This window comes from Tenrec ecaudatus, chromosome 4, assembly GCF_050624435.1.
Source record: "Tenrec ecaudatus isolate mTenEca1 chromosome 4, mTenEca1.hap1, whole genome shotgun sequence".
NCBI lineage: Eukaryota > Metazoa > Chordata > Mammalia > Afrosoricida > Tenrecidae > Tenrec > Tenrec ecaudatus.
This window is the reverse complement of record NC_134533.1, coordinates 17,103,104-17,164,518: the sequence shown is the minus strand read 5'-3', so window position 1 is coordinate 17,164,518 and position 61,415 is coordinate 17,103,104. Positions and strand designations below refer to the sequence as shown.

At 51.4% G+C, this 61,415-nt stretch overlaps 3 protein-coding genes across 6 annotated transcripts; 1 reads left to right on the top strand and 2 right to left on the bottom strand.

Annotated features, from left to right (window-relative positions):
- Nucleotides 1-21,654: 21,654 nt before the first annotated feature.
- TIMM10 (translocase of inner mitochondrial membrane 10) lies at nucleotides 21,655-24,829 on the bottom strand. The gene is made up of 3 exons (XM_075548112.1): nucleotides 24,709-24,829; nucleotides 24,147-24,262; nucleotides 21,655-22,070 (listed from the first exon to the last, which is right to left on the bottom strand). Exons 2-3 carry the CDS (start codon nucleotides 24,215-24,217, stop codon nucleotides 21,869-21,871), a joined length of 273 nt encoding a protein of 90 aa, XP_075404227.1. The 5' UTR covers nucleotides 24,218-24,262; nucleotides 24,709-24,829; the 3' UTR covers nucleotides 21,655-21,868.
- A 10,613-nt stretch (nucleotides 24,830-35,442) lies between these two features.
- SMTNL1 (smoothelin like 1) lies at nucleotides 35,443-43,470 on the top strand. The gene is made up of 7 exons (XM_075547606.1): nucleotides 35,443-36,138; nucleotides 36,749-36,881; nucleotides 37,011-37,062; nucleotides 39,206-39,364; nucleotides 39,505-39,619; nucleotides 39,751-39,902; nucleotides 43,326-43,470. Exons 1-7 carry the CDS (start codon nucleotides 35,443-35,445, stop codon nucleotides 43,468-43,470), a joined length of 1,452 nt encoding a protein of 483 aa, XP_075403721.1.
- Nucleotides 43,471-44,921: 1,451 nt separating this feature from the next.
- On the bottom strand, nucleotides 44,922-60,694 carry UBE2L6 (ubiquitin conjugating enzyme E2 L6). Of its 4 annotated transcripts, none has more exons than XM_075545697.1 (5): nucleotides 60,567-60,694; nucleotides 54,564-54,659; nucleotides 49,019-49,205; nucleotides 45,557-45,749; nucleotides 44,922-45,110 (listed from the first exon to the last, which is right to left on the bottom strand). In XM_075545697.1, exons 2-4 carry the CDS (start codon nucleotides 54,576-54,578, stop codon nucleotides 45,598-45,600), a joined length of 354 nt encoding a protein of 117 aa, XP_075401812.1. In that variant the 5' UTR covers nucleotides 54,579-54,659; nucleotides 60,567-60,694; the 3' UTR covers nucleotides 44,922-45,110; nucleotides 45,557-45,597. The 4 variants fall into 4 exon arrangements, with proteins under 4 accessions (XP_075401812.1, XP_075401811.1, XP_075401809.1 ...); XM_075545696.1 differs by having other exon boundaries at nucleotides 60,571-60,687; XM_075545694.1 differs by lacking the exon at nucleotides 60,567-60,694 and adding an exon at nucleotides 60,409-60,523.
- Between the last annotated feature and the right edge of the window lie 721 nt (nucleotides 60,695-61,415).

Below are 61,415 nucleotides of genomic sequence, written 5' to 3'. Positions count from 1 at the left end.
ATGGACCCCTGGTGGCAATACTTTTTTAATTTACCTTTGATTTAGCAGTTAACAAACTACAGCCTTTGGACCTTTGTTGCCTGTTTTTCAAATAAACTTTTGTTGGCACGCACACACAGAGTACATATTTCTCCCAAGGAGCTGCTGGTGGATACAAACTAGCTTGCAGTTAGCAGCCTGTCAAGCCCTGTTCTACAAGTCACTATACAAAGTAGTGTAGCGGTTATGAGTTGGTCTGTGAATGCCAGGTTCAGCACTTTGAAACCCCCAGCTGCTCTATGGAAAAAAGGATAAGGCCCACGACTCCCATAGTTACAGTCTCAGAAACCCGCAGGGGCAGTTCCACCCTGTCCCATAGGGTCGTTATGGATCTGCATCAACTCAGCGGCAGTGAGTCCAAGTCTTGAGATAAGGTGGAGGAGCCCTTGAGCGTGGTGGGTTATGCATTGAGTTAGCAAGGTCAGAAAGATGAGGCTTTCTGCTCCTCCTACAAAGAGTTACAGCTTCAGAACCCCAAAGGGGGCAGTTCTACTCTGTCCTATAAGGTTAATATGAGTTGGCAGGAGTTTGCGTTTGGTGGCGAGGCGAGGGAGACAGACTGAAGAATTTGGAAGGCACCGTGGTGGACCAGAAAGACCTACAAATGACCCCGGAGACAGTACAGGTAGGGTACTCCTTGGAAGTAGGGAAGGGAGACTTTGTCTCAGCTGCTTTAAACATAGTAGCAGGAGAAAGCAGTCCCTGGAAAATGACCTCATGCTTGATAGGGCATCAGAGAGGAAGATCCGCAACAAGATGACTGGCACAGCGGTTGCAATAGGAACTCTGAGGAGGGTGCAGGGCCGGGCAGACAACAGAAAAGTGGGTAAGATATGATAAAATAATAATAATTTATAAATTATCAAGGATTCATGAGGGAGAGGGGAGCAGTGTGGGAGGGGGAAAATGAGCTGATACCAAGGGCTCAAGCAGAAAGCAAATGTTTTGAGAATGATAATGGCAAGAAATGTATAAATGTGCTTGACACAATGGATGGATGTATGGATTGTGATAAGAGTTGCATGAGCCCCCAATAAAATAATTTTAAAAATTCATAGACCTATTGTTTTATTTCACTCATTAATAAAATAATTTTTAAATATTTTTAAATAGTTATATGAAGAAACTAATTTTACAAAAGATTTAAAAAACTATTTTAAAAAAAATCTTGACCAATGGTTACCATGGCTGAAGGACAGTTTTTGCTTTGGGAACATTGAGTTTATGTTAATAGGGATGGAATAATTTGGAAAAGGATATCAATAATGGTTGTACAACACGAAGAATATAATCAATGCCACTGAATTGTACATGTAGAAGTTGTTGAATTGGATAATGTTTTGGTGTGTATTTTTTTCCCAGGATTAAAAAATAATAATAACATGAACAACACTGAGTATATGGAAGAAGGAAATGTTCTAAAATTGATTGTGGTAATGATTATACAAGTCTTTTGGATATGATTGAACTATTAATTTGTGTGATATGTGGATGAAGTGCCAATTAAAAAAAGAGTCAACTCTATCTAGCTTTTAAGTCTCCTTCCATCCCCCTCCAGGAGCCCTGGTGGCTTTGTGGTTACATGTTGAGCTGCCAACCTCAAGGTTGCGGTTGGAAACCACCAGCTACTCCTAGGGAAAAAGATGGGGCTTGCTACTCTCAAAAACAGGTACAATCTCAGAAACTGACCTGGCCTGATAAGGTGTCGGCATGAACTCAACCAGCAGTGAGTTTGGCTTAGTGTTCCATAGAAAGGCTCAGGGAGCACAAAGTATTCGATTCTGAAGGTCGCACACCTTAAAGCTCTTTGCTGACTGCCAGAACTCCCAGATCAAGGTCAAGCTGTTGCCTGGGTGTGGAGGGCCCTACGGCAGCCGTGCTAATTCATTGAGGTCATTAGGGGAAGACAATGAAATGTTATGAAGCTAAGCCAAACCAGGGGCGGCCCAGTGGACCCTGACCGGAGGCAATCAATCCCACATCTGTCAGAGCAGAGTGGTACTCCATGGAACCTCCAATGGCAGCTATTTCAGAAGGGGATTGCCAGGCCTTTCTGCCACGGTGCCTCTGGGTCGACTCAAACCCCCAACTCCTCGGCTAGCAGTCAACATGAGTCATTGGCACTGTCCAGAGACTGCTAAATGAACCAAAACAAATGAATGAAAACACCCACTTGCTGCCATAAAGTTGACTCTGACTCACTGTCACCCCATTTGTATCTGAGCAGAACTGCACCCGGGAGGTTTTTCACAGCCGTGACCTTTCTAAAGTAGATGAGCAGGCCTTTCTTAGGAGGCAGCACTGGGGTGGGATCGAAAGGCCGACCTTCCTGTGAGTAGTTGAGTTCATTAACCATGGGTGCTGCCCAGGAACCCCCTGATGCAGGTCTCACTGCCATCCAGTTCACTGCAGCTCATGGAGAACCCCGGAGCAGAGTAGAATGGCCTCTGCGGATTTACAAGACTGTAACTCTGTAGGGGAGTAGAAAGCCTTATCTTTCTCCTTGGAGTGCCTGGTGGTCTTGAACCACTGATCTTGGGGTTAGCAGCCGACGCATATTTCATTATGCTACCAATTCCCCTTAGGGAGTTAGTTTCTTATGGGAGGACCTAAACATAGTCACATGTTTCTATAGAAGGTCAGGGGCTCCATAGACCCCATTGGCTGGCACACTTCCCTTCCTTATTTTTAGCTTCCGTCCACATGTTCCCCTTTATGGACTGTCAGCTCCAAGAGGACTAGGACTTTACTGTTTTGTCCCAGCCCCTATATGGTCATCACATGGCCCTGGGAACACACAGTACATACCTGTGTATTAAAGCTGCTTTCACATATCCCAGCCTGTGCACATGCTGTCCTTCTTGTGGGAGTGACAGGTGTCTTCATGTGACAGGTAGGTGTATTGTGCCAACCTGACCAATAGGAACGTGTAGGATTAATGAGGTCATAGTTTGATTGAAAAGCAAAGAGACAAATCGCTCAGTAAGGCCTGCTCCTCACTCTCTTGCTCTCTGGTGATTGGACCAGTGTATGGCTACTTTAGCTGTTCTCTGCCTCAACATGTGAGCCACACTACCTGTGAGACAGCCAACCCATGGATCGTGTTGCTAGAGATTGAGGTTCCTGTGAGACCTCCTACACCAGGCTGCTGGCGTGTCGTCACCTGAGCTTGCGACTGCTGAACCCGGTTATTTTGCATCTTATGAAAGCGGATCCTTAGGTGTTTTCTCCCAAGGAGTGGCTAGTGGAATGGGAGCAAAGACCTTTCAGTTAGCAGTCCAGCAATTAACCACTGGGCCAGCAGGCCCTTTGAGAATGCAATGAGAGGTTGCAGTGTTCTCTACCCATTCCACTGGGCTCCCATCATCTTAGAGTCTCAATTCAGTGGTCAAGAGCCCTCGAGGGGACCAGGTTTCAAGCAACAAAGGCGGGGAAAAAATCATATCATCGTGAATGAGGGGAGTGCATGATGGGGACCCAAAGCCCATCTGTAGACAACTGGACATCCCTTGCAGAGGGGTTGTGGGGAGAAGATAAGTCACTCAGGGTTCAGTGTAGCAATAATGAAACTCACAACCTTCCTCTAGTTCTTAAACGCTTTCTCCCCTCCATCATGATCCCAATTCTACCTTGAAAACCTGGTTAGACCAGAGGATGCACAGTGGTACAGTTGGGATCTGGAAACACCGGGAATCTAGGACAGATGAACCCCTCAGGCCCAATGGTGAGAGTGGCGATACCGGGAGGGAAGGGGGTGTAGAACTGATCTCAGGGATCTACATATAACCTCCTCTCTGGGGGATGGGCAACAGAAAAGTGGGTGAAGGGAGACGCCGAGCAGTGTAAGATAAGATAAAATAATAATTTATAAATTATTAAGGGTTCATGAGGGAGGGGGGAGTGGGGAGGGAGGGGGAGGGAAAAAAGGAAAATGAGCTGATTCCAGGAACCCAAGTGGAAGGCAAATTTTGAGAATGATGAGGGCAACGAATGTATAAGGGTGCTTTACTCAACTGATGTATGTATGGATTGTGATAAGAGTTGTATGAGCCCCAATAAAATGATTTCTAAATTTTTTTAAAAGAGCCCTGGCAGTCCAGTTGAGTCAGACAGCCTGGGACCAATGCCGGACTCGGCAGTTAATCACTTGGGGGATTTGGGCCAAGTCATGTAACCTCTCAAACCTCACTCTCCTTGTCTGTAAAGTGCTGGATGTAGGAAATAATAGTACCCACGTATAGTACAGGAAGTTATTTACAGACCCCCTCCTCTCACAAAGAGTTGTTACAAGCCTTCTCATGGGAAATGTAAATCAAATGGGACATCCCCTTGGTGGGGTGTGAGGAAACAGTCTAGCAGTTCCTCAAATTGGTGACCCACAGAGTGACCTCAAATGTGAAACCGAGAGTTGACCATATGACCTAGCAAGTCCACTGGTGCAACTGACGGCATCTGCCCATGCAGAATGTTCATTGTAGCTTTATTCACAGTAGACAGAAAAATGCCAACCTTGCAGGTTGTCCGTGGTGAATGGCATAAGCAAGATGTAGTACAGCCACAGACTAGAATATTGTACAGTCGTAAAAAGGAGTGAAGTACTGACGTTGGAGAGTTTTGAAAACGTGATCCTGAGTAAAAGAGCAGCCCCAAACACCACCTGCGATATGATGGCATTTATACAATGTAGTCAGCCTAGGCAAATCCACTCAGGCAAAAAGCAGACCAGGGCTGGGTAAGAACTCACTGCCTTTGAGTTGTTTTTTTACTCATAGCAACCCTACAGGGCAGGGAACAACATCCCTGTGGGCATCTGAGTCTAACTCTCTTTCTTCTGAGGAGCGGCTGGTGGTTTCAAACAACTGACCTTGAGGTTAGCAACTTAACTCTATTAATGGGTATGGGGTGTCTTCTTGAAGATATCTAATGGGAATGGGATGAAAATGCTCCATAGTCCACTGGCTGTTGATGGTTCCTCATGGTTGATGGTACATTAGAGCTCAAGTTCTGAACACTAGGTTTGCAGGAGGCTCTTGGGGACCTAGATCCATTTGAGTCTCCACATAGATTTAGCCTCCATTGAGTTCTTGCTCCTACCACGAGCCAGGTGAAAAGCTTGCTGTCTGCAACTACCCTGAGCAGCCTTGCTCTTAAGAACTGACCTGAGTGTGCCCTTGATGGAAATTGATGCTAAAGTCTCATGGTTATGAGTCATGCAGTATGATAGGTAGGTTTATTGTGCCAACCTGGCCAATAGGAACATGTGGGATTAATGAAGTCACAGTTTGATTGGAGGGCAAAGAGATAAATGGCTTGGCAAGGCCCGCCCCTTGCTCTCTTGCTTTATGGTGATTGGACCAGCATGAAGTTGCTTTAGTTGGTTCTCTGCCTCAACTTGTGAGCTACACTACCTGTGGAACAGCCAACCCATGGATCTTGTTGCTAGAGCTTGAGGTTCCTTAGAGACCTGCTTTGGCACACTGCTGGTATGTACATCACTTGAACTTGAGGCTGGTGGATCCTATCATCCTGCATTGCTTGAGTTCAAGATCCCATCAGGGTCTCCTTTGCTAACCTCCTGAGCTGCTGACAGTGGTGACCCACCCTGCTGTTTGTTGACTGTAGGAGGACTCTTCCCGCGTTGCCAGAGGAAAGTTTCAGCTGTCTGCTTCCTTGACCTTGGACCCAGCAGCCCTCCTGAGTTGAAAGACTTCCAGTATATTAACTGTTCCATGGAAGTGAGTTCAACTGGGCCCTTTGTACTGCTGTGTGGACTAATTAGCTGTTAAATTATTTCATACTGTATAAATCTATCTATCTATCTATTCATAAGAGTCCTGGTTTTGTTTCTCTAGAGAACCCTGCCTAACACAATTGACACCAGGAGTGGTTCTAGAAAAACAAGATAAAAAATATGGGCTTCTCAAATTGACCCTCCAGCCTGATTAGGCTTAACAGCACTTACAATTCTGTCTCTACCCCTAAAGCTATGGATAAGTCTGCCACTAGAGAGGTGGTGTTAATCCATGGGGTGAAGTCACAAAACTAATAGCCACAGTATCGCCACCAATAGATAACAGGCTGATGAGAGGAGAGGCTCTGGCTAATCCTGTGTTTGATTTTTTCCAACAGTTTTGTCAGAATGAGAAGTAGTTGGCTGGTCCTCCTTACAACAGAAAATGTGATCAAGGAAAGGGATGATCTCAGCACCTCAGATGTATGTCTCAAGTGCCGAATAACAGACCTGAAAGCTTCTGCGTGTGCTACCAAGGCGAGTCTTCTCTCCTCTAGTAATACAGCTGACACTGCCGAAAACCAAATCCAGAGTCTCATCATCCAAGTAGCTGAATTACAGCGTCAGCTGAATTGCAGGTCTGGAACAGTGTCTGGTATTAAAAGAAGGGCATTAATCGGAAAGGATTGGGACCCTGAAACATGGGTTGGGAACATATGGACTGGAGACCTAGAAGAAAAGGATATTGAGCTTCTACGCTCTTGAGCCAGTCACCCCAGTCAACAGATAGGCCCCTCCCACCTGAGGGGATTAGGCCACTATCAGTAAAACAATTCACACTTGAGCAGATTAACCAAACTGTTCAGGCTCTAATGCCAGGTGGGGCTGCATCTGTCGCATTGCCTGGGGAGATGCCTTACCACATTGCTGAGAGTCCCCAGGAAACACCCCCACCACCCATTACTTCCTCTAGACCTGCAACCAGAATTAAGTCTCAGAAAGTTCCTAAGGGTGAGGTTCGGATGATGACTCAGGAAGAAGTGTGCTATGCTCATAAAGATCTGCTCCAGTTTTCTAATATGTACAAGCAGAAGCCTGGGGAATATCCCTGGGAATGGTTACTAAGGGTGTGGGGATACAGGTGCAAGGAATGTAACATTCGACCAGGCTGAGTTTCTTGATATGGGGCCCCTAACCCCAGATTTTTCTTTTAATGTCTCAGCAAGAGAGGGTAAGAGAGGATATAGTTGCTTATTTGATTGGTTCACTGAAGCATGGGCTGACAGATGGCCTAGATTAAAACAATTTGAGGTACCTAACCTACCTTGGTACACTGTACAGGAAGGCATCCAAAAGCTTAGAGAAATTGGTATGTTGGAATGAATCTATCAGAACAATCCCATAAACCAAAAAAAAAAAAAGGAATGTCCTGAGGACATACCTTTCACCACAACCATAAAGAACAAGTTTGTGGGGGGAGGGAGGGAGGGGAAAAACGAGGAGCCGATACCAAGGGCTCAAGTAGAAAGAAAATGTTTTGAAAATGATGATGACAACAAATGTACAAATGTGCTTGGCACAATGGATGGATGTATGGATTGTGATAAGAGCCGTACAAACTCCCCTTAAAATGATTTTTTTAATTGTTAAAAAAAGGAACAAGTTTGAGAAGTGGGCCCCAGTATCTCTGAAGACTCCAATTGCTACTTTATGTGCATCAGGATTAACAGTGGAAACTGCCCTAAGCGAACACCGACATTTGCCTACAATGGAGCTGATTGGGCCCGTGATGTTAGGGTGCAAGTGCCAGCACTGAATCAACAGAGACAGGGTGGACTGGTTATAGCAATGCACAGCAAGGTTTCCGTAGTAATCCGAGCAACTTGTCTCGTGTGGACTTATGGCACTGTCTACTTATCCATGGTGTCCCTAGGAGTGAACTACATGGGAAACCTACTGAATATTTATGTGATCTATACAGGTAGAATGCCAGATCAGGTGAACAGCAGAATAGAGAGCCACAACTGCTCAATTCCCACACCTGAGCCAGTTTAAAGACCCACAACCCCTTGAATGAGGGAGAGGCCAGGTCCCTTTGAAGGAGGACCCTGCTATATCACCGAAGGTCTATACTGTTAGTCTTTCTTCTAGCCTTCCCCAACGGGACCTGCGGCCTTTCACAAGAGTGACTGTTCACTGGGGAAAAGGAAATCGTCAAACGTTTCGGGGATTACTGGACACTGGCTCTGGACTGACATTAATTCCAGGAGACCCAAAATGTTTCAAAGGGCCACCAGTCAGAGTAGGGGCACGGACATCAAGTAATCCATGGAATTTTAGCTCAGATATGTCTCACTGTGGGTCCAATGGGACCCCAAACCCATCCTGTCATTATTTTCCCAGTTCCCGAATGCATAACTGGCAGAACCCCCATATTGGATCCCTGAAATGTGGAATAAGGGCTACCGTGGTAGGAAAGACCAAGTGGACACCATTAGACCTGCCATTGCCTAGGAAAATAGTGATACAAAAGCAGTACCGCATTCCTGGAGGGATTGCAGAGACAAGTGCCACCAACAAAGAGCTGAAAGATGCAGGGGTGGTGGTTCCTACCACATCCCCACTTAACTCTCCTATTTGGCCTGTAAACAAACAAACAAAAACAAAAAAAAAACAGATGGATGCTGGAGAATGATAGTGCATTATCATAAATTTAACCAGGTGGTGATTCCAATTACAGCTGGTGTCCCAGATGTGATTTCATTGCTTGAGGAAATTAATACTTCTCCTGGTAATTGGTATGCAGCTCTTGATCTGGCCCATGCCTTCTTCTCAATACCAGTCTCAAAGGTCCACCAGAAGTAGTTTGCCTTCATCTGACAGGGACAACAATACTTTCACAACTCTCCCCCTGGGGTACATCAACTCTTTTGCCCTGTGTATAATTTAGTCCAAAGGGAAATTGATTGCCTGTCTCTTCTGCAAAATGTCACATTAGTCCATGATATTGATGACATTATGCTGATTGGACCCTCTAAGAAGAATGTATCAAAGACTCTAGATTCATTGGTACAACATCTGCATACAAGAGGTTGGGAAATCAAACCAACCAAGATTCAGGCACCCTCCACCTCAGTACAATTTCTAGGGGCTCAGTGGTGTGGGGCATGTTGAGATATTCCTACTAAAGTAAAGAATAAGCTATTGCATCTGATCTGCGCCCCGTCCCCACCCCCACCTCCAAACAACTAAACAGGAGGCACAAAGCCTAGTAGGCCTCTTTGGATTTTGGAAGCAACACATCCCTCATTTGGGTGTTCTACTTTGACCTATTTATCAAGTGACATGAAAGGCCTCCAATTTTGAGTGGGGCCCAGAACAAGAAAAGGCTCTTCAACAGGTTCAGGCTGCCGTGCAAGCTGCTTTGCCACTGGGACCATATGATCCAGCTGATCCAGTGGTGCTACAGGTGTCAGTTATAGATAAAGATGCAGTGTGGAGTCTTTGGCAGACCCCTATTGGTGAATCACAGCATAGACTGTTGGGATTTTGGAATAAAGTCCTGCCATCCTCTGCAGATAACTAATCCCCTTTTGCAAACCAGCTGTTGGCCTGTTACTGGGTGTTAGTGGAGACTGAACGCCTCACCACGGGCTACCAAGTCACCAAGAGGCCCAAGCTGCCCATCATGGACTGGGTATTATCTGACCCACAGAGTCATAAAGTTGGATGTGCATAGCAACACTCCATTGTTAAATGGAAGTGGTATATACGAGATCAGGCTAGAGCAGGACCTAAAGGTACAAGTAAGCTGCATGAAGAAATGGTCCAAATGCTCACTCCTGTCACAGTACCTTTCCTTCTCCCAGTCTGCACCTATGTCCTCCTGTGGAGTTTCTTATGATAAGTTAACTGAGGAACAGAAAAGTCATGCGTGGTTTACTAAGGGCTCTGCACAATATGCCGGTGCCACTCATAAGTGGACAGCAGAAACACTACTGCCCCTTTTCTGGGATCTTCCTAAAGGACTGTGGTGAAGGGAAATCCTCTCAATGGACAGAACTTCAAGCAGTGTATCTGGCTGTTCCATTTTCCTGGAAGGAAAAATGGCCAAATGTGAGATTGTATACTGATTCATGGTGGCTAATGGCTTGGATGGGTGGTCGGGGAATTGGAAGGAACATGATTGTAAAATTGGTGACCAGAAGGTGTGGGGAAGAGGAATGTGGATAGACCTCTCTGAATAGGCCAAGAAAGTAAAGATAATCATGTAAGAAAGTAAAGATAATCATGTCTCATGTGAACACTCGCCAAAGGGCTACCTCTGAAGAGGAGGACTTTAATAATCAAGTGGATAAGATGATTCGCACTATGGAGACTAGTTCTCCTCTCTCCTCGGCCATCCTGTCACTGCCCAATGGATACATGAACAAAGTGAACATGGTGGCAGGGACATGGACACAGCAACATGGACTTCCACTTACCAAGGCTGACTTGGCCACTGCCACTGCTGAGTGCCCCATTTGCCAGCAGCAGAAACCAACATTGAGTCCAAGATATGGGACCATTCCTCGGGGAGATCAACCAGCAACCTGGTGGCAGGTTGATTACATAGGACCACTTCTGTCATGGAGGGGGCAGTGTATTAGACAGGGTTCTCTAGAGAGATAAAACCAGATTGCTGATAATTATATATATATATTTATGAAGATAGTTATATATAACACAAGAAATGAACTGTTAAATTATATACACATAGATATATAATACAGGAAATGAACAGTTAAATTATAAAGCAGTACAAATGGCTCAGTGCAACTCACTCCTGTGAGAGTTTGTGAGACACTAGCAGTCCTTTAAGTCTTGAAAGCCTCCAGGTAGTCCTCTGTAGAAAGAGAGAGCTAGGTTATCCCAGCACAGGCAGCAAACAGCAAGGCAGGTCACCAACCATCAGCCAGGTCACCAACTGTCAGTCCCCAGCTCCAGAGATGTACATTCCAATCGTGTGGTCTTAAAGGGACCTCAACTTACAGCAACACAGTCCACAGGCTAGACGTCCCCCTTTAAATTGAGACACAGAACAAGCAAGGCAGCCACACATTGGTCCGATGATCAAAGAGCGAGAGACAAGAAAGGCAAGGCTCACCAAACCATTTATCTCTCTGCCCTTCAATTAATCCCACTTGTGTTTATTGGCCAGGCTGGCACAATAAAGTATCGCAGGCAGTGTGTTGTTCTTACTGGAATGGACACCTACTCTGGATATGGATTTACATCTCCTGCACGCAACGCTTCTGCCAAAACTGCCATTTGTGGACTTACAGAATACATGGCATCCTACATAGCATGGCTTCAGATCAAGGAACTCACTTCACAGCGAATGAAGTGAGGCAGTGGGCCCATGCCCATGGAATCCACCGCTTGTATCATGTTCATCATCCTGAAGCAGCTGGCTTGATAGAACAATGGAATGGCCTCCTAAAGACACAATTATGGTGCCAGCTAGGTGGCAACAGTTTGCGGGGTTGGGGCAATGTTCTGCAGGAAGCTGTATACACTCTAAACCAGTGGCCAATATGTGATGCTGTGTCTCCAATTACCTGGGTCCATGAACCTAAGGGTGGAAGATGGAGTGACACCAATCAGTATCATTCCTAGCGATTCACTTCCAGCATTTTTGCTTCCTGTCCCAGCGACCCTGTACTTCAGGCCTGGAGGTCCTGGTCCCAAAGGAGGGAACTCTCCCACCTGGAAACACAGCACAGATTCCACTGAACTGGCAGCTGGGAATGCTCCCTGGCCACTTTTGGATCCTCATGCCTTTGGATCAACAGGTCAGAAAGGGTGTCACTGTACTAAATGGTGTGATTGATCCTGATTACCAAGGAGAAATTGAATTGGTGCTACATAATGGAGGTAAACAAGAATATGTCTGGAATCTAGGAGATCCCATAGGCCATCTCTTAGTGCTACCGTGCCCTGTGATTAAAATAAATGGTAAATTACAGAAACCCAGTCTTGACAAGATGTCTAATGACCCAGACCCCTCAGGAATCAAGGTCTGGGTCACCCCACCAGGCAAAGTATCATGGCCAACTGAAGGGCTGGCCAAGGGCAAAGTTAATACAGAATGGGTAGTAGAAGAAGGTAGTTCTACCTATCAGTTATGACCACTTGATCAATTCTAAAAGTGAGGTTTTTGATTGTCAGTTTATCTTCTTGATACGTGTTTATTGAATATCTTTCTTTTGTTCATGTATGATGTACCAGATACAATTAGATTCGGTGGGTTTTCATTTATATGTATGGTAGATGTTTGATGCTGTGTGTAAGTGTGATTTCATCAATGTCTGGAAATTTTATATGGCTAAATAATTGTGTAGAGGTGCCCAGTTGGCAAGAGGTGTACTATGGCAGGTAGGTTTATTGTGGCAACCTGGTCAATAGGAGCATGTTGGATTAATGCAATCATAGTTTGATTGGAGTGCAAAGAGATAAATGGCTCAGCAAGGCCTGCCCCTCACTGTCTTGCTCTCTGGTGATCAGACCATGTGAGGCTGCTTTAGTTGGTTCTCTGCCTCAACTGTGAGTTACATTACCTGTGGGACAGCCAATCCATGGATCGTGTTGCTAGAGCTTGAGGTTCCTTCGAGACCTGCTTCGCCACGCTGCTGGTGTATACATCACTTGAGCTTGAGGCTGGTAGATCCTGTCATCTTGCATGCTTGAGTTTGATATCCCATCAGGGCCTGCTCTCTAAGCTACTGAGTTGCTGACTGTTAGTGACCTTCCCTGCTGTTTGCTGCCTGTGAGCTGACTCTACCCGCATTGCCTGAAGGAAGACTCAGATGTCTGCTTCCTTGACTGTGGACTCGGCAGCCCTTGCGAATTGAAGGACTTCTAGTATATTAATTACCATATATACTCGTGTATAAGCCGAAAAACTGGGTTTCAGCTTATACACAGGTCAGTGGTAACTCAGCGAGGTGTAACATCTTGCTGAGGCCCCCCAGGTAATGGGACAAGCACCCGATCTCGAGGGTGATTTCCATTTCCCCACAGGGCTTTGAATGTTTGTTTACTCACATCTAACCAATCAGAGCCATCCTATGTCGTTGGACGGCTCCAATTCGCAGAAGCGCCCATAGTAATTCATGTATGCTGACAGCTGAACTGGTAAGGATGTGTCTGTGGCTGCGCTCCCTCTCTCCCCTCTGATCTCTGTGTTAATTCACATCCTGCATCCCCTGCCTGCACGGACTTCCCCACCCTCCTCCCGCCTAACACGTTTGGGGGGGGGGGAGGTGCATTACCATGAAAGTTCTTTTTCAAAGTCTTGTTTTTTTATCCTATTAGAAATGGATACTCTTGCCCCAATAAAATGATTTATTTTAAAAAAACAGAAAAAAGAAATGGATATTCTTGAACCAAAACAAAAACGCTGGTCATATGAGGCTGGTTTCAAATGAAGGTTGTGTCAAGAGCAGAAGTGAGCAATAACAGTATTGCAAGTAGGGAATTCTGTGTTGATGAAAAACAAGTGAGGGAGTGGCAGAAAATGAAGGCTGACTTGGAACAGATTCCAAAAGCTAAAAAAGCTCGTCGTGGTTTAACATCTTTTTATGGGGCTCTAGAGAGTGAATTGCATACATGAGTTATGGAGTGTCATCAAAATGGTTACTGTGTAACACACATGGGAATCCGCATACGTGCTCTACAAATGGCTAAGGATGACAAATATAAAAAGCACCAGGCATTAAAAAAATTGCTGCATCAGCAGCGTGGTGTACTGGCTTCATGAATAGGTTTGGCCTACCGGTATGTTTGAGACACAGAACAAAGATTTCCCAGAAATTTCCACAAGACCTTGAAAAAAAAATTATGTCATTGCAGTCATTTATTATAAAACAAAGAAGGATTTATAATTATGACCTGGCAGATATTGGGAGTACGGATGAAACTGCCATGATGTTTGATCTTCCAAGCAACAGAACTGTGGCAAGTTTAGGAGAAAAAACATTTTTCTCAAAACCACAGGAAATGAAAAAAAACCACTTTACAGTTGTTCTATCATATTTGGCTAATGGAACTAAGCAGAGTCCTGTCATTATTTTTAAAAGAAAGACCTTGCCTTAAAAGATCAATTTCCCACCAAGTATTACTGTGCATGCACATGTTAAAGGCTGATGGATGAAGACGGAACAAAGAAATGGCTGGAAGAAATTTGGAACCGATGACCAGGAGCAGTCTTAAAAAACCATTGTTACTTGTTTGAGATATGTTCAGAGCCCACCTATCTGATGACATAAAAAATTAGCAAAATCTAGTAAAGTTGCTTTAACCGTTATTCCATGAAGGTTTACATCTGTACTGCAGCCTCTGGATGTATCTTTGAATAAGCCTTTTAAAGACCGTGTGTGAAGGATGTGGCATGAATGGATGTCATCTGGTCAAGGCCGGCTAACAAAAGGAGGAAATCTCGTGAAGCCTGACAAAGAGTTAATAGAAAAGTGGGTTCGAGATGCATGGGAACACATTCCAGAAGACATGGTGCGACGTGCCTTCCAGAAACGTAGTATTAGTAATGCTATGGATGGCAGTGAAGACTGTGCTTTGTATGAAAATGACAGCAGTGATGGTGATGACGGCGATCTCAGTGAGGACAACGTCTACGATGACCTCACACCAGCTGAAGCTCTGCATTGGGATATGGATGATGATGAGGAATCCAATTTTGAAGGATTTTAACTCTTTACATTTTAGCTTGGTTGCTGATTGAGCTCAGGGAATAGTACTCTTAAGGTATCATTGTTGATACCTTGTTTTTGCTGAACCTATTTTCCACTTACTGTGCTGGTTTACTAATGTTAAATGACTTGTTGCCCTTTTATTTATGTATTTTATTTAAAATAAATATTTAAAAACATTTACCCCACTGATGTCTCAATTTTTAGTGATTTTATTTTCATTTGTTTTGATTATTGAAACTCACAATAGCTTCTGCATTTTCCACCCTAGGCTTATACTCGAGTCAATTAGCTTTTCTGGTTTCGCAGGTAATAATTAGGTACCTCGACTTCTACTCAGGTTGGCTTATATTCGAGTATATACGGTATTCCACGGAAGTGAGTTCAACTGAGCCCTCTGTACCGCTGTGTGGACTAATTATCTGTTATATTCCTTCATGCTGTATAAATCTATCCAGAACCCTGCTTCACACATGCCCCAACCAAGAGAGTCAGAGGGCTGAGAACCACAGCTGTAAACTTGTCAGTAATAGTGACTGTTCCCTAGCCAGGGTCCCTTTCTTGCTCTTTGGGCCCAGCTTGGCCAGTGATTATTTCATCTGATTCATGATTTTGTGACCAGTTTCCATTGTGTCATAGGAGCAAGATGAGGCTCGCTGCTCCTGTAAAGATTTACTGTCCCGGAAACCCACAGGAGCAGTTCTACCCTGTCCTACAGAGTCACTTTGCGTTGGACTCGACTTCATGGCAGTGAGTTTGGTTTGTTGGTTGGTTTTCCTTTGTGTCCCATGCTTTCTAATTTAGCAGCATGGCTGGGAACCCTTTTATGGGACACTGTTATGGGCTCATGCTAGTGGTCTCCCTCATCCAGATAAAGTGTGTTCTGACTTTGTCTTGTCTTCTCCGTCTTTAAGGTTTAAGGAAAGGGGTCTCTATACATTATATTTGAATGTGGGGTCTTTCCTCCTACTATAACACTGGGTGGTGTCAACAGTTAATGTACAGCACAGTTGACTGAAAGGTTGGAGGTTCAAGTCCGTGCCAACGCACAGGCCTGGTCATCTCTTTCCAACACAGCAGCCATTACAAACCCTAGGAAACACAGTTCCACTCCGACTCCCATGGCGTTGCTCTGAGACAGAAAGCGCAGGAGCAACTAGCTTACTTGGGAGGGTTGGACCACTTTGTGAATGCACACCAAATCATTTTTAAAAGGTAATTGTTTTTTAATCGTTTTATTAGGGGCTCATACAACTCTTATCACAATCCATACATACATCAAGGTAATTCTTTTTAAAAGTAACTCCCCCCCCCCTTTCTATTTTGAATTAGGTGAAGTTTACAGAGAAGATAATCGATTTTACAATCAATTGTTCATACATGTTTTGTTTCAACTCTTCCTCTGACGTACCATCCCTTATCTCATGTCCTTCCTGTGTTTCCTCTTTCCAGTCCACCTTCTTCCCGGACCTTCTGTACTCTGCCCTGGGGTAAATACTGCCACTTTGATCTTAAATGGCTGATCGTTCTAACAGAGGGCGGGCAGGGAGGGGGGATAGGGGAGTTAGTTTGGTACACACCTGAAGGGTGACTAAGGGCCAAGGTCTTGGGGGGCCCTCTAGTCACTATCTGACCACTAAACCTGGTTTCCTCTGATTTTGAGTTTTGTTCCACATCCCCCGCCCCCACCCCCTGCCCCCCGACTGTATGCATGACCTTCTACTATGCTCTTTTAAAGCTGTTGACAGTGATAGCCAGGCCCTATCTAGTTCTGGTTTCAGATTTGGGGAGCCTAACATTCCCATGGTTCATTAGTCCACTAGACTAATTCTTTCCACTTGCCTTTTGATTCTCAGGAGCTCTGGTGGTGTCGCAGCTACACACAACAAGCTCAGCTGTTTGAACCGACCAGCTACTCAGCAGGCGAAGAATGAAGCTTTCTACTCCTCGAATATTTACAATCTCAGAAGCGCACAGGGGCAGTATCCTACAGGGTTGCTATGAGTCTGAATTGACTTGATGACAGTGAGGGGGGGTGGTTCTTTTGGCATTTGTGTGTGGATGGGGCGAGACCAATAGCTGCACCTTAGATGGCGCAGAGGATGGCGCAGGGACAGGGACAGGCGGTGCTTTGCTCTACATGGGGTTGTTGTGTCATAGTAGAGTATGTCGGTGTGTCGCTATGTGTCGGAACCTACTGGAGGGCGCCTACCATTTGACCTCTCTGGGTTCAATATCCATTGCAGACACAGTTCACGTGGAAAGGGCTTTTTACGAAAGGGCTTTTTACGGAAGCGAACAGGTTGTAATGCCTCTGAGAAATGCTCAGGATCGAGTTGCTCCTCAGGACTTGTTACAAAGTTCGTTCAGGTGTGCTCATCAAGGCCCACTCTCCTAAAGCTTCATCCCCAAGGCGGTCAGCTCTAACTCCCTGGATCAGCAAATCCAGCTCCCTGAATCAAGTGCCCAAAGGCACCCGCCTCCAAAGGCACTCAGCTCTACTTTTGTGGGTCAGCGAATCCAGCTTCCCCAAATTAAGTGCCCAGAGGCACTCCACTCTGCAAGCCAGCCTCCTGCACAAAAGCACTCTGCTTTACTCGTTCCGTGGCTTCGGCAGTTCACCACTCTGGCCCCTGGTTCTGCTGCTGCTGCTCTGATCATATAGCTGTCTTCTGGAACCAGGAGGTTCACTGCACGTAGACCTTGGATCCAGGGGACCCGCTTCACTCCTGGCACATGCTGGTAATGAGACCCCTCCTCCTGCTTCTCAGAGGAGGCTCATTTTACACACAGCAGGATAGCACTCCAGAGAATCCTGTGCAGGTAATTCCTACCAGTACCGTACCCCCACTTTCTTACCAGACCCACGCAGGGAAAGGTTGTTTAGCGGGAGTTAAGGGCTTGGTTGGAAGAGTCACATAATTCAGTTCCTGCAGCAGGAGCGTCAGCATTAGGGCGGCCAGTGCTTATGAATTTGGTTTGCTCTTGGGTCCCAAGTGCCTGGATTGTTGTCTGGAACATAGTGGGAGTCCAATGAGCAAAACCCTGTCTCAGAGCCTCGTAACACTGTGCAGACTGTATGTCCTCTACAGCTGTGTGACGAAGTCTCCCAACAGTTAGTAGCTTGAAAGGACTGCAAACCCAGACTTGTTGCCATCATTTTTGGCCCATGGACCCTGTAAGACAGTAGAACTTCCCCCGTCGGCTTTCCAAGGCTGGGGTCTCTACAGCAGCACAGTCCCGTCTTCCTCCCAACGAGCCGCTGGTGGGTTCAAACGGCCCATCTTTCATTTGACAGCTGAGCAGAGTGCTTAACTGCAGCACCACGGGTGGCCGAAGCCCCGTTTATGATCTGTTTCTCTGGGTCACTCACTGGAGGTCTCAGTATCAGTCTCCCTCAAGACCGAGCAGTGTTGGTCATGGCTGCAGTTAGCTAACGGCTTGACCAGGGAGGGGCTGGCTTCAGAGCTCGCTCACTGCCCCTCAGTTCCTCATCACGTGGGCAGCTCCCAGCTTAGCAGCAGTCTCATCCAAGTACTCAGAGAGAAGAGGGAGAGAGCTGACAGATAAACCACCTTTGCAACTGAACCTCCGGAGTGGCGGCATTCCACCCTCTGTTAGATGGACAGCTAACCTCAAGGCCAGCTGTTTGAAACCACCAGCTGCTCCTCAGGAGATGAGGCTTTCTACTCCCTTAAAGAATCACAATTTTGGAAACCCACAGGGGCAGTTCTATCCTCTCCTACATGTTGCTATGAATCAGAATTGCCTCAATGGCCTTGAGTTTTGTTTCTTAGAACCCAGCCTGTATGTTCAGACCACACTCAAGGGCAGATTATACAAGGGCATGGAAGACCAGGAGGGAGGGGCACAGGGCCCTCTTAGAAATACATTTTCTTGTGTCCACGCATCTGAACACCCAACACAGAAGGCACAGACCAAACGCCTATCAGCAGATGATGTCATCAGCAGCAGATGATGACAACTACCATCAAGGAGATTCTGGCCCATAGCAACTCTATTTGGGGCTTCTGAGGATTTGCAAATCTTTATGGGGGCAGAAAACCTCACCTTTTTTTTTAAGCTGCACCTTTTTCCATCAGAATGACTGGTGGGTTTGAGCCATTGACCTTGTGGCTAGCAGCCCAATTCTTAACCAGCAGCGCCACCAGATGATGAGGAAGGCTATTGGTGGTGGGAGGCTTATAGGACAGACAGTACAGGCTGCTGTCAGCTCTTGTTAACAGATCTTCCCTTTGGGTGGTGTGGTAGTTATATAATGTTGTCAATTTGAGAGGATTAAGAGGAAAGGGGTGTTGAGCCTGTCACTCAGGTCCTAGTTTGAGGACCTCATTTGGAAGCGCTAAGGAGATAAATAGCTCACTGGAGGCAGGACGCAGGCTCACTCCCTGGGAGACATTGCTGCTGACAAGACACAGGTAACTGCTAGTGCCCTGAGACGGAGGAGTCCCATGGAGACGCCTGTCAACACTGAGATGCTTACAATCCCACTGGACCCATAAGATTTCCCACCCACTGGCCTATGGTCTTCCTGGATTCAGCATCATTGCATGTGTTTCATGAGTCTGAAGAGGACTTTACAGATTGGTATCAGACATATGGGCTAATATCAGATTTGTGGACTTGATCCGGACTGAATTGTTTCCTTTTCAATTGCTCTTGTATATATGTGTTCTTTCTTACACACTTGTCTATAATTTTCTCTGGTCCACCCAGACTAACAGGTGGGATGGCCCCTTTGTAGGCATGTCTCACCCACCCACCCCCAGCCACTACCTCCCCCCAGTGCAGGAACCCAGCTAATTCACTTTGGGCCTTTCCCATAGTTCTCTGCATGGAGCAGGCTAACAGTAAATATTGTTGAATGAAACTTGAAATTGTTGACACTGCCTCATCCGGGACCATCCGCCCCCAGGCCCAGAGGAGTGGTTAAACGTGGCCTCTGCCTTTGAACTCTGGTTCTATCACTTACTTGCTGTGACCTGAAGCAAGTTACTAACTTTTCAGAGCTTCGGTTTCTTTCCATGTAAAGGAAAAATAAGTGGACTTGTCTCAGGATTACTGTAAAGATGAACTGAAATTAAATATGCAGGGCACTTAAAACCACAAAAACAAGCAGCATTGCTCTCAAGTTGATCCCGGCTCCTTGTGAGCCTGTAGGACAGTCGACTGGCTCTGTAGGATTCCCAAGACTGGAAATCTTTCCAGAGCTTGATAGCTACATCTTTCATCTGCGGAGTTGTGCGTGGGTTTGAACCGCAAACCTCTATGTAAGTGGCCATGTGCTTTGCCACTGAGCTACTAAGCCTCCTTTAAGACCTTAGTACAGAGCTTAGGAGCCCTGGCAGTGTAGTGGGTTGTGATTCACAAGGTCGGAAGTCTGAAACCACCAGTAGCTCCCTGAGAGAAACACTGCGCTTTCTACTTCCGTAAAATTGGTCTCAGAAACCCACAGGGGTGGCAGTCAGCATTGACTCCATAGCAGTGAGGGCAGAGCTTAGCACAGGACAGCAATTCCATAAGTCTCAGCATTTCTTACAGGCACCAGCTGCCCCCTCTGTACTGGCTGCTTCCCAACCTCCCTTTACTCCTCACCTAGTTCTCCACCCACTGGCTGGCTGGCTGGCAGCTAAGTGAGCCGGGTCAGTCACTGGCGTCCTCCAAGCCCATCTCCAGGCTCCAACTTTGCACTGTCAGGAAGCTTGTTCCTTGACAATCTGGAGGGCAGGTCGCGGGACAGAAAGTGGTTTGGCTTCCATGGATCCTGCCCCTTCCCAGCAGCAGTCTGGCACAGAATAGCCTGTGATCAACACGCACTCACTGACATGCCCCACGCAGCCCAGGCCTCATGGGCAGACAGCGCCATCTGTTGACTCCAACGTGCACTTGATTACCTAGAAAGCAGCGTTGGCCCAGCTCTAATTAGCCCAACTTCAAAGCACCAAGTGTCTCCATCTCACACCTACCTTAGCAATACAGAACATTAAGTGCTACCACATGTGCCAAGCACTCTCATGAGTACCTGAGGTACGTCTTCATGGCCATTTCAATGACGGAGCAACAGGTACTCAGCCCCAAGTACACAGCTAGATTTCCAAGTCTGGCAGACTGGCTGGACTCTGCCTCCTGTACCTGGAGAGCCCCCTCCCCCATGCAGGAACAGCTACCATGGGTGACCCACATCCACTGGGAGAACTGTCCAGTCCTTGAGGTGGGAACTGGGCACGGCCCCTGGTCAGTGTGGCAGCAGGTCTTCACAAGTGACCCCCTCTGAGGTTCCATTTCCTCCTAGGGCCTTTAGCCTGGCTGGGAGGGTTGCATGAGAATTGTCCCTGATTCAGGCGGCCCAGCCCCTCCCCAGATCACTCACCTTTATCACACATAATACTGCAACTTAAAACCAAGGGGTGGCCTACTTCCTTCTTAAACCTCACCTGCTTTTCACCTTCTCTAAATCGTCCCTTTGTGAACTACCTGCGTGGCCCCACCCAATGCCAGGTTGTTTGACAAATATACATTACTCAGGGGATTGGACTGATGGATTGTAACAGGGCCTACTCGCTAACAGAGAGATACGCATTTATGCTGGGTCATAAGTTAGACTTGGAACTATTTAAATATATGTATACATAGACACGTACATTACTAACATATATCCCCACCCCCACCCGAGTCCTCATGGAGCCAACAGGTAAGTGCTCCAGTATTAATGGAACAGATGGGGCTTTGAGCAAGTTCTTGAGGCAACTTGGAAGAAAGGGCTAGGGACGACTTCTGAAGATGCCAGAGATGGCGTGTGCAGCCAGAAGCAGGCACCTGGCACCTGGGGTAGCATCTCTCACACATCTTTCTCAGAGCTTCACAGACGCACTCATTTCATGTTCACAGCAGCCGTGTGATGTAGGCACTACCACCCTCCCCTCCCTCCCTCCCTCCCTGAAGGCGAGGAGGTGCCAGCAGAGAAGTGAAGAGTACAGGGTGGCACAGCGTGAGGCAACACTGAAACCCCAGTCTGCTGTGTGTGCCAGCCTGAGGTCTGAAACAGCACACTCGACTCACCCTGCTGGTCAAAGCAGGGCTTCCCCTCCAGATTTCCCAAGTGCATTGCTTTGTGTGGTAGAGGGGAAAGGGGTGTGAACAACACTGTTTTAATATATACGTTTATACACCCACACACAGTTTTCATTCCAGTGTCTTCAACCACAAGCACGCTCCTGAGGCCACGCTCGGGCCTCCTGAGACCCTCCCGAGAGCCCAGGCCTGGCACAGTCTTGGCAAACAGCACCCAGCAGGAGGGAGCCGAGAAGGGGCAGGGTGCAGCCCAGGGTCTTCACATGGGCCCAGAGCTCTGCTGCACCCTCTTCAGCAGCTCTTCATCCTGCATGGACAGCTCCGTCAACTTTTTGCCCATCCGCTCGTGGATGTCCAGGTACTTGGAGACACACCGGTCCAGGCACACAGACTCGCCCTTGGACAGCTCGGCTTCCTTGTAGTGGGGAGGCACGCACTTCCGGTGGCAGGCACTGGTCATTCTGCAGGGGGTGGGGAGGGAGGGGTTGCAAAGGAGATTCAAAGTGCCCAGTAGTAACCAGGACCCCCCACCCATGGTGGCTCTGGCCAAAGACTTCCCCTTCCATGTGCACCTCGGCCATCCCCTAAGGCCCTTCGGAGCAGGGGCCCCAGCTAAGTGAATGCATGTGCAGTCGCACACATTTGGGAACTAGAGGACTATTCGAAAAAGAGGAAGGCCCTCAATCAGCCAGGCGGGCACAGTGGTTGCAACAACGGGCTCAAGCAGAGTAATTGTGAGGATGGCACAGGACCAGGCAGCGTTTCGTTACACAGGGTCACTAAGAGTCAGAAACCACACAACAGCACCTAATAGTGCGACTTGGTAGAATTCTTGCTTTCCGGTTTGACTCCTGGCCAGTGCACCTCATGCCAGCCACCAGCCATCTGTCAGTGGAGGCTTCCATGTTGCTAGGATGCTGAACAGGTCTCAGCTTCCAGACTAAGGGAGATTAGGAAGAATAGCCTGGTGGTCTAATTCTGGGGGGAGGGGGAATCTGCCATGGAAAACCGAGTCACAATGCTCCAATGGGGATGGTGCAGGACTAGGTGGAGTTCCATTCGGACGTGCTTGGGTTACTGAGTGCAACCCTTACAACTGGAGTGGTTAAGTGGTGGCTGTGTACCCACAGGTTGGCAGTTCAAACCCACTAGCCACTCCACAGGAGACTGCTGTGGCAGCCTTCTCCTGGAACAAGTACAGCCACGCAAACCCTAAAATTGACTTGCCGGCACATACCAGCAAGCCTTACAATAAGCCCACACAAGGCTGGCACTTAATTACCCCCGTTTTACAAATAAATAAATGAAGGGGCAGAGGCTCAGTAATCTGCTCAGGATAGCCAGGAACTAGGGACTGAACCCTGGTGGTCTGACATCAGACTTAAAGCCTACACTTTAAGACCATTTACAGGCAATTCTACCTCACACCTGCAAAGCAAACCAGTAAGTTGAAAGAGGACAAGAGAGAGATGACGCTGATAAAAACAGCAGGCACTGACTGCTCACCATGTGCTGGGCTTCATGCTGAGGGCTTATCAGGTGTCTTACATTTAATATTTATGATGTCTTTATGTGCTATTATCTCCATTTTACAGACGAGGAAAACATCTGCCAAAGAACCTCCGTACCTTGCCCAAGGCCGTACTGCTTGCAGGTGAATGGTGGAGCGGGGATCTGTCCCCAAATTTTCCAAATGGCCTGGCAACTCGTTTGGGACCCGGAGGACATTAACTAACCAGTGTTGTTGTAAGCTGTCAAGTTGATTTAGACTCGAAGAGGGCTAGAGGCCAGAGAAAAACTGCCCCTCGGGGTTTCCAATGCTGTCACTTTTACTGGAGCAGATTGCCAGGACGTTTCTCCTGCAGAGCTGCTGGTCTCTGAGTGGCTAACCACGGTGTCAGCGGGGTGTCTTCAATGACCTCTAGAAGCCCCCCTCTCTCTCCTCATCTTAAAACAGGACTCAGATGCCAAAAGGTAAATGCTCAGCAAGTGCCTGGCATACAGGTAAGAGTTCAAGAAATGTTACTAAGCTAGTAAGTGGGCATCTGCTAGTTGTGACAAGGCGAACGTTCAAGCTTCTGGAAAAGGTAAGGGCTGGCCCAGCTCTCCTCCACTCTCTCAAGTCCGGCGCTGCTGTTGTCAGGACTCGTTTGCGACCCACAGCGACCCTGTGTGCAATACCACGAACGCAGTCCGGTCCTGAGCCGACCTCACAGTGGATCCTTTGCTTGGGGAGGGCCTCCCTCCTTCTATACAGCCCCTCTGCTTTACCCAGCATGATGCCCTTCAGCGACAAGCTTCTATCCTATTAAATCCCAACTCCTCCTAGGGCTTCATCGGCGTCTGCGCCAGTCGCCTGCCACACATAGGTGAGCAGCACCGGCCATCGACTGCCGCGGGTGGGCAGCGGGCCGCCCGGGCGGGGTAAGCACCGGCTTCAGGCGCCCCTAGCACGCAGGGGAGCATTTGTCAGACGGCCCCGCTCCTGCCCTCGGAAAGGGAGACCAAAGTCCACTCTCGGGGATGGCTCTCCTTACCTGTTGTACATGTCGGCCATCATCTCCACCTCCAGCTCAGCGGCCAGCTGCTGAGCCCTGAGCGGATCCATCACAGTGCTAGCGCCGCCGAGGGGCTCGCCTTCCGGACTTTAATCCTGGGGGCAGATACCACGGTCAGGGGCCGGCCCTCCGGGTCCCGCTCTCGGCCCGCGCGCCCGCAGAAGGGCGCGGAGGGATCACTACTGGGCGCCACACCAGGGACGGTCATCTTGCGCCCCGTGAGCCCGTCGGCCCCATGTCACTGATACAGACAGAAACCGAAGCCCGAAAGGCCGCCCCGACCTAGCCCAAGGTCGCACGATGGCGGGCATGGACACTGAGCAGCGGCGCCCCACGCCCTGTCCCTGGGGGTCAACTCTATCCAGAAACTCGCGAAAGTCGAGGGGGACACCCGACACAGCGGGCCTGGGCACTCCGGACGCTGGGAATTCAGTCACACGTGGGACCGAGCCGCTCGGTCCCGGGCTAAGGGCTCCACCTCAGAAATGGCGGCGCCATCTCCGGGGCCACCTAGGGGTCAGAGGGGCCACAGGTCACTCACCGCGGCCTGGGGCGGGTCACGACGCCCCCCGTGTCCCCAACTTCAGGCAAGCACAGGCAATTCACCCGGCACCGACACGGTAAGCAGAAGCACGTGGATCACTTCCGAGGGAAGCCCCGCCTCCTTCCAGACTCGCTTCCGGGATAAAGTACCCACGAGGTGGAGCCGGGATATCAGATACCATAGAGAGGGAGCCTCCGGCCGCAGCTGAAGGCGCTGTGGGAATGCTAGAGGGGACTCCAAAGTATCATAGAGGCGCGGGAGGTGGGCAGAGCGTCCACCTCGTGGTTGGAAAGCCGGTGTCGTGGGTTGTCACGCCGAGGCGGGAGTCTATTGCTGAGGGACGAGTCGGTCGAGCTCGGTGAGCCTCGCCCGCACCTTGGAGAGCCGGCGCGGGAGCGCAACGGGGGAGCCTGAAGGATGCCCTCAAACTGAGTGTGCTGCCCATTGGAATCACCTGGGGGCGCTTTTTAAAAGTCCGATGCCCGGGCCGCACGGCGTGCCTCTTGAATCGGAATCTCGGGGGGGTCGAAATCGAATTGGATCGAAATGCCAGACCTAGGCATCAGTACTTTTTTTTTAATTCCCCAGTTGATTTCTGTGTGCGCCCAATTTGCGAACCCTTGCTCCAAGGCACGACTACTGCTGTGTGCAAGTTCCTAAGCTTCGCTCTGTGCTTGTAAGCCGGTTCGTTCAACGTAGGTACGCCCTGAGCAAGACCTGAGCATGGGCACCTTGAAGCAGCCCTACTCCGCCCTATCGGGTCCCTATGAGCCGGTGGGCTTGGGCTGTACATGGGTATTTATTTACTGGGTGTTCTGGAAGAACAGGTGAGGAACCTTGAGAAAGAGGGAGTTGCAACCACAAGTTTCCTGATGGTGACAAATCTGATGGCTCCTTTTCCTACAAGACCTTCGATTGTACATCTGATGGGCCTTTCTCTTAAACTTTAAATACTCTTCTCTACGCTCTCTGTCCACCAGTGACTGTACTGTCTGTGCATGTAACTGACATGGTTGACACAGTAACCACGTCTGTATCTTAGCAAGTGAGCCACCACCCACCGTCAGCCCTCCACTCTTGGTTTCAAATGTGTCCACTCTGAAGACAGCTGGACTTCTTTGATTCAGGCCATTTCGTAGGCTTTACAATAAAGTCGATGGTTTTATCCACAAAGGGTTTTTGTTGGTTTGTTTACTGGGTAGCTCCACTCCACACATCTTTTATCTGGTTTTGTCTGTTTTCTCTTGTGTTCACTGCTTTATCCCCAGCACATGGCTGGTGCTCAAAAGCCGTTTAACCAGTGAGGAAACGAATTGTCTAGAGAAATTCTTAGGAGCAGTACAATGGTGCTCCACTTGCTGTTGTCCATACCCAGTGAGGGTTGGACAAGAAGGAAAGCACATTTCCAGACAGAGAGTGTGGGATACAGAAGGGTTTTTCCCTCAATTGTCCCCAAATATATGCCAACATGGTAAATGACATGGAGGTCAATGTCAGTTGCTTAGAGCTTATCTCCCTGAGGGTTGTCAGCCATTAAGCAATCAGACTCTGTAGTCTGTACCACCTTAAATAGGGCCCACTCCCTTCTAATAAGGATAGTAGATTGTTTCCCTAAGGAGAGCCCAGAGACAGGGTCAAGCCAACTCAAGGAAGACCAAGGTTAGACTGCCATCTCAAATCTAGAGTCTGCCCATCTTGTCACATGTGTACCCTTAGTGCCCCCCTTCTGATTGATGTATGCCAATTGTACAACCTCTTCCCGTTATGATGTAATCAGTGGGGCTTGCATGTTCTCAGAAGTGTATATATGCCGTGATTGGAAATATATTCTCGCTCTCTCTCTACCCAGACCTGGCTGCTGAGATCATGGTCATCCGGGTGGTGAGCAGTTTCATGTCTTATATTGTCTGATGTCTCTTTAATTTAACCTGCAACTACATAACTGCCCCTGGGACCCGTTCCGTTGTGGGGGCTGGTACCCCACACGAGAGAGCAAGCAAGAGAGAGATGTTGAAGGGTTCATCAACCCCCTGTGGGCAGATAAGCGCCAGAAACGTGAAGGTAATATCTTAATACAAGAAGCAACCAGAACCTGTCACTATTGGACAGGTTCCCGTACATAGCTCTACCATAAAACCTCTCTGATCATTCCAGGCAGAATGCACCAAGTTCCTGTTTAGGACATCTATTCATTCATGCAATAATATTTAGTGAGTCCCTAAAATGAAGAAGTCCTGGTGGGGCAGTGGGTTGAGCATTGGACTAACCACAAGTTTGGCTGTTCGAACTCACTAGCCACTCCAGAACATGAGGCTACCTGCTCTCAATCATAAAGATTTAGTCTCTCAAATGCTATGGAGTAATCTACCCTATAAGCTTACTGTGAACCTGACTCAATGGCAGTCCGTTTAGTTTAACTTTTAAGTAATTATTTTTGGGGGAAGGGGGTAATATGAATCAAGCATTATGCTAAGCATTGGTCTGCTAAGCACAAGGCTGGTAGTTTGAACCTAGCAGTCATCTACAGAAGAAAGATAAGGCTGTCTGCTCCTGTAAAGATTGACATCCTCAAACACCCTATAGACTCTGGGGAGTGGGTTTAGGTTTGGGGCTGTGTTAGTCTGGGTTGACTAAAACAAATCCAGAGAAGCATATATGTGTAAGAGAGGACTTTATATCAAGAAGTAATTATGTATCGAAACAGCCCAGTTCAAATCAAGTCCATAAGTTCAAGATTAGCCCCTAAGTCTGATATTATTAGCCCATGAATTCCCCTTCAGACGCATGCAGTACATACAATGATGCTGAATGCAGGAAGATCACAGTCCGGTGGGTGGAAAGTCCAGTGGGTTCAGTGGCGGTGGAAGCATCCCCAGGGCTCTGGCTGCCATCAGTGTGGCTCCATTGAGAGAGAGTGTCCTACCTTCATGGAGGAAGAGAGGAAACTCCCAGAAATCTCATGAGAAGGCCACTCCTACAGGGAGGCATCAATCAGCCTGTGACCTGATTGATAGGCTAGACTCCACCCCTATAACCTATTTATCAAGTTGACATGAAATGATGTAGCTACAACAGGCCTACAGCATGACCATGGCACGCCAACTCCTTGTCCACTCCGAACTGCTAGTCTAATGAGAGACTTTAATGAGAAATTGTAGGATCATTCTAGCTTCCAGGAATTATCATGCAGAAAATTAAAGAGGCTGAAACGATGAAGAGACAGGGGAGGGGAGGGGACATGCTCCTTTAGACCACCAGATCATCAGGGACCTCTCTCGGGAAATGAAATGGGAGCTGACACCAGAAGAGGGAAGGCTCCATTTCTGACTCCGGAGGGGAAAGGGGTTGACTTCTTTTAGGAACAGGAAAGAAGCTGGTGTGAAGTGCTGGGGCCATGGGGGGAGGGGAGAGGTGGAATCACAAGATTCCTGAGAACTGGGAGTAGGGATCTCCCCTGAGCACAGTCCCCAAACTTGGTACTTACTGTGGGTCATGTAACAGAGAGAGAGAGATGCTAAAAGGTGGTTTGGTTTCTTGGGAACAAAGTTTCAACTCATTACAACAATGTATTCAAGGCTTGTGTACCTGTCACTTCAGCTCAAGAGGGGAGCTCTGGAATGTTCTCTAGATTCCAAGCCCACCCTCAGGTTGCCTCCCCCACTCTTCTGATCTTTGCCCCCGCCCCCTCCAAATCCCTTTGTCCCACATATGTCCCCAGACGCATGTTCATGTTCCCCCAAGTCTGACAGCTGCCTCATCACCCTCACCCGGCACTCTGCCCCAGCCATCTGCAGCTGCTTTTGTCTCAGGAAGAGTCAAAGAGACTGTTTAAAGGAGCACCACTCCCCACCCCCCCCCCACCACCCCCCCGCAAAGGGTGCAAGGAAGGGCAGGGGGGTACACTCCTGATGGGCAGGGGAAGCCAGAGGCCTGAGAACCATGCTCCCATTGGTCCCTGCAGATGGCTACTGAGGTCCCCAAGGGCAGGGGAGTCCACTGGGAAGAGAGGTGACTACTGCCAGCTGTCGGAGTGTGAGGAGCATGCAGTGATTGAAAGGTGCCACCTGTCAAGTCTTCGCGGAAACTTGAGCCTCCCAACCCAGAGCACCGTGTTGTACCAACAGGGTAGTAAACACTGCTCGCTCTCTCTCTTCTGGAGGGAGCATTGAACCTCATGGGGTTAAAGGGAGCAGGGGGTGGGACCCATGAGCTGAGACCTAGACGTTGCTGGGGCTTAAAAGCAGCCCGGGAACCAGGCCGAGAAGCTGGGGGAAGACGCCAACTCTCAAGCCCCAGCAGAAGCCCACAGGTAGGAGAGTCCTGGGTTCTTTCTAAATGTCCCCTTCTCCCAGTCCCCACCTTCTAGTGGTCAGCCCTTCAAGCTAGTTCCTGATGGGCTCTGGTGTCTCTTAATTCCCTCCACTGTCCTTGGTCAGCTCTCTTTACATCCCAGGGGACAGGGCCACAGCCCCCGGGGATCATCCGCAGGGCAGCCGGGGGTGGGATGGGGTGAGGGAAGCCCCCAGGAGGAGACCCTCTCAGGGGTGAAAAGGGCCTTGGGCATCTCCCCATCCTGCTGGGCTGGGAGGCAGGCTCTAAGCAGTCAAGAATGGTCTCTAAGAAAACATCCCTGGCTGGGGTGGGGGGATCACCTCAGGGTCACCGGAAGCCAGCCTGGTGGCCCAGACTCCTAGGCTATCTCCCTGTCAGGGAAACAGGAAGAGGGAGGGGGAGCTGTGGGCTGTGCAGCTTGGGACACAAAACAGGGATGGCAGGGAGGCTTCCTGGGGAAGGAAGATGAGGGACAGAGTGTACAGAGGGGAGGAGGAGCCCCCTGGGGGTGGGGGTGAGGGGATGGGTGCACAAACAATCTGTACGACTAACCAAAAGGCTAGTGGATTAAACCCACTCCATGGTGCCATGGAAGAAAGGCCTGGCCTCCTGCTTCCACCAGCAATGACAACTGTCTAACCCCCCATCCCCACCCCCCAAAAAAATTACCATTGAGTCAATTCTGACCTACAGTGGCCCTGTAAGACAGAGCAGAACTATTCTCATCGGGTTTCCAAGGCTGGAAAGCCACTATTGTGGAGTGGCTGCCGGCTTCAAACCAATGACCTATCTATCAGTAAGCAACCAGCGCTTAACCAGCAAGCCCCAAACTCACTGCCACTGAGTCGAGTCCAAGGCACAGTGACCCTATAGGGCAGAGGAGACCTGCTCCGTGGGTTTTCTGAGGCTGTAAGTCTTTCCAGGGACAGACAGCTTCATCCAGGGCATCCAGAGGGTAGGGGGAGGCAGGAAAAGGGAAACTTGTTCATGAAGGGCCTCCTGAGTGCTTAGAAGAAAGAGAGCTGAGCTCATCCATATGTCTGCCTGCCCTTCCTCCAGCAGAGGACTGGAACCATGGAAGGGACACTAAGCTGAGGAGTCGGGGCAGGGACAGCCTCTTGGTGTGAGCACTGGGCTAGACCTGGCATCTTGGCTTGGTTGGGTCATTTAACTCTTGTCCCGGGGCTTCTTCCATTAAGAAAAGTGCATTCTGAGTCTCAGATGGCTAACCTGTCCTGTGGAGCCAGCAGCACCCCAGCCCCTCCTTTTGAGAAAGGAGCCACTGAGAACCTCACGGAGCCCGCACCCTCATCAGCTCCATGGGAGCCGGACCAGCACCACAGAGGAAGTGGCGAAGCTGAGCTTGGTGGTGGTGCCCTGATTTCTCAGCAAACTGCGTGCTTTCACTCTGTCTATTTATGACAAGCCTGGAGGGTGGGAGGCTGAGGTGAAGACAACACAGGTGGCTGAGAGAGCGAGCGTGTGTGTGTGTGTGTATGTGTGTGTGTGTGTGTGTGTGTGTGTGAGAGAGAGAGAGAGAGAGAGAGAGAGAGAGAGAGAGAGAGAGAGAGAGAGAGAGAGAAACACCTGCCCCTTCCCTTCCACCACTCTAAGAGTGTGGAAGCATTCAGGAGGAGAGGTGGTTGGAACTCTGCGTCTCAACCCAGCCAAGCCCTGCCACACACGCGGAGGTATAAAAAGGGTTTGTTATCATCTCCCTGGCTTGGTCTCTCTGTGCTGGGTCTCATCAAATAAACACCCTTGAAGCCAGGTCGGGATGTTGCCCTGAGACAGGGACAGCCGGGGACAGGCCCAGCCCCACAGGGACAACTCAACCCTCTAGGCGCTGGCTTGCCCAATCCTCCACTGTCCTGCATCTAGACAACTGGGGCATTGCCGGTGTGGGACGGGAGCCCGAGAGGCCAGGACAGATAGACGCGCTCAGGTCAGCTGTGAGTGGGTGAGTGCGTGCTGGAGCCCGGGGAAGGTGCGCTTCCTCTCACTCATTTCATCCCCCAGGCTGAGCATTTGTTCTCTCTCACCCGAAGGAATTGCTGTACCAAGGGAGGGTGGCCTAGCCAGTCAGTGCTGCGGTCCCAGAAATGTGTCACGAGACAGAGGCTTGAAGGGACTCTGCCACAGAGGACTTGCTGGGTTCTCATCAGGTGTCATGAGTCAGACTCATAGTGGCCCAATGTATAAGGGAAGGACATACCACCCGGCCCTGCTCCCTCCTCCCAATTGTCCTTATGTGTGAGCCCACGGTGTGGGTCCATCTCGCTGAGGGCCTTCCTCTTCTTCACTGTCCCGCCACTTTACAAAGCATGGGGGACTGGTCTCGGGGTGCTGGCTCTCAGGGAGCAGGGGCTCTGTCCGTTCTGGGGTTGCCCTTGTCTCGGCTTCTCTCGATGGCCACCCTGGGACTCCCTGGGCTTGGAGACAACCAGCCTCTGCGTTATCTCCATAGGGCACATGCCTCCCCACTCCCAGCCTTCCTTGGCCCCATCCGCTCTTTCACATCTCAAAGCGAGTGGCTGAACGCACGCTCTGCATGGACCACCCACCGCGATGGCTGTGTTCACAGGCTCCAGCGTCACAATTGTGAGGCTGGCGCAGGCCTGGGGCCGAGCCGACTCAACGGCCCCTCTCCATGACAGCCACTGGGACTCAGGGGTCAAAGAAAACCCTACTCCACATGGGAACTCCTCCACAGCCATCCAAACCCAAACCCCACCTCTGCCATCGACTTGCTTCAAACTCCCCTACACACACACACACACACACACCATCCAAACCCAAACCCCACCTCTGCCACTGACTTGATTCAAACTCCCCTACACACACACACACACACACACACACACACACAGTTTCCCAAACCCACCTCTGCCATCGACTTGCTTCAAACTCCCCTACACACACACACACACACAGTTTCCCAGGCTGTCAGTCTTCACAGCGGGAGCAGACCACCGCCTCTTCTTTCTGTGGAGTGGTTCTTGGGTTTGAACCACCAACCTTAAGGTTAGCAGTGCCAGCAGGGCACAGGAGTTGCTGTCCCGCAGTTCTCCACCTTCCTAATACCACGACCCTTTCATACAATTCCTCACGGAGTGGTGACCCCCCCCCCAACTATATAATTATTGTCATTGCTACTTCATCACTGCAATTTTGCTACTGTTATGGATCAGGCGACTCCTTTGAAAGGGTCATTCAACCCCCCAAGGGGGTCGCGACCCACAGGTTGAGAACCGCTGTTGTAGTTGTCAGGTGCCATCGAGTCAGGACCCATAGCAATCCTGTGCACAACTGCATGAACCATTGCCTGTCCTCACAATGGTTGCTATGTTTGGGTTCATGGTGGACCACTGCGTCCATCCATCTCTCTGAGGACGACGTACAGGAATTCAGGTCTAGAATACATTATTGGGGGAGGACTCACTCAATCCACTAGAAAGGGAGAGTAGAAATGTCTGCGCGTACACACACACACACACACACACACACACACACACACATACACACCCTGTTTTCCAGGGAAAGTTCTAAGTCCTGAGGGACTATAGACCTCTGGCCTGGGGGCTGAGAAGACCCAAGTGGGCAGCAAGGACACAGCTCTGTCTCTCCCTTGTCTGTCTGTCCTCTTGCCTCCCGTCCTCTATCCCAATGACCCAGGTACCCTGAGTACTGTCACCAAGAAAGTTGGCACTGCCAAGACCGGAGGTATTTTTAGCTGGTGACAAGAGTGTCCACGTCTTTATCCTCCTGAGTCACACCCTGAATCCTATTTGGGAATTGTTTTCTTTGTAACCAGACCCCTGAGAGGGGCAGGCAGATGGAAAGGTGGCCCTGATCCCCAAACCAAGCTAGTTGAATAGAACTTAAATAAGTTGGGGGATTACCACCCCATTTTCAGAAAAAAAAAAAAAAGAAAAGGTTTTTACTCAGGCAATTTGAAAACCACCGGTATCGATCCCTCTGTGGACACAGGGAGACATACATCAACAGGTAGTGCCCCACACGTGTAGAAACCTCCATGAAACCAGAAGGAAGGCGCAGCGTGAAGCTCCTGTCTCAGCCTGTCCAACAGCTGGGTCTGTACGCTCAGAAGACAGTGTCCTCATCTCCCCAACCCTTCCCTAGGAGGCCTGGGTGTGGAGCGAGAACCCACCACAGATAGATGCTCAGAGGAGGCTTTCTGCTCCCATGCAGCTGGGCAGCCTTGGGAACCCTACAGCAGCGGTTCTCAACCTGCCTCACGCCGCCACCCTTTCAGACACTTCCTCATGTGGTGGTGACCCCGCAACCATACCATCATTGTTGTTGCTACTTCATCACTGTCATTTCGCTACTGTGATGAATTGGCGACCCCTGTGACAGGGTCGTTCGGCCCCCAGAGAGGTTGCAACCCACAGGTTGAGAACCGCTGCCCTACAGGGAAGTTCTACCGCATCGCATAAGGTCACTATGAGTCCGAATCGATTTTCCAGCAGGGAGTTTGGGAGGGGCCCTTCCCTGAGGAGTTACATCATGTCACAATGGTGGTGTGGGCACCCTTTCAATGCTCTTTGAAGTTGGGGAGCAAAAGGGAATCAGGAGGGACAAGGTTGTAGGGTAGATAAAGGTTTCCCAATGAAATTCTCACAGGATAGCCCTTTGTCTCCTCAAAGAGGGAGCAGGTGTGTTGGTGTGATGGTGTGATGATGATGATGATGGTGTGGTGTGTGTGTGTGTGTGTGTGTGTGTGTGTGTAGAATTTCCTCTGCACAATGTTATAATGTTTCTGGCCTTTCTATCACCAAGACAGTTTTCAATTCTTAAAAAAGAAAAACTTCTTCATAAAAATCCCCTGTGATGGTCCCGTGTCACTGGACGACGATCCGTCAAGATGGCCCTGGGTGGCGCTCTGATGAACACTCGCCATGACCTTCTGCGCGGACCTCTCTGCCTTGGTTGCAACTGGCCCAGTGGCGTTCCTTAGAAGCCGCATGTTGACCGGACCTTGATTTCAAGGCAGCCTTGAGACTAAGACTAGCGTACTACTGAGAGCTTGGCTGCAGCAACCCCTCCGTCACAGAAATGTGTCTAAATCGATTGTGTTTGGAGACTTGTGCACAGAGCATCAGGACCCCAGTAGCACTATTTTTTGACAGCCCCTTGTCTTGCACCTGAACAGGAAGTCCCACGGGGAGGTGCCAGAGCCCCACCCCACCACCACCCAGCCCCAGGGGCAGCCAAAGGGTTGGATTCCCCTTCAAGGTTAGGGAGAAAACGTTTCCCTCCTTCACAAAAGGAAAATTTCCCACCCAGCCTGTTCCCAAGAACTCCCAGCTGTCCCAGCTGGCAGCACCCCAGACACCCCCAGCTGGCCCAGCGTTTCCCAAATTACAGCTCCTGGTAGTCCACCACGACGACCAAGTGTACACCAGTGTCCCCTGTACCTGCTCTTCCTGAAGGTTCCCCTTTGAGTTCGCTTCTTTACAAAACCATTATCAATGTATTTTGACAAGAAACTCTAGATCAGTGATTCTCAACCTTCCTAATGCCACGACCCTTTAATACAGTCCCTCATGTTGCGGTGACCCCCCCCCCCCCAAACATAGAATTATTTTCGTTGCTACTTCCTGTGATTTTGCTACTGTTAATGAATCGGGCGACCCCCTCCGAAAGAGTCTTTCGACCCCCAAAGAGGTCATGACCCACAGGTTGGGAAATGCTCCTCTAGATTCTTGTTCGAAATGGAAACTCAGAGTCACTTGGTAGAAAGAGAAGGCGACGTGCGTCAGACGACGGTAACAAGAAAGGGAGTGGAAAGCAGACGGTGGTTCGGTGATGTGCAGAGACGCCGGCCTGCCTTGCAGAGGGCAGCGATGGCTCCACAGGTTAATTAGACTCTAATAATTAGAGGGACCCGGGAACCAAATGGTGACCATCTGGTTGAAGTAAGGAGTGCCGGTGGTGCCACGGTTAAGTGCCTGGCGGCCGACCAGAACACCACGGTTGGGACCCAACAGGCGTCCCACAGGAGAAAGAGGAGCTTTCTGATCCCCTAAAGATTCACACCTTTGGAAATCCTACGGGCCAGTTCTTTTCTGCCCTCTAGGATGGCTATGAGCCAGAATCCACGGGATGATAGTTTATTCAGAAGGAATGCAAAATCGCGGGAAGGGCATGATGTCACCCTATGTTCTCTGAAGACAAAGCCATAGGTTACAGAAGGCCTGTAGTTGAATGCAGGCCAGCCCTCCCACCTTGTGGGGCCCGGGGCTCATCTCCATTTCACCCCAGGAAAAGTGGGTGTTCGGCTCCAGAGGCAGGCAGTGGGGGAGCCAGGACTGAGCCCCAGCGTGCATTCTTAGGGCTCACATGACCAGATGCGCTTGTCTTCTCCCTCTAGAGATGGAGAAGGAGGGGACACCCTCAGAGGACAAGACCCCCAGCTCCCCAACTACAGAGGAGCCAGGGTCCCTGGGAGATGGAACCACTGCAGAGGAAGAGGCCAAAGACACAGCAGGGAAGTCTGTGAGCGACGGGCCCCTGGGTGGGACAGGACAGCTTGCAGAGGCTGCCACTGCAGCGGGACTCCCCGGAGAAGCCACTGGGTTAGAGGAGGTCAAGGTGAAACCTGAAGAGGAGGCCCAGGGTAATCGGCAAATGGAAGATCCTGGGAAGACAGAGACCCCAGAGGCCTCTCCAGAGAAGGCTGGTGGGAAAGGAGAGATCAAATCTGAACTCGAGGTGGCTGAGGGGAAAGAGGAGGCCACGTCCTGCTTTGAGAAGGAGACGGCTGATGAAAAAGAGGCCAAGCCTGAATGTAGGCAGAACACGGACAGGGATGATCAGACGGAGGCTGCACCGGGGCAGGCTGCTGGTAAGGAGGAGGTGGCCCAGGCTGAAGGCAAGGAGGCCGATGGGAAGGAGACCATCACAATGCCTCCTCCAGAGGGAGAGAAGCTGGAGAAACCCAAGGCGGAACCCCAGGAGGCTGGTGTGGAAGAGGCCAAGGATGAATCTCAAAGGGATGCCGTGGATGAGGCTAACGCCGGACCTCAGGAGGTTTATGGGGAAGAGAAGGCCAAAAGTGATGCCAAGGAGGTGAGTGAGACAGAGGACAGGAGGAGGTGAGTGAGACAGAAGACAGGAAGGAGGTGAGTGAGACAGAGGACAGGAGGAGGTGAGTGAGACAGAAGACAGGAAGGAGGTGAGTAAGACAGGACAGGAGGAGGTGAGTGAGACAGACGACAGGAGGTGAGTGAGACAGAGGACAGGAAGAAGGTGAGTGAGACAGAGGACAGGAGGAGGTGAGTGAGACAGAAGACAGGAGGAGGTGAGTGAGACAGAAGACAGGAGGAGGTGAGTGAGACAGAGGACAGGAGGAGGTGAGTGAGGCAGAGGGCAAGGAGAGGTGAGACAGAAGACAGGAGGTGAGTGAGACAGAGGACAGGAAGGAGGTGAGTGAGACAGAGGACAGGAAGGAAGTGAGACAGAAGACAGGAGGTGAGTGAGAGAGGGCAGGAAGGAGGAGATCTTGTGGGAGGGGGAAGCAGCCATGTTTCCTGAGCTTGAGGAGCAAAGCCTTCCTGCCTTACTCCTTTGGGAAAGTGAAGTCTAGAGACTGTGGGGAGGGATGAAGCCCTGCCCCTCGGGCTATCTTCAGGCCTTTCTGAAGGTCTCCCAACGTCTGGGCCATGTTCATTCATTCCAGGAGCCTTGTGGTGCCAGTGAGGAACAGGACCACTCGGTGCGGGGAGAAGCAGAGGAAGAGGCAAGTGTGACCCCCAGCTCACCTGAGGAGTGGCCTGAGAGCCCCATGGAGGAGGGCCATGATTTCAGTCCTGGTGAGAGCTTAGGGCCCAGTGTTGGCCACTACAGGGGCAGCCCTGGGAATCTGGGAGGTGGTGGGGGTGCAGGAAGCCTGCAGTGGTATTCCCAGCCTCCCTCTCTCCCACCCTTCTCCTCTTCCCCAGATGGGATGGGGCCAGATACTGAGGCTTCTGGAGAGACCAGTCCTTCAGCCAGGTAATGCCAACCTCCGCTCCAACTCCCCCTGCCATCTGTTCTCTTTAAAGTCGACCATCACCTCAATCTGCCCCTGCCTCCCAGCACCTGGTCTGGAGCTAACCCAGGACTCCTGCACTCAGTCCCTACCTCAGGGCAGAGTCCAGGAAAGCATGGAGCCAGAGGGAGAAGGGGGGATGCTGGATGCGTGGTCAACCTCTGCTGACATCTTCTTCCCAGGCATCTGTTTCCATGGCATCGGCATCATCCCTATGAGCATGAGTCTGGACAGTGGCTCTGCCACCTACCTGCTGTGTGACCTTGGCCATGTCACTGAGCCTCTTCTCATCAGTGCAGTGGACATAGAGTAGTTCCACCAATCCGATCAGGTTCTTCTGGGTCTTAAACGATGCAATGTGTGCAAGGCACTTAGCTTTGTGCCTGGTGAGTGCTCTAAAAAAAAACCCCAAATCACTGCCATCGTGTTGACTCTGACTCATAGTGACCCTCTAGGGCACAGTAGAACTGACCCTGCACCACCACCAAGGCGGTACACGTCCAAGGCCATACACATCTACGGCCATACATCTTCACAGAAGCAGGAAGACTCCTCTTTCTCCTTAGGAGCAGCTGGTGGTTTCAAACTGGTGGTGGAGCGGCTAGTCAGTTTGAGCTGCTGATCTTGGGGTTAGCAGCCCAACCCTTCCCCCACTGTGAGCCTAGGGCTCCTTGGTGCCTGGTAGGTCTGGGAGCCCAGTCTAACTCAGGTCCACAGGTTCGATGCTAGCCAGCGCCCTCTTCTGACTTGTGTTGCTGCAGACCAATGATGCTAAAAGGTGAAGGGGAGCAGGAGGGTCACAGGTCAGTGGGTGCAGTTTCACGGATCCAAGGTAGATGGGAACCTGGCAGGGTGCAGACAGCTTGGAGCTTGGCTTAGAGAGTCAGCGCCCCACATGGGGCTACCCCGGGAGGCAGACACCGAGTCCCATCAGGCAAGGCAAAGGGGACAAAAGAGAAGAAGGGAGGAGTCCCCAGTGTGTCTCTTATAAAGAGGCCACACTTCTTAGGAGGCACCATCAGGCTGTGACCTGATTGTCAGGTTGGATTCCACCCGGACACGTTCGTTCAAGGGGACATAAAATCTAACTGCCACGCCAGACTAGCTGCAGCTGAGTTGACTGACTCCTGGCGACCCACGATGCAGGGCAGAGCTGTGGCTCCACAGGGTCCTCATGGCTGGGACCTTTCCGAAGCAGATCGCCAAGCCTTTCTTCCGAGGTGCCTCTGGGTGGATACAAACTGCCGAGCTTTCAGCTAACAGCGCAGCCGTTCATCCTGTGCGCTACCGAGCAGGTCTTCTCAACTCAAACGCACTGCCATTGAGACGATGCCAACTCACAGGGACCCTATGGGACAGGGTAGAACTGCCCCTGTGAGTTTCTGAGACTGTAACTCTCTTAAGAGAGGAGAAAGCCCTGTCTTTCTCCTGAGAAGCAGCTGGTGGTTTCGAACCACTAGCCTGAAGGTTAACCGCCCAACTTGTAACCACTGCCCCACCAGCGACTCCTAGAGAAATATATTGTTATTGTCAGGTGTCATCCAGTTGGTTCCAACTCATAGCCACCTGTGCACAATAGGACAGAACGTGGCCCGGTCCTGTGTCGCACCCAAAATTCTCAAAACATTTGAAGCACACAGCAGCAGGCCCTGTGTCAGTCCATCTCATTGAGGGTCTTCCTGGGGGAAGATAACCCACGACTAGCCCCTGAGCCCTCCCGCAGTCCTTACAGCCGTCCTGTTTGATGGGTTTTTGTGCCCACATTTTACAGACGAGGAAGCTGAGGCTCAGAGAAGTGATGTGACCGGCCCAAGATCACACAGCAAATAAGAGGCAAAATCAGAATTCAGACTCAGGTCAGCCCTCAGGCTTGCCCTTGTTCGGTTCAAGATAACCTCCTACCCCACCACCCCCACATCCTGGAGGTTAGGATCAGCCCCTTCTTCCCAGCCCTCGCTGGTGGGGGGGGGGGAGCAGTGGATAAGCTTGGGGAATGGGCCACACACCACACGGCCCTGTCCACTCCAGTGGCCCCGGCCTCTAGCCCAGTCCAGTCCAGGGACCTCCCCCAGCTCCTCTCTTTGTTCTCTGGACCTTGCTTCACAGTGAGTCATCTCCCAGCGACGCGCCCCTGAGTCCCACGGAGCCCCTTCCCCTGGAGGAGAAGAAGAAGGACAAGGCCCCGGAGCGCAGGGTGTCAGCTCCTACCCGGCCGCGGGGACCCCGTGCGCAGAACCGCAAAGCCATCGTAGACAAGTTTGGCGGGTAGGCACAGCCCACCGCTGGAACCACCAGGGTGGAAGGAGGCCAGGGGCAGGAGGAAAGCCCAAGCCAAACGGGGCTGGCATGGGGGAGCAGATGGAGGGGCTCAGTCCTGGTCTGGCTGACTACCTCCTTCTCTCTAGGGCAGCCTCGGGCCCCACGGCCCTGTTCCGGAACCCCAAGGCGGCAGGGGCGGCCATTGGCGGGGTCAAGCACATGCTCTTGGAGTGGTGTCGGGCCATGACCAAGAAATACGAGGTGAGCAGGAGGCCCTTCCCAGGGCGGAGGGGCCAGAGAGGGGCCAAGCCCCGAAGGTGGGAAGGGGGTCAAGGGCCCCCCTCTGAGGCCCGGTGGCCGCGGCTGACCATGCCCCTGGCCCCGCCCCCCAGCACGTGGACATCCAGAACTTCTCGTCCAGCTGGAGTAGCGGCATGGCCTTCTGCGCCCTCATCCACAAGTTCTTCCCCGACGCCTTCGACTACGCGGCGCTGGACCCCACGCAGCGGCGACACAACTTCACGCTGGCCTTCTCCACGGCAGAGTGAGCCCGGGTGGGGGCGGGGCAAGGGCAACCCGCGATGGGGAGGTGTCCGATGGACGAGATGGCCACGCAGTCATTTTGGGAACCAGCATGCGCCAGGTCCACGGGGAAAGAGACACTCAGGTTACATCCTGAAAGACGGCGCGGCTGATCGTACTCGCTGTGGATGGGGTGACCCAGAGGCATGGCGCCCCGGAGTGTGCCAGCGTAGAACTGAGCGCCACAGGGGCGGTCCAGGCAGGGCTGATCTTCTTTCTTTCTTTCCTGCTGCCCCCGCGAATGTAAATCGCCAGGCCTTTCTTCCGTGGGGCATTTAGGTGGGCTGCAACCGCCAACCCTTCGCAAAGTAGCCAAAGTACCTAACACCTAATGCACTAATCAATGTTGGAAGTGAGGCAGAGCGACTGCAAAGATTCAGGGTCCGAGTCTGGCTGTCGCTTGTAGCTGCATGACCTGGAGAGGCTCCCTTCCCTTTCTGAGGCTCCCTCGTCTGAGCTCTAAGCTAGGAATGGCTCCTCCGGTGAAAGGGCCTCTGGGGAGGGGTAAGGAAAATAATTCAGTCAAGCCACTGTCCCAGCACCTAACCCACAGGAAGCACTTCCCGCAAGCTCTGCGTTTGCATAAGGAAGGATGTCACGGTTGTGGATGGTACATATGGGAAGCAGGTTTGATGCATGCGCTGTGGGAGAAGTAAGGGCCCCTGCCGCAGCCATCACATCTTGCTGGCTCTGATTCAGAACTCCCCCATGAGTCTATGGGAGTGACAGAGAGCAAGGGGTCCTGGGGTCCCCAGTGGGCTTGGTCCGGGGTGCTGCTGGGGGAGTTCACCCTGGATCTCAATCTCAGTGGCAATGGCTAGTCTCTCCCGTGTAGGGGGCAGCATCCCAGCACACACCCAGGAGCCTACCACCGTATTGGCTGTGGAGCGTCTGTCTCATTCTTCGAAAACCCTCTAGCCAGTATCCCTCCCCCTGGCCCCTCAGCCATGCCGGCTTAGGTTTCCGGCCAGCTGTCTGTCTCTGTCCAGGAGAGGATTTCCACGGGGCTAGTCCCCCTACGTCCAGCACTCACAGCTGGCTTCAGTGGGCCAAGCTGCTAAGCCAGGGGGAGTCAGATGGCCCCGGGTGGGGGGTGGGGGTCATGGCTGTCTCTCACCTTGACCTTGGGCAAATTACCAGTACACTTCAATCTTCCAGTTCACGTGCTGCTGGCTAAGGATGAAAACCAAACCAAAGGCCAAACCCACTGCCATCGAGTCAACTCTGACGCTCGAGGCCTGTAGGACAGAGTACAGCTGCCCAGTACGATTTCCATGGCTGACCATCTTTATGGGAGCAGGCAGCCTTGTTTTTCTCCCTTGGAGCCATGGATGGGTTAGAATCAGTGAGCTAAAGTTAGCAGTCCAACCCCGGACCCACTGTATTACGAGGGCTCCTTACGGAAGGAACCAAAGCTGAAACCTACTGCCATCGAGCCAATGCCAACTCACAGCCACCCTAGGGTTTCCAAGACTGCAAATCCTTGCAGGAGCAGAGTGGCTGGTGAGCTTGAACCTCCAACCTTACAGTTAGCCGTCAACAGTGCCACCAGGACTCCGTGAGGCTGCAAGGGAGAGTAAATAAGACCATTCATGAAGAAGCCGCTGGCACAGCCCCAGCACATGGGCGTGAGAACATAACAGGCTTAGCTCTGACAGTGGGCTCAGCCAAACCAGGAGTAACACAGGCCCCAGAGGCCAGCTGGGAGAGTTTATGGTAAACAGAAAAAAATGAACCTGTGCCGAGCTCCTCAAACATGCCTGGAAGCCTCTTCTCCCAGATGGGCACATGGCTCGCTCTTTTAAAACCTCCCCTCCAAAAGCCACTCTGCCATGGAGTTGATTCTGACTCTCAGTGACCCTGTAGGTCAGAGCTGAGCCACCCCCGTGAGTTCCCGAGAGTGCAGCCCTTTATAGGCAGGCGTTTGAAAGCCTCCCCTTTCTCCCGAGGAGCAGCTGGTGGGTTTGATCTGCTGACTTTGCAGTTAGCGGCCCAGTGCAGAGCCTACGCCATCACAAGGTTCCGAGTCTTTCCTAGCACCTCATTGTAAAATACTAGCCCCATCTCTAACACAGTAACACCTGAAAAGTCCGTACCAGATGGCTTCATGGTACAAATAGGTGAGAGCTCATTGACAAGCCAGAAGGTTGGTGGGTTGAAAATCCTGCCTCCCTCCCTGCCAGAGGCCCCTCAGAGGACAGGCATGGCAGTTTGCTGGTGACAGATCACAGCCTCGGGAACGCTCGGAAGCAGTTCGGCTCTCACACATGGTCAGATTTGACTCCACAGCCACGAAGCGCACAGCATCTGCACGCACAGACGGCTTCGCCGGCGAATTCTACCAAACGTATAGAAGAGCCTCCAGCCCTGACACTTTCCCCCCAATAGAAGAGCCTCATAGAACCCGTTCTGTGAGGTTAGCGTCGCCCCGATACCAAAGCCAGAGACGCCACAAGAAAACGACGCAACACGGATTCGAAAGTCCCCAGCAAGCTGCTGCCAAAGCAAGAACTAAAGAAGACAGCAAGGCTTACACATCACGACCAAGGAGGCTTATGATCCCAGGATGGGCATGGGTGGCCCGGCAGGGGAAAAGCAGTCCATGCAGTATACCGCATGGAGGCCTGGGGGCACTGTGGGATAAGGCGGGGCTGCTAAAAACTGCAAGGTCGGTGGATAGTTCAAACCACCACCAGCTGCTCCGTGGGAGATGAGGAGGCTGTCTGCTCAGAGTTCCTACGTAGACAGGATTCTATAAAGGTGAGGCTGTAGTTTTTACAGAAAGGAGCCCTGGTGGCTGCCAAATTGGGCTGCTAACCACTAGGGCAGTGGTTCAAACCCACCAGCTGCTCAAAGGGTGAAAGGTGAGGCAGGGAGTGATTTGTAGGGAAGCAGATCACCAGGAGCCGCTGTGTGGATTCAAGCTTTGTGTCAGCTGTCCCCTCAGCCTCTCTGCCACCAAGGCTCCTTTGGCCCATAGCGGCCCTTCAGTCGATATGTGAATGAAGGCAGCAGGGGTCAGCCGGCACTCTGGATGCCTGCCCTTTAGTTTGCCCTGAGAAGCCTTGCCCAAGGGGTTCCCTGGGCCCAGAGGGCAGATACAGCTGTCTGTGGGAGGGTGAGCTGATGTAGAACCCGATGGGAGGGCCCTCTTCCCATGGAGGGTGCCGAGGTGATGGAAACCTGGTCTTAGCAGTCAGACCAGATTGGCTATGTGTCTTGACTCCTGTCCCAACCTTGGTTTTCTCATTTGGGCCAGGAGATGGTAGGTGGAGCGGGTCTGCTAGTTCTCCCTACATCATTCTGAGGCTCTCATCTGCACTGGGCTGCTTTACCCCTTCTTTTTGACCTCAGCTCCTCGCCCACCCTCACCCCCACCCTGCAGGAAGCTGGCAGACTGTGCCCAGCTGCTGGAGGTGGATGACATGGTCCGGCTGGCGGTGCCAGACTCCAAGTGCATCTACACCTACATCCAGGAGCTGTACCGCAGCCTCGTGCAGAAGGGCCTGGTGAAGACCAAGAAGAAGTGAGAGGCCCCTGATGCTGTGGGTGGTGGCAGGCAGGGCGCCAAGCTTCACAGCCCACAACCCCGGAGACTCACTTCCGCTCCTCTCAGAGCAAAGAGCCCAGCATTAAAAGTAGTTTCGTAAAACGCAGTCTGGCCCCTCTGACTCTGTCCCTATACACCCCCACCACACCAGGGACCTGTCCCACCCCACCCCTGGGAGTCTGTCTCCTCTGTTATCACCTGGTACTGTCTTCTCGACACCTGTCCCAATGCTTGGAAGGACAGCAGCCTCATGGGTGTGAGCTGGACACCAGCCTCGCTGGGAGTCACTTTGGGTCCCACTCTGGGTCCATTCACCAGCAGCTGTGTGGCCTCCGGTGGGTGGACTGACCTCACTGAGCCTGGGGTACGGGATTCTGACCTCGTGGGGCCCTTGGGAAGATTACATGAGAACCCAAAAGCATGGGCCCCAAACGACCAGTGCATCGACCGATGCAAACCGCACATTACCACTCAACCCGTCAGCAGGGCTTTTCCTGACTCCCTCTCGCTCCTTCCACTTTGCCCAAGTCTCCTAGAGGAGAGGATTCAGGGCAGTGGCCGGAGTAGGAGATTCTCTAGCAGTCTCACCCAAACTCAGCTAGCGGGAGGCCTGAGTGGTACCCTGGACTGAAGACAGTCCCCCTCCCACCCACCCCCACCCCCACCCTGTCTCAAAAGTCAGCCACTTCCAGTAGTTCCCCCCCAACCACAACCACCAAGGTCTGCCTCCGGTTCCAATGGGGTGTTAGTTCTGGCTTGCTTGCATTTTTCCATTGCCCACTGGAGAAGGGCCCCTGGCTGCTACAGTCCTGTCTGCTTTAGCAGCCTTTGGGAACAGAACTGCTGATAGGAGCAGCTTGTGGCCAGCACAATGACACAGTGCAGGAGGTGTGGGCTGGGCCCTGGTTGTCAGTGTGTTGTTTGTTGCCGGCCCTGTGATTCCAAATCACAGGGACCCTCAAAGACCAAACAGACTGCCCCCTAGGGCTGGGGTCCCTGGTCCGTAATCTTGACCAGAGCAAGTTACCAGGCCTTTTTGCCCAAAGAGTTGCTGATGGGCTTGATCGGTGGCCTTGGACTCAGCACTAGACTGCTTAACCATTGTTCCACCAGCGCTTCCTGATGGGCTGTGTGGACCCCAGCCACCCACTGCAGCACCCTGGGCCTCAGCTGTGTCATCTATGCAATGGGTGCTGTTACCCTGTGGATCTTTAGAGGGCCCCTCTGGCCAAGGATGGCCCATGCCATGACAGCTAGCTTCCTCCAGGGTGTTTGAGGTTCATGAGGTTCGAGGCCAGGTGAGCTGTGAGCCTATTAGAAGCAAGGCCACACCTTCCTCAGATGGCAGCCAAGCTTGCTCTCCAGTCTTCTTCCCTCCATCCCCCACGCCGCTGAGATCCTCCCCTCTGCTCAATGGAGACTCAGCCAGACTGCAGAATTCACTGGCACTTTAATGACTGCAATCCCAAGGGTTTCCATGGCACCCCCTGGAGGACTGGATGCTGGAAAGGGAGGCTGGGAAGACTTGAGAACTGGCCCCAGGAAACTCGCCATCTTGTGGGACAGCAAGCGGTCAGACTCCTGGATGGACGTGGGAGTCTGGGAAGTCAGAATCTTCCGCTTGTGGAACATCCATGGAAAGGAAAAGACAAGATGAGCTCCTAGCCGGGCGGACTGCAATCTCACACTCCACTGTCAACAGGTTCCTTCCCAGTCCTGCCTTCATCCATCGGCCCACTTCCCTCCTGCCCCTACCCTGCCCGCCCCTCAAAGAAGCCCAGGCCCAGGTGGATGGTAGGACTTGTTTCCTGCCACTGGCTTGGACCCATCCCCCAACACAGACGCGTGGGCATGAGCAGGATTCCCAGACAGCGAGCTGAAGAGGAGCTTGTTGGTAAACCTCAACATCTCCCGCTCTGGTGGGAGGTGGGGAGGAGTGCAGCGGGGACACCTGTGGTCAGCTGAGCCTGGGAGTGGTTCCACACACAGACACCCCCACCCCAAACCAACCAAGGATGAACAACCTAGGAAGGAAAGAGGACCCAGTCAGAGATGTAGCTGCACACCATACTGATAGGGCCTGATGCAGAGAGGGGCCAGACGAGTCTTAGGTGGGCCGCGGCTCTCCGTAGCTGAGGGTGAACTTCTGGGCCTCCTTGTTGAACTTCTTCTGGTTCTGCGTCAGCAGATTGGCAAGTTCTATCCGCAGGGGCTGCCCCAGATCCGGTTGATTCACCACCATGTTGAGGGCCTCCAGGACTGGAGAGAGAAACCGAATCAGAACATCAGGGTGGTGGAGAACCCCCAGGAAGGGAGGCTTTGGAGCCCTACCCTGGGTCCCCAGAAATGCCATGCCCCGCCCCTCAGGGGGCTCATCTCCTGGGATGACTCTTGGTGGTGGTGGCTGTCAAGACCACTCATGGTGAGCCCACGGGTGCAGAGCAGAGCTGTGCTCTGCAGGGTTGCAGATTGCCAGGCCTTACTTCCAAAGTGCTTCTGGGCGGGACTTCAAATGGCCAGTGTTTTGGTTAGTGGTGGAGTGCTTTCAAGATGGCTCTCTCACACCCACACCAAACTCACCACCGCCGAGGCCATGCTGACTCACAGCGACCCTGTAGGACAGGGCAGAACTGACCCTGTAGGTTTCCGAGAATGTAACTCTTTATGGGAGTCGAAAGCCTCATCTTTCTCCCGCAGATCAGCTGGTGGTTTTGAACTGCTAACATTGACATTAGCAGCCCACTGGGAACCCATTACGCCACTGGATGACTCTCAACTAAATCACTGCCGTCAAGTCGATGTCAGCCTATAGGACAGGGTAGACCGGTCCCCGGGAGTTTCTGCGACTGTCCCTCTTTATGGGAGTAGAAAGCCCGGTCGTTCTCCCAAAAGGATGACTCTACAGTCAACCAAATGCCCAAATCGTCTCTTAGCAGAGAAGGCCTGAAGTTTTGACTGGTTCTCCCAGTGGTTTGCAGACTACAGATTCAGAGATGTGTGCGATACAGAAAAGGCTTCCCCCAGGTTGTCTTCCCCAAATACGTGCCAAACGCTGCTTGCTAGGGCACGGTGGGAGGTCAGCTATTTGGAGGTATTCCCCCTGAAGGCATTCAGTCATCCAGAGCAATCAGACTATTGTCAGTCCCACCAGAGGTGGGCCTCACACCCATTTGATAAGGATAGGGACTGCCTCCCTGAAGGAGAGCCCAGCCACAAGGTGGAGCCCACTCAAGGATGACCAAGGTTAAGCTACCCTCTTGAGTCTAGGGTCCACCCATCTTGTCACATGTGTACCACCCCTAATCCCTCCCCCTTCCTATGACGTGTACCCCCTAGCTTATCCCCTACCTGTGCTGTGTGTGCCTATTGTACAGCCCCTTCCTGTGATGTATGTGGTTACCTGTAATGGGGGGTGTTGCACACCCCTAAGTAGATATAGGCCTTGGTCAGAAATAAAGGGGACTCACTCCTTTCCCCTCTCCTCTACCTGCTCTCTGCGTGGACATGGCTGCTAAGATCATGGCTGTCCGGGAGGCGAGCATGCTACCACGAAATGTGTCTGACTCCTTTATTTTATCTTCTCTCCTACCTCTCCTATCTCGCATGACTTTACTATGATCTCTATCTATTATAACCGCACAATTGCTCTTACGGACCCCCACAGATGTTAGAGGCTGGTCTACTCTAACAAAGACACGACCCATGAAGGGGGTGAAGGAGACCCGTCGGGTTTCTCCGTTCAAGTTCCAGCTCTGCCACGTGCCAGCAGTGTGGGTTTAGGCCATTGTCTCACCTCTACAAGCACACTCACTGCTATGGAGTCAATGCCAACTCATAGCAACCCCCTAGGGCATGGTAGAACTGCCCCTGTGGGTTTCCCAGACTATAACTGTCCATGGGAGTAGACAGCCCCTTCTTTCAACCAAGGAGTGGCTGGTAGCTTCAAACTGCTGACCTTGTGGACTGGAGCCCAATCCCTAACCACTACACCACCAGGGCTCCAAGTCTACAAGGCAGGGACTCCATTCCATGCCTCCATCAACCCCATGAGGATGGAGGGGAGTCCCTGACGTTAACATCAGTAGGCCAATCCCCTCGCTAGGGTCACAGAGGCCACAAAGGAAGAAAGACTTGCCCAAGGTCCCGATGGAGGGCTTTGTCTTCTTATGCCAAGCCATCTCCCTCTAAAGCCAAGCTGCCCCTCTCTCCTAAGACCCCTGACATTGTCCTCTGCATGCCTGCCCAGGTGTGGAAGCACAGGTAGGAGGAGGTAGCCTACCGAGGACCTCTGGCGGCGGCATCCATTCTTTCCAATGATAGCCTTAAATGAGACCCAGGATGTGGGACGTCTTCCTTTTTTAGCTTTCTGAGCCACACATACAATGCGCTGGTGACACAACTATTAAGTGCTCCCTTGCTAACAGGAAGATTGGTGGTTTGAACTCACCTAGTGGCTGCTAACCACAAGGTCAGCAGTTCGAAACCACCAGTGGGAGAAAGGAGGTTTTCCACTCCTGTGGAAATTCATAAGTCTTGGAAACCCATGGGGACAGTTCTACCCTGACCCATGGGGTTGCTATGAGTCTGTGTTGGACGTGATGGCAGTGAGTCTGGTCTTGAGGGGCGGCTCTGGGGGAGAAAGCCTGGAGACCTGTTCCCCTAAGAGTCCAGCAGAACATTCTGCTGTGCCACATGGGGCCCCTCGAAGTCAGAACCGATCCAAGGGCACCTAACAACAACCCCAATCAGCTGGGGAGCCCCCGTCTGAAAGGCAGGTAGGTAGGGACAAAGAGGGGTGTCTCCTCCAAAGGCCTGCGCCCAACAAAAATCACCTGTCCATGCCACAATAAAAGGGTTGGGAAAAAAATCAGGCATGCTAATTAGACTCCTATGGGGGAAATCCAAAGCTGAGCATGCTCAGACCAAAGTCACAAGTCACCTGGGCCCAGGTGGAAGCTAACCTGGGCTCGCCCACCTTAGGCACCAGCAATATTACATCACACAGTAAGGTCAGTCAATACCTTCAACCACGCCACCCCAGCCAATGGGGATGAGAGGGATAAAAGCAGGCCTAGGGTAGCCTAGCTCTCTGCTCCCTTGCAGGTAGGAGGGGAGGGGCATTACCTGTGCCCTCTCAGGGCCCAAGCTCCCTCCCTCTCAGGCCTCTCTCTCAGGGTGGTCTCTTAGGATTTCCTGCTCTTGGCTCCTGCTCTTGGCTCCACACCCTGGTTCCGCGCTCCGGGCCCGGTATTCCTTCCAGGTATTTTTCCACGCTCCCCTAAAATGGCCATTTTCAGTCACGAACTTTCCCATGGCCCCCCGCTCTGCAGCCGTGCTCATGTTTCAGAGACTGCATGCGCTTTTTTGAGACTGTAATACCTGGCACTTCCCTTTCCCTCAGGCAACTTACTTGGATTTTCAAAAGTGCTTCCGCCACGTGGATTCGTTCAGCATTGCGAAACAAGAACTGAGAATAACCCACCCTGGAAACCCAACAACACCTCCACGCCAGGTGCCTCCCCACCTACCTTGGCAGGTCTTGGTGCACGGCTTCCAGTTCTCAAAGCTGGTGATGGGAAGGCACACCTGGCCGCTCTCCTCCACATTGGGGTGGTAGATCTTGGTGATGAATTTTATCTTGGGAGGCTTGAAGGGATAATCCTCTGGGAAGATGATTCTCAGGTTGAAGGCTCTGAGGTTGTAGGGTGGTTTGCTCTGTGGAAGGGGCCAGGGTCAACCTCTGCTCCAGGCAGGGCTGCTCGGCACTGATGGTGGGTCTCCTGGAGTCCTGGTCTGATTCTCCTCCTGCCCCACCCCAGGGTGCCAGGCCTCCTCTGCACCCTCCTGGGAAGACTCTCAAACAGCTGGTTGGAGAAGTCACCCAACAAGTGGGGCGGAGGAAGAGTGGAAGTACCAACAAGCAGGGTTGCCAGCCACGGTGTTAGCACTTGGAACCACCAGCAGCACTAGCAGAGGGAAGATAGGCTTTCTGTTTCCCTTAATATTTAGAGTCTTGGAAACCCTGTCCCAAAGGGGTCCAAATCTCGCTACAGTCCTTCACCACGATTGTAAGGCTTATGAACCCTCACCACTACTAACACTTCCATTTTCACACGAGGAAGCTCACGGTCACAGTCTGCAAGTAACTTGCCCAGGCCACTTGCCCAGCACTGGATGGGAACCTTCCGAGCTGTTTCTTGTGCATCCGGAAGGAACCGTCCCTGGAGGACAACAGGCTCAGTGAAACAAAGGGATGGCGAGAATGCAGCCGACCCTCAGGGAGATGCGTGGACCACAGCAGCTGCAGCAGTGGGTGCAAGCACAGCACTGCGAGGACAGTGCACAACACAAGGGGTGACTTGGGTCACACGGAGGTTACTGGTTCCGGGGGGCTGGGAGGGGGTGTCGGGGAGCAGGTGGGGGTAGACACTGGAGAATCGGATTCGTGGCTTGGACTGTGGAATGCAAAAGGTAATGATCTGATATGTAAATTCCACCTAATTTATGATAAAAAATTTTTGTTTAAAAAAGAAGATGTACCAAGGGCATATGAGGGAGGGGGGAATGGGGAGGGAGGGGGGAAAAAAAAGAGGACCTGATGCAAGGGGCTTAAGTGGAGAGCAAATGCCCTGAGAATGATTGGGGCAGGGAATGTATGGATGTGCTTTATACAATTGATGTATGTATACGTATGGATTGTGGTAAGAGTTGTTTGAGTCCCTAATAAAATGTAAAAGAGAAAAAAATGATTAGGGCAAAGACTGTACAGATGTGCTTTATACAATTGATGTATGTATATGTATGAACTGTGAAAAGAATTGTATCAGCCCCAATAAATTGTTAAAATAAAAAAAAAAGAAAAAAATAAAATAAAAAAGAAGATGTGAGTGTAAGAGATGGGGTAAACTACTGGAAGAGAGGAAAAATGTTTCAGCTTGTCTGGAATAAGAAAAGGCTAGAAACTTTGAGGCTCAGGGAAGGCCAAGGGCAGAGGCCTTGGGAAGGAATGCGGAGTGTCTGGGGGGTTGGTTTCGTAAGGGCTATTTGTGGGGTTCCCCAGATCATCCTGAGGAAGTCGGAGAGCCCGGAGCTCAGAGCCCTGGGGACCCATCCCAGCTCAGTCCCAGATCCTGACTCAGCAATCTCTCGTTAGCGCCCTCCTCCGTAAAAGACAGTGCAACTAGACGGAACCTTAGGGACCACTGAAAGCTCTCGTTCTTTCAAAGTTCTGGGTTAAATAATTAATTTTTTTCAAACGTATGAAAACTCTGCATCTTCCATGGAGTAGTTTAGCGAGGGAATTCTGCAGTCAATTGAATTCTGCCGCTCCACCTTCTGTTGCCTGACTTTGGATGAGTTGCTTAGCTTCCTAGGCCCCTGTCTGAACCCTGGATGGTGCAAAGGTAACATACTCAGCCACTAAATGAAAGGTGGGTGGTTCGAGTCCACTCAATGGCACCTCAGAAGAAAGGCCCGGTAATCTATTCCTGAAAATCCAGCCATTGCAAACCCTACGGAGCTCAGTCCCACTGTGACACACGTGGGGTCACCAGGAGCTGGCATCCACTCAACAGTGACTGGTAAGTAAGAAATAAAAACAAACTCACTGCCATGGAGTCGGTTCCAATTCATGATGACCCAACAGGGAAGAAAGGACTGCCCCTGTGGGTTTCTAAGGCCGTACATTTTACAGGAGCAGAAAGCCTCATCTCTCCCCACAAGGAACGACTAGTCACAGGCGTCCTCAAACTACAGCCCACGGGCCACATGCGGCCAGCCCAGGACATTTATCCGACCCGCTGGGTGTTTTTGCCCCGTTTGGTTTTTTACTTCAAATTAAGATATATGCAGCGTGCATAGGAATTCATTCATAGTTTTTTTGTTTGTTTTTTTAAATCTATAGTCCAGCCCTCCAATGGGTCTGAGGGACAGTGAACTGACCCCCTGTTTAAAAAGTTTGAGGACCCCTGGACTGGTGGCTTGAACTGCTGACCTTGTGATTATCAGCCCCATGGGCTCCTGACTAAGAGGTCAAACCCCAAACTAAACTCATGGCCATCAAATCGGTTCCAACACATTGTGCATTGAGCTTTGAACCACAAGGTCAGCAGTTCACAAGCACCAGCCAATCTTCGGGAGAATGATGAGGCTTCCTACTTCCGTAAAGAGTTACCGGGTCGGGAATCCACAGGGCCAGTGCTGCCAGGTCCTATTTGGTAGCCTCTCCGTGGGTCGTTGTGAAGATTCAATATGACCTTGGATACAATGTACTTAGAACAGTGCTCAGCTCACAGAGGATTCTCAATAATGAGGTGAAATATTAGCTTCAAAAGGGCCATCCAGCCGTCGTCTTCTTTGGCCACAGCCAGTGACATGAGGCCACCTGAATGAAGTGGATGATGACCGAGTAAAAGCCATCCGCTCACCCCACAGACCTCTCCTGGTTCTCCTTCCTCACTGATCTGATAGCTTCACAGGATGTCCCTGCAGGACTCCCTGGGGGAGTCTGCATTCAATTTTGGACCCCTGCTTCTTCTGGTCCCTGAGTTCCTGGAGTGTACCTCAATCGCCAGCCCCCGGGGTGTCTGGATTTCCAAATGTTCTCCCCAGGTGACCACATCTAGGATCTCCTACCACCCCACCCCCCACCTTCTCCCTTCAGGCTTTCTCTTCCCCCTCCACACTCATCCTCTCAAAGCTGCTTCCTCGAAGATCTCCGTGGTGGAGTGAAATCCCTTACATGACTCGACTCCCCAAGTCTCTGGTAGTGTTACACATCGGGCTGCCAATGCAAGGACAGAGGCTCGACACCACCAGGGCACCGCGGGAGAAAGATGGACTCTATTCCCATAAAGAGTCACAGCCTCAGAAATCCACAGGAGCAGTTTGACCTTGTCCTATCGTATCACTCTGTGGCAGCGAGATTGCTTTCTGACCCAAGTTTTTGTAACTCCCACCAAATGCTTAGGTGCAACTATGCCGACAGAGCATGGGTAACACTAATAGATGGGAGTGGCCCGTTTTTGTTACCACTCCCCACCCCCCACCCCGGGGTATCCAGGTGAGCCATCTTTGAAGCAGCAGCGAGAGAAACCCCAAGGACCTTGGACGAGCATGCTCCAGGTCTCCTTCTGAAGTGGCAGAGGCCACTGCGGCCAGATGCGACCGGGACTGTGGCACAAAGACTCGGAGGAGAAGCACCGAGACTCTGGGGTCCCTTCCTCTCATCTGGACAGAGCGACGGGCTGGCAAAGAACAAGGGAGCACGGTGGATGAGAGCGTGAAGACCAGAGAGAGACTTGGCTACCAACTAGCCAAGGGGCTGAGAAACAGAGAGAGACTGAGCTGCTGGCTGTGGAGAGCATGACTGTTTGCTGACCCCGAGTTGTGGGAACCTATTAACTTCCCTAATAACCCCCCTCAATCTCTAGTACTGCCTGTGAGATCAGGGTGGCCACTGCAGTGAGTTACCAACTCTAGCACAGAGAGAAATGGTGTGGGAGGAACACTGGGCGTGAGACTAGGTAAAGATGGGTGGACTGAGGAGCCTGGTCTGACCCCTGCCTTGTGGCAATCGGGAAGCCAGGGGAGGTCAGATATGTCCACTTCCAGGCCATTGACTGCAATCTCTAATCAGTTCCTGGAGCTCTTTCCAGCAACTTCTTCCCCGGGCACCTCACAGGTGTTCTCACTATAGCCAGGTGAGTGAAAGGCTTCAAGCCCCCAGCCCCAGGGACTTGCCAGAAGCTTCACGTACTGACCTAACTCAAAAAACGTTTCTATTTTCCAGATACAGAAGAGATGCTACAACTCTAAATCAATAAAACCTCATCGTGACCTTCCCTGGGGGGGTGCTGCTGAGACTGTCAATCTTTATGGGAACAGCCAGCCACATCTTTCTCCCAAGAGTGTGAGCCACCAAGCTTGGGCTTAACAGTCCAACGCTTAACCCGCTCAACCACCAGGACCCCTGCCCCGACTCTATATGGTCACGAAGACATCCAAGTGATAAATAATAAGGTGAATCATTCGCTCTCCGTTCCAGAAAGCTTTGACTGACAAAACGCATGCACACTTTTGTTTTCGGTTCCTGTAAGAGAGGAAGTGGCCACTGCTCATCAAAGGGCCAAGGAAGGTGTCTGCCCTTGGAAGCGGTCTTGGGAGTCTGCCTTCTTCTTCTTTCTCTTTCCCAAACCACTTTATTAGGAGCTAATCCAGACATGCTCTCCTCCCACCCCCCGCGTGCTTCAAACCCATAGGCCTCTGCCTTTCTAAGGGAACACTTATCAAGGTGAGAGCGCACAGTACGCAGAGGGAAGTCTGTACAGAGGAGGTAAGTTATGGGGCTTGCCATCGGGAGCAATAAGTTTCTGAAATTAGTCTTTGAGAGAAAAACCTTCTAGGTTTAGAGGAGCAAATCCTACCAATAGTGGGCACTGGGAAAGTTTGTCCCTGTCTCTTGGCAAGGGGCTTCCCCCCTCTCCCCACCCCTGCCAGTTGTCATTAGGTCCATTCCGATTCATGGTGACCCCTGTGTGTGGGTGTCACAGTGTGTTACTGGTGAAGTGCGAGCCAGAGGGCTTTCGTGGCTTTGTCCTTTTGGGATCGGATTGCCAGGCCTTTCTTCCGAGGAACACTGAACAAACAGCCTTTGGGTGAGTAGTTGAGCGCTTAGCCGTTTGCACCACCCCACAGTTCCCTGACAAAGGTCTATCATTTAGCACCTTTTCCTGAAGTGGCTTGTCTACACTCAGCGCAGTGGGCGACCCTCCGGCGGTGGGAGCACCCAGTGAGAGGGCCCCACCCAATTTCAAACCAAACGCACTGCCATCTCACCGATGTCCTCCCGGTGACCCTATAGAACAGGCTAGAACTGCCCCTGTAGACTTCTGAGCCTGGGATTCTTTATGGAAGTAGAAAGCTTCTTATTTCTCCCAAGGAGTGGCTGGTGGTTTCAAACTGCTGATCTTACAAGCGAGTGCTTAACCCGATATAGCACCCCAGGGCTCCTGGAAGAAGCTGAGGTAGGGGAGGATCCCAGCCCACCCTGACCCAGGCTCCCTGGACACTCACCGGCAGGAGCAGCATGTGCCACACCAGGATGTTGTCAGGTTCGCTGACCAAGTTCCTCAGGTAGCAGGGCAGTGAGCCCTGCAAATCCTCCAGCTCCTGCAGGGGTGGGGCGGCAGCAAGAGAGCAGTTGAACTCCCCTCGGCTTCCCTACGTATTGAGTGAGCACTTAGTGTGCCTCAAGGTTGGAGGGCAGCGGGGAGGCAAAAATGGTTTGTGCTCGTCTATGAACTTGGAGGTTGGTGGTTCGAATCCACCTTGAAAAGCAAGGTCTGATGACCAGCGTTCACAAAGCTCGCAGGAGCAGCTCTACTCCGTTGCCCACGGGCTCTCCAGGAGTCCGAGGTGCCATAACAGTGGTGGGCATGGCATTCCTGGTTTCATGTGTAGCAGGCACGGCAGTCTTGGACTGTGCACAGAGCAGAGAAACGAGGGGGGACATCCCCTTCCCAGAAAGGATGCCCAATCACCCCAACAATCATTTGTGGTGCACTCTTCACCCACCAAGACACACCCAGACCGCCAGAGGAGCAAAGATGGAATCAGGGTCATGATGACAAAAATGAGGGGTGTGGGCACATTAAATGTGCAGTAGAGGGGGGAGCAGGAGGGCCTCACAGAGGCTGCACAGAGTGATCAGGGACAGGTGGACGGACTCACTGCCATCAGCTGATTCTGAGTCATGGCTATAGGGCCCTATGAACAGGGTAGAACTGCCCCTGTGGGTTTCTGAGGCTGTGAGTCTTTCTCCCTCAGAGTGGCTGCTGAGTTTGAAGTGCCAAACTGCTAACAGCTCAATTCATAACCCGCACCACCGCCAGCACTCCTTTGAGAAGGGCCTGGAAGGATGATGAGGAGCCTGTCCTGAAGAGAAAGGGTGGGGCTAAGACAGAGGATCCCATTAGAGCAGGTGCATGTCTACAGAAGATTCATTGCTGTGGCAGGAAAGGGGTTCCATGAGCCAGACAGCTTGGGAAACAGTGGGTGAAATCTGGTAGGTTTCTTTCCGACAGCGATTTCCAGAGCCTTCACGGACTACTGAGCATTGTGAATCTCCAAAATCCAAGTCCAGAGTAAGCCAATCGAAACCCGAACTCACTCCCATTAAGGCGATTCTGACTCATAGCAACTCTATAGGACAGGGTGGAGCTGCCCCTGTCGGTTTCCAAAATTGGAACTCTTTACAGGAGCAGAAAGCCTCATCTTTCTCCTGAGGAGCGGCTGGTGGCTTAAATGCTGACCTGGGGTTAGCAGCCCAACACATAACCCACTAGGCCACTAGGGGTCCTCTCTCCATAGTATGCAGACTTCTCAAATATACTTGACCCAGCAATCCTCCCTACAGAACATTTTTTGTTTTTGTTTTAAAAAACAAAAACAAAACAAAAAATGACAAGGAAGGGCAGGTCCTACTCCTCTGGAAGTCCCCAATAGTATAAGGCCACTGATTCTCTCACCCAGGGACAATGTTACCACCAGGGAACATTTGCCGATATCTGGAGGCACTTTTGGTTGTCCTATAGGCAAGGGGTGGGGATGGGGGTGGGGACACGTACTACTGCCATCTAGTGTTGTGAGCAGAGGCCAGGTAGGCTGTTAAACATCCCACGATGGCCAGGACAACCTGTCACCACAAACAACTCCCCAGCCAATGCCAATACCGGGGAGGTGGAGAAAGTCTGGGGTAAACCAAGGCAGAGAATGTTCCCAAACCTCAGGTCCCCGTGAACATGGGGTCCTTTACTACTCTAGACTGTCAGAACGTTCCAGTCCCCCTTCCTAAAACATAAACATGCAATGATTATTGTGATCTGTTCCCCCTGTCTATTTTTATCAAATCATTTTATTGGGGGTCTTATTCAATTATATATATTAATCACATTATTGGGGGCTTTACAGCTCTTTTTACAATCCATACATCCATCCACTGTTGCCAAGACCACTTCCAACCATGGGCCTTGACAAAGTCAGCACGTGGAGGAGGAGCGTTCAAAGAAGGCTCCACCAAGGAAGGTCCCTTCCGTGAACCCTTTGAAATTATTGGCCTGATATCATTATTGATCATTGTAGCTGCTCTCTGGTTTTTGATGATTTCCCCTTTCAGGAAACAACTGATGTCAACTGAGGAATATACCCCAGAAGTTGAGGTTACTCCCCTTCCCATGGCTTTGAAAGATCCATGTCCTGACTACGTGCAAAGTGTATCGTATAATAAAACTAGAAACTGGAAGTCAGAACCCCCCTTAAGGAATTTATGTTAGATCTTGAGCAGGTGGAGCTATTGCAACCAAAACCCACGGAAATCTCAGAGGCTCATTTGGAAGCTTTTGTGCAAGATTCTAAAAAAGTTTATCATCCTCTTCCCACAGTTTTTCCCCTTTCCTTATCTTGGTTACCGCATAGGGAGCAGAATACGGCATCCCCTCCAGGAAATAACCCAAAGAGAAATAGAGTTCCTACCCCTGATTTACCTTATACAGGGGCTTGTAATGGAAATGGCATAAGAATAGTTAACAAAGAAGGTGTACAAGTTCCTTTTAGTAGTTTAAGTTTTATGGAACGGTTAGCAAGAAGATGGCCTCCGTGATGTTTGAAGTCCACTGAAGCAAAGCTACCTATTGTGAGGCAACTCCTACCTTGGTACAGAAAGACTTTTGTGAGTTTAATTTATGTGAACTTAGTGGAAAAGTAAGAACAAGAAATGAAAGCCCTAGAGGAACAGCCTAAGAAAGAACAGCCAAAGCCTGTCAAGTCATTTTTTATAATGAAATGTATTAATGCTTTATTGGTTTCATAGTTAGAACAATGCTCCCTAGTTGGATGAAGTGTGCTCAGTTATTGTTAGAAGGTTTATGTCTATCACCCTTGTAGTTGAGAAAGTTTTAGTTTCAAGATATACTAATTTTTAACCAAGAATCATGATGTGATTGATGTAACTTGTTACGGTCTTGTGGCCTGAGAATTTCCTGATGTATGATCTCAGGCCATAAGCTTTAAGCCAAGAAAAAGAATATATAAGTTGAGGCTTTGCATGAATAAAATTGGAACAGTCCCCGCAACCTTTGAGTCATGTGATTTCTGTCTCCCACTCGTCGACGCCGTGACCCACCCACCTTGAAGGACCCCGACCTGCTGCGGCTGGACAGCGGCACACTCTGTCAAGCACATTTGTACATTTGTTGCCATCATCATTCTCAAAACATTTTCTTTCTACTTGAACCCTTGGTATCAGCTTCTCATTTTCCCCTTCCCTCCCCCATCTGCCCTCTCTCATGAACCCTTGATAATTTATAAATTATTATTATTTTGTCATGTCTTACATTGACTAATGTCTCCCTTCACCCACTTTTCTGTTGTCTGCCCCCCTGGGTGGGGGTTATGTGTAGAGCCTTGTAATCGGTCCCCCCTTTTTACCCCACATTCACCTTACCCTCCTGGTATCACTACTCTCATTATTGGTCCTGAGGGGTTTATCTGTCCTGAATTCCCTGTGTTGCAAGCTCTTATCTGTACCAGTGTACATGCTCTGGTCCAGCCAGATTTGTAAGGTCGAATTGGGTCAAGATAGTGGGGTGGGGGCAGTGTCCCATATTCTTTCACCCCAAACTAGAAGCATCTGCTGCTAGGTCCTGTATCCTCTTACTCCTTGGCAAGGATGAGCCCAAGATTGGGCAGGGAAGCACAGGGATGCACATCTCCCTAACTGAACAATAGACAGGAACAGTTAGGACGTACTGATCATAGGTGGCCTCTGCCCAAACTCTGAGGAGGCTGACACCTAAGCTACGTCACACACCACTTTCCCGGATCCTATGGCGTAACAGAGAGGCGCCCTGGTGCCAGAGAGGGTACATTCTGGGCGGCTACCTGCAAGGTCAGCAGGTGGAAACCCCCAGCCACTCCTCGGGAGAAAGATAAGGTTTTCTACTTCCGCAAAGAGTTACAACGTCAGAAACGTCCAGTGGCCATTCTAGCCTGTCCGACAGAGCTGCTTTGAGTCAGTACCGACCCATAACAGTGCACTTTGGTTTGGTTCAGTAATCATCTGACTTCAGAGAAACAGAAACTGAAAGCCTTTGAAAGAGTCTACATTTGAAGTCCACAGGAATCTGTCTCACGCCTCAGCCCTCTCTCTTCCTGCTTGGGTGACCTCGAACAGATGGGTCATTTGACCCGAGCCTCGATTTCCTCATCCATAAAATGGAGGTAAAAGCTTCATGGGAGAATAGGCTGAACCACTTGATGGAAACTGCCTGGCACTTAATGGTCAATAAAAACAGCTACCATCTCCTCGGTTCCAACTCATGGAGACCCCATGGGTGTTCAAGCAGAATGGTTCCCCGGAGGATTTTCGGTGGGTGAGTTTGGGGAAGTGGATCGCCAGGGCTTTCCTCCGAGGCACCCTGGGTGGCCCTGAGCTCCCAGCCAGCCTCTCTGTTAGCTGCTGAGAGTGTTAACCAGCTTGCATCCCCCTGGGGCGCCCATCTCTTTCCCATCAGAATGACCCTGCCCCATTCTGCAGTCCCCTTTGGCCTACTTACCTCAAGGTCAGCAGTTCCCAAGCCACCTGCTACTCTATGCTCTTGTTGCTCCTCCCACCACCACCACCACGCCCCCCCCATAAAGATGTGAAGCCTCAGAAACCCAAAGAGCAGTTCTACTCTGTCTTGTAAGGCAGCTATAGGTTGGCAGTGGGTGGCTTCACATTTCAGTTCGGGGTTTAGTCTAATCTGGGTAACCCAACCTGAAACCATCTTCTCCTAAGAGGTTAGGGGTAGTGGCTATCCCCACACAACTTGGGAAGACTCAAAACCTGGGGTGCCAGAGCCTCTCTCTGGCATCTCTCTGCATCCCTGGCTACGCCCAAACACCTGACTCCCATCTCCTGGAGGAATGTGCCCCCACCCCATCGTCCAGCCTCATCTAAGGGTTGGGGGGCGTCCCGATTAGAAAAGAGGAGGGCAGGGATGTGTGTCCTTGGTTTACCTCTGCTTCCCGACTCTAACAGAGGGCATCCCAGCCGCAAGCATCCACAGAGCAAGGATGGAGTGTATGTCACTGATTCCTGGACCAGCCCCTTACGCCTTGGCATCTGCTCCTGCCCAGAATGCCCGGGGGGTGGGGGGCACCTCCCTGTCAGCTGTCCTATGTTGCTCTGCACTCTGATCAAGCAAGTATCCGCCCAGCAGGGTGCGAGCCAAAGGCTACTGATTCCATTGAAAACACCATTCCCCAAGTCTCGGTGCACTGTCAACTCCCTGCCCCTCGCCTTGCCACAGAGACCCTTCCTGCAGGGTCCGGTGGACTGCCCGCCCAGCTGCCCTACGGGGCAGAGCAGAACTGCTCCGAGGCGGTACATCTTCACCGGAGCAGACCGCCTCCTCTTTCTCCAGCACAACAGCTGGTGAGTTTGAACCACCGACCCACCTTTCCCGTTAGCGCCCAGAGTTTAAACCACTGCGCCACCAGGGCGCCTCCCCGGCACCTTGAAGTGTTTGTTTGTAAGGCGCGCAATCCCTCTCGCAAATTTCTGGCAGGAGAAGTGAAACTGAAACTCTGTTTAGCGGGCGACTGCGGTCGGATCACACCACACAATTCAGGCAGCCAGCGGCACCCCACTTCCTCAGCTCACCCCAAATCCCCGCCCCCCAAAACCCTAGTTCTGGCCACTCTCGGGGACTCTTCTCACCCAGGGGAGGGGGCAGAGGATGATCCAGATCCAGCCTGGGGTCCGGTCCTGGTACCCGGACAAATGGGAAAGGGATGGAGGGAGGAGGGAGTGGGGAGGGTGAGAGAGGCCGGGGAGAAGGGGCACCCCCTCCGGGCAACCCCCACCCTTGCAGTTTACCTTCGCCACTCGCTTGTACGCCGACATCTCCGATCTCCCCACAAAGTGTGAGGCACCAGCGCAGTCAGCTGATTTTGCCCCAGCGCCCCACCCGCGGCGCCCCCTCCCCGGGAGCTCCGCCCCGGGAGCCCCGCCCTCGGGAGCCCCGCCCCCTTTACCGACCGCCGGGCGCCTCCGACCCGCGTCGCTCCAGGCTGGCTTCCGAGCGTAGGAGGCCCCCGTGGGGAGGAGCCGGCGGCGTCGGCGCCGTGGGCTCGGGCGCGCGGCGCTCTTCGTGGGCAGTCGGGAGTTTTCGGAGCGTGCGGCGTGCCCGGTCTCTGCGTCCCGCTAGGGGGCGCCCTGCACCAGGCGGTGAGCACGCCGGGCGCCGCGCGGGTCCCCGACGGGGGCGCGCCAGGGACTCCTCCCTCCGCCGGCTCCGCGCCACCCGGCACGCACACTCCGCCTCACGCCGCGCGGGGCTCTACTCCGCGACGTGTCCCCCGCGGCCTCCGCGGTCAGACCGCCGCCCCGAGGCCCCTGGACGAGTCGTGTCCCCTTTCCGAGCCCAGTGCCTCGTCTCTAAAAGCGGGGCTGGGGCCTTTGTGCGGTCGGTCCTGAGTTGGCGGCCACAGGGCAGGGACAGTTCGCGCGGAGGGTTGGCGTGTGGGGGCACCACCAGGGGGCGCGGTGCGCGCCCGTTCTCTCCCCAGGGGGTGTCGGTCCTGAGTCTTAGTATGGAGTCCGGCGCGATCAGGGAAACCGTGAGGGAAGTCTCAAGATGGATTTCGGGACACATACAGCCCATCCCCACCCCTGGGAGCACAGTGAGACATTGCAAACAGTTTGCTGTCGGTAGGGGTCAGAGGCGATTGCAACTCATAGCGACCCCGTGGACCACAAGCGGAAACACTGCCCTGCACCATCCTCGCAGTTGTTTGTGCTTAATCCCATTGTTGCAGTCTGTGTGTCAATCCATCTCCTTGAGGAGGGCTTCCCTCTGTTTTGCTGTACCTCCTCTTTACTAA

Excerpts from the sequence above, each read along its gene's own strand:
- TIMM10 (XM_075548112.1), bottom strand. The coding sequence starts at position 24,217 with ATGGATCCGCTCAGGGCTCAGCAGCTGGCCGCTGAGCTGGAGGTGGAG. Across the intron at positions 22,071-24,146 it reads ATGGCCGACATGTACAACAG|AATGACCAGTGCCTGCCACC; the intron begins GTAAGGAGAGCC and ends CACCCCCTGCAG.
- UBE2L6 (XM_075545694.1), bottom strand. The coding sequence starts at position 60,435 with ATGTCGGCGTACAAGCGAGTGGCGAAG. Across the intron at positions 54,660-60,408 it reads CGTACAAGCGAGTGGCGAAG|GAGCTGGAGGATTTGCAGGG; the intron begins GTAAACTGCAAG and ends CCACCCCTGCAG. Across the intron at positions 49,206-54,563 it reads GGCACATGCTGCTCCTGCCG|AGCAAACCACCCTACAACCT; the intron begins GTGAGTGTCCAG and ends CCCCTTCCACAG.
- SMTNL1 (XM_075547606.1), top strand. The coding sequence starts at position 35,443 with ATGGAGAAGGAGGGGACACCCTCAGAGGACAAGACCCCCAGCTCCCCA. Across the intron at positions 37,063-39,205 it reads GAGACCAGTCCTTCAGCCAG|TGAGTCATCTCCCAGCGACG; the intron begins GTAATGCCAACC and ends CTTGCTTCACAG. Across the intron at positions 39,903-43,325 it reads CTGGCCTTCTCCACGGCAGA|GAAGCTGGCAGACTGTGCCC; the intron begins GTGAGCCCGGGT and ends CCCACCCTGCAG.